The sequence below is a fragment of the Cupressus sempervirens genome, chromosome 11 (assembly GCF_028749045.1).
Source record: "Cupressus sempervirens isolate cs-2001-9-10 chromosome 11, ASM2874904v1, whole genome shotgun sequence".
Lineage (NCBI taxonomy): Eukaryota > Viridiplantae > Streptophyta > Pinopsida > Cupressales > Cupressaceae > Cupressus > Cupressus sempervirens.
The window spans coordinates 422,256,278-422,328,366 of NC_143128.1; the positions used below are offsets into that span (position 1 = coordinate 422,256,278).

Here is a 72,089-nt window from a genome sequence, read left to right on the forward strand (position 1 = left end):
ACTTCAAGACTTTTGTTCCAAAGACCTAGTTGATAGAGGATAGTGCTATGATTAGAATGAGGATAAAAAGTGAAGGTTAGGACACATAGAATGAAGACTAAGATTTGCAAAGTGAGATCTATAATATGGGAAAATAAAAGGTGGGAGATGCAAGATGAAGATTAAGGTTTGAAAGTGAAAACTAGGAGATGCAAAATAAAACCTAAGGAATGCAATATGAAAGCTAAGGATGTAAAATGAGGACTAATGGGATGCAAAATGAAGCCTATAGATGCAAGCATGAAGCTCAAAGAATGAAAAATTCAAGGGTATGATATGCAAAGGTGGAATCTAAGTCATGCCAAACACTCTTAAGGTTACACATCTCTATGTTTTCAAAGTCTCAAGTGTTGAACAAAAGTTTTCAATGTGTTGACAAGAGGTGTCATGTTTTGATAATTTTTGATAGTATCCAAGGTTCACATGTGTGTTGGTGTAAATTTGGAAATTTGATTTTATCTTGATTAATGTTGTTCACACACACAAGACACAATAAATAAGAATATTTGTTGTTAAATCTAAAAGAGACATCACAACCTAGGCTTTAAGACTGTATCCACCAAATTCCCACTTGAACCAAAGTTTAGTCACGCTTATCTAGAGTGGACAGCCTAGGATCTTATCACCATAAGCTCCCCCTTACAACACACTCACTTCTTAGGGCTACCAAGTGGAGGACTAGAAAATGGGATAATATCTAACATACTATGACAAAATCATAAACTCAATAAAACATACATTGATACCCTCTAGTCTACCATGAAAGCCAAATAAACAAAGAAAGCAAAACAAAGTTAAAAACCCCTCTTGCATTTGTAGCTCCCATGTCCTTCTTTCTTCTCCATATGATGTAGCTCCAATTGCCTATAATGAAAACAATTAGGAAGAAAAAGCCTATGATAATGATAATTATATGAGAGTACTAGAAGAAGTGATTTGAAGCATAAAGATACTAAGAAGCTAGGACCTCAAGGCTTGGGACTGGCAATTAGATGAAGAATACTCAATTTGTAATCATCACACAAGATGAGAGAATTGGACTTTTCACCTTGGATATGTGACTTGGCAAGAGATTTCTTAGAATATCCATGACACATTTGACACAAGATGTCAAATGTAGGATTATATGATGCATAAAGTCACCATGGGTGAAAACGGAAGAGGATCTATGAAGTGTCATGTGATACCTCTAACCCACTTAATTAAAGTCAAGAATATATGACAATGGAATCCAAATATAGATATGTGTAAGGAATAAGAATATATTAATTATGACAATTCTTAGCCAAGTGTATATGGAGAGTCCATTATGTGTCATGCCCATGTGTCATGATGATGTCAAGATTATGTCAATATCATGTAGAATATCTAAATTAAAAATCCATATATCCTCACAAATAAAAATTAGGAATTTTGAAATTATGAGTAGAAAATGGAACTTAGGAAATTGTTAATTCCCATATTTTGTGAAGATGAATTAATTATTTAATAAAACATCAATTAATTGAAAGGTTAGTTAGGAATAGTAAATAGTGAAATGACATAGGATTAAATTATGGGTTATTTAATCCTATAGAGAAAATCAGTAGATGATTGGCCAATTTGATTAAATAAGTGTGACAATATCCTTTGATGAAAATGAAACAATTATGTAGATTAACTAGGATGATGATGGATAGATCAAAGCCATGGTCAAATTGATTGATTGATTACAATTGATAACATGCCAAGGACACATGACATGAATTAAAGATACATAAAATTTAATCAATATCATAAATGCTACATGATCAAGATTGATTGATATGGTTGATCATAATAACATCTACAGATGTTGTCATTGTTATTAAAATGGTTTGATGATTTCATGATCTAATAGTAAGGGACTCAAAAAATTCAGTGATTGAATGACAAGAACAATGGTTTGACCTAGCAGTGAGAGCCATGACAATACCAAGGTCAGTTTGATAGGTTTGATAGATTGATAGGTTTTCGAGGAACTAGAAGCCACAACAATGCCTAGGATTGGATAGATGATGACTGATTTAAGGTATCTAACATGTTTCAAGATGATTATGGTTTATTAGGGATGATTTTGAGTAGATTTCGGGTGATTCTATGTTGGTTTGATATGATTTTTGATGATGTTGAAATGATTTTTGGTTGATTAGATATGATTCTAAAATGATATGAAAATGATGTACAAGAGGATATAAATGATAAAAGATATTGTTGAGATATAATTAAGTTGGCCAAAAGATTAGAATTAGTGAAATGAGGAAATGGGATGAGTTAGTACAAAAATGTGATGAAACTGTAGACGCAAACCATTTTTGAGTGTCTACATTTTGCCCATCTTTGATACAATGTGATTTCAAGTGTTGTGTCAAAGAACCTTGATGAAAAAGCTAGAAAAGTATGCCCTAGTAATGGTGGTATATATTGGTTCCCCTTTAATAACTTGACCAACATGGACATATGATAGGTCAATTTCATTGACAATGAGAAGACAAAGCCATAGAAATTGATGGATCACAAATCAGAGCTCAAATGTGAAATTTATGGTCTTTGGAGTGCAAAAAAGCATCATGACCAACATAGAAAGTACCTCTTTCACATCCATCTAGGTATAAATAGACTATAAAAGGGCTTAGAGAGGGTTTGAAGGTTATTTTCACCCTCACATTTGGTAGAAAAGAGCTCTGGAGCAAGCATAATGGACTAGTTACCTAGGGAGCAACACCATGGCGAATGAGTGCATACCTACTAATGATAGGAAGATGCAGGACCTTCACTAAGTATATATAAGTTATCTTTGTGTATTTTATTATTTACTATGCTTTTTAGACACTTAGGATTCAATCAAGGGTCAAACAGAGGTCAAACAGAGTCTTTGGGCTAGTTTATGGCATCAAAACATGCCAACCACACCCAAAATGTAGCCAACTATGTAGTGAGAACACTTGGCATGGCCAAGTTCATAATAAGTGCACTTGGCATGACCAAGTTCACCATGGGTGTAGTTTGGTGCCCCAACTGCACCCTAGGATACTTTAGGGCTCCGAATGGGGTTTGGATGAGCCCAGATTGACTCAAAACTTGGGGTACACTAGAAAGACCCTAGGATGATGTTAGAAAAGGGTTCAAACTTAGTCAAATGTGGTCAAATTTGTCAAAATTAGTCAAACTTAGGGTAGATATAGGTCAAACTTAGTCAAATGTTGATAAAGAGTGATGCAAAGGGCCCAAAAGGGTGCAAACAAACTTGGAATGACTTGAAACTTGGACCATATGTTCAAAACCCTAGGAAGATTTGAAAACATAAGTCAACTTAGGTAAAGATGGTCATAAAAACTCAAACCTAGCTTAGATGGAGGAAAAAGTTGACAGATGGATAGGCAGAGGGTCAAATTGATGCAAATGAGCTCGAAATGACCTGAAACTTGCTAAACATGTTTAAAACCCCAAAAAGAGTTCTAAAAATAAGTTGACTTAGTCAAAAATGCTTATAAAAATTCAAATTTAGTTAAACTAAAGTCAAACTTAGGTCAAATATAGGTTAAACTAGATACAAAGCCATAGAAGGTTGACATAGGCTACATGGTTATGTAGGAGGATTTTCCCTTGTTATAGATAAGAGCACATAGGCCTCAGAAGCTAATGTTGCATCATTAGATGACATATAGTGTGAGAGAGAGATCTTGGTAGGACTTGGTTTGTATTAGATCACATTTATGCTAGAGGTGAGAGGGAACAGAACCCTACTAATAGCACTGATAGAGAGATGGCATTCATAGACTAGTTCATTCCATTTGCTGATGTGGGAGGCTACTATGACCTTGGAGGATGGATGGAACTTCCTTAGTATTCTAATTCATGGAGATCTATTTGTGTATAACTTGGCTACTAGGTGAGTGATGCTACACCATTTATTCAAATTTGGAGATGTAGCCCTAGGGATCTAGGATTATGAGATTGGATGGGAGCTACTAGTAATGATATCACACTATTGTCTCTCTTAAAGACTATATCTATTCTAAAGACTACCTATTCCATCATGAAATACACTTGAATTGTCAACCCAAGGATGTAGGACTTGAAATGGGTCAGCATTATATGTGCACTAAGTTCCTTTAAGAGTCTTTACACCTATGTTGTAGGAAAGTAAAATGCATGAAAGGAATCTTTACTACTATTACAAAATAGTCAACGCACTTGGGCTAACAATAGATAACTGCAAAAAGCTTTGGAAAATGAACCTAAACTAGTTAACAACTCAAAACATCTACCACAATCATTTACCACAAGTGTCGTAGGAACTTTCTTAGTAACAATGTTGTAGGACTAATAAAGTAAATCTATCTTGAAAGTAGGAAATTGAAAAGAATGAATCTACTCCACCTAAATCTATTCAACCTCCCAAGTGGGCCCCCTTGGTTGGTTTCAAATAACTATGAGCACTATAAGTATTCCAAAATTACCCTTTCATCAAAATTTGTCTTTGATTACATCAACTGAATAATTCATGAAGAACATAAAAGATTAATTTCCCAATCTTAAACCAGCACTATCTATTTTCTCATTAGCTTACTAAGATGATCTAAATCCATTATATAGATGATTGGACACTTATTAAAAAAATGACATAAAAGTCTTGAACAAACATCTCCAGAAAAGAGGGAAAAATATCAACCATGACATAGTACATTTACTACTAAGCAATAGAATAACAACTTGCAGGAAATTGTTGGTCTCAGAATGGTCTTGACATTTGAGTGTCAACACACTGAACCAATTCCACCATATATGCTGAGTACACTATGTATGCCAAGTGAGTTATACTAGTTGTCGAGTCAAAATCTTAATAGGTGTTGAGTCATAGTTCATGCTGAGCAAGACAAAGCATAGTATGTGCCAAGTGATCTAGGAATAGTCATGTGCCAAGCAACACAGAGTGTAATAGGTGCCAAGAAATCTAGAAATGTAACATGTGCTAAGCAATATAAGAACATTCATGTGTCGAGCAATAGTAATATAATATGTGCTGAGTAACACAAAATCAACATATGATTTGTGCCCTCATAAACTCAGATGTAAACCATTTTTGGAGTTAACATAGAGAGATTTTGAAGGATAAAAAGGATAAGGACAAATATTTTACATTCCTTATACAATCTACATGTAGCCAATCATAAAAATGGAGAAGGCATGCAACCAATGAGAAAAATGCAAGGTATGAGCAGGAATTTGAGATTTAATATGGATCATAGATCCATACCTAACCCTAAGTCTTCACAATCTTTAAAAGGAGGTCAAAAAATCCATTGCATGTGTGAGAGAGAATAGTGTATAGGGAGACTATAGAAAAATTTTACTGTGAAGAAGGAAAGACTTAGAGGAACAAAGTAGCAATTTCATATCCAGTTGATCAGAATAGTACAAGGGACAAGGAACATGATTAGATATAAGATCTCAAAGGATTAGGATTAGAGAGAGTAGATCAAGTACCTAAATTCAGCAATTAGAGATTTCATATTGTCAAGTTTATTATTCCAATACTTTCTTGCCATTGTATTAGATGCTGGAAATCCTATATTGATAGGTTAGCTTAATAGCTAGGTAGGAGAACATTTGGAGAAGGTGATTGAAAATCCAATGTATTAGGTGGGTTTAACAACCTGTTGTAAATCCTTTAATAGGGTGACACTTCATGTAAATTGTTTGTAAATCCTCTAACTAGGTCACTATTGACGTAGTGTAAAGCCTTTAATAGGGCATGCCTTTCACAGGGCAGACCATTAGAAGTGGTTGAACATTTATTGTTGTAGTGATTTTTGTGGGTATCATCCCCACCCCAGTTTTACCTTTTTATTCCTAGAGGGTTTCTAGTTTACCAAATCTCTTATGTCATGTGTTGATACATACTTTGATTTCATGTTTCCTTATATGTTTACATGCATGTACTTTACTCTCAGTTATGTGTTAATGAGGGTTTAAAAGATGATACATACTTTCATTTCATGTTTCCTTATATGTTTATATACATGTACTTTACTTTCAGTTATGTGTTAATGAGGGTTTAAAAAAGAGAAAAAACTAGTTACTTCAAATTCACCCCGCCCCCCCCTCTCAGAATTACTCTTCCCATTTGAACATTCCAACAATTGGTATTAGAGATTTTGGTTCTCACAAGGAAGAATCTTAATAGCTTAGAGAAATGGTCTGAAGATGGAAGCCTTCAAACTTGGGAAGATTATTGACAATCAAGTGAATGATGTGCACCTCACTCTACACAAGGTAGAGGAAGCCAAAGAAAAATTGAGAAAATCTTTGAAAAGAAGAAAGGACATAGCCATAGCTAAGAATGACACAAACTACAAGGAGATTGACACCACATAAGTTTTTGCCAATGGAGATTCCAAGGAGTTTGATGCAGCAATAGAAGAATTGATGGAGAAAAATAGAGCTCAAGTAAAAGAGATAAGATCTCTTAAAATGGAACAAGAATCATAAGCCATGATGCTATATGAAATAACTAAACAAAAGAAGAGAGAAATTGAGGATAGAGCCATGCTTGAGGATTACAAAAGAAACCTTGCAAATAGACTTGAGGAGAAGTCCATAGAACTCACAAAGATCTCCAACATGTAGTTGGATACACTTAGTCAGATGATGAATGCCCATCATGAGCTAAACATGAAGGACATTGAGATCTCTACCCTAAAAATGTAGAATGAACAATTGCAAAATGAGTTAAAAAGAGAAAAAGAGATAGCAGAGAGCTTCAACATGTCAAGTGAAGCCGTCAAGCACTTTGAGTAGTTGCTGAAATCACCAAGATCAAGAAATGACACTTCAGGACTAGGATTCACCAGTACTGAAGAAGGTGAAACATCGAAGAGTGCTGAGAAAAGGAGTGACAAAGGTAAGAACTATAAACCCACTTGTCATTTTTGTAATAAAAAGGGGCACACTGCTAATGTTTGTAGGAGTAGAAAGACCAATCTATTGGAATGTCTTAATGGGAAGAGATCTTCTAAGAGGGGGGGGGGGGGGGGGTGGGGGGGTGGGGGGGGGGGGGAGAGAGGGGAATCAAAAGTACTAGCCTTTTAACCACTTTTTATACCCTTAATAACATATAACTGAAATTTTCATGCATGCATATAAACATTAAAAAATCATGTGAAACAAACATGCATCACCACATTAAACTTGAGATTTTGGTGACCCAGAAACCCTCCAAGAATATGAAGGTAAAACTGGGGTGGGGATGATACCCACAAATTTACTATAGCAATTAATTTCAACCACTTTTGATGGTTTGCCCTGTTAAAGGCCTACCCTATTAAAGGCTTTACACTGTGTCAATAGTGACCTAGTTAAAGGATTTACAAACACTTTACATGAAGTATTACCCTGTTAAAGGATTTTATCACCTTTTTAAAGGATCTATAAGATAGTTGTTAAGCTAACCTATCAACATAGGGTTTCCTTTCTAATACAATGGCTAAAGAGTATTAGTTATAATAAACCTAATAGCTTACAATCCTTGATTGCTGATTATAGGTGCTTGATCTTCTTTCCCTAATCTTGATCTCCTAAGATTAATATACATTTGTATCCCTTGCTTTGTTCTTATCAACTGAATGTCTAACTGCTGTCCTTTCCACTTAATCTTTGACACCATAGCTCTGCAATGACCTTAATAAAGGCCTCTACTATTCCTTCTTGTCTCCAAATCTATTTCAATGGCATCAAGAATCTCTTATAAAGATTACTGGATCATTATGCATCCTTGGATAAAGTGTTCCCACTTAAACCCTAAAAATTCACCCATTGGCTGCATGCAATTCCAATTTTTTGATTGGCTACATGAGGATTGCATATGCAAATGAAAGGATTTGATCTTATCTCCTTATCCTATCATGAATCATGCATAACCATTTTACATATTGGCTTGTATTGGCAGAAAATCTTATGCTAATCCTATGTTGCTCGGCTCATAAAGTAATACTGATGCTCGGCATCCACTTTGTTTCTTGTGTTACTCAGCTCCTACTAATTCCTAAGTTACTCAGCTCCTATTAACTTTACAATGCTCGGCACACACTATGTTCTGATCTACTCAACACATGTTGAATTCTGTATAGCTTGGCATATACTAAAATGTGTTTTGCTTGGCATCAACTGTAGTTTTCTTAGCACTATCTATGACTCAACACATAAAGAAATTTTGGCTTGGCTCCCATTGTGTACTCGGCATGTATGGTGAAAATGGTTAAGTGTGTTGACACTCATTTGTCAATCTTATTTATTAGATCAACAATCTCCCCCTTTGACATGAGTCTAAAAAACACTTAACTGATCATTCATGATCTAAACCTTATGTGTACACTCTTTACTTACAAAATGTCAAAAAAAAATATTATAACTTATAACTCCCCCTGAGTTGATTATGCCTTGTCATGTCATGAATTCTAATGTCTTGTGCCATTGTGCTTATCTTCTCTTTTAATATATCTTTCTAATAATATCTCCCCCTTAGATACTATCTCCCCCTTTTTGACACTGATGTCAAAATGTCCTAAATGGTAATGCCATGCTTGGCCAAAACTATCTTATTTACCTGAAGGAGTATTTTGAGAGTTGCATCCCAGTTATTCAGGGCAATATCCAATGACTTTTGTTGGATTGCAAGCTCTGATACTAGATCAACAAGTCCTTCATGTGTAGAAATATTTGGATCCTTCTTCAAGAGTATTTCAGCATACATTTTCTCCTTGTGTTATACTTCCAAGTGAGGAGTGATAGAGGCTTGTATTTGCATCAATTTTTCTTTAATAGTGGCCTCTTCTGTTGATAATGCAGCTAATTCCCTCTGAGTGTGAAGTATTTGAGCAAATTGCTTTCCACCCTTTATAGGATCTAAGGGTAGTTTCATGCTAGAGAGCTTTAATTTATTCTCAAGGTTCAAAATTTTCAAATTTATTTCTTGTGTGAACTTGGAAAAATCACACAATTTTCTATAAAGGGAAAAGATGTTCCCTAAGACAATCTTTACATAATCCAATTTCTTAGCTAGGTCAGCCTGTCCCAAAATAATATTATTAGCTATCTTTTGGTTGACCTTACCTACAAACTTCTTTTCTAACCATTCCATTAGTTTTACATTGGTATCATGGTCTTTATTATTCACTTGGTCAACTATATCAGATAGTTGTTCAAGAATTAGCCTGTTTGCATCTAGAGGTTGTAGGATGAAGGTATCCATGAATATATCTTTGATCTCATTCATTGCCTACTTGGATTTGTAGTCTTTCCTCATTACCTCTTGCCTCCTTCTCTTATCCAATGCACTTTATATTTCATTCATCTTTTCATCATTTAGAGTGCTTGAATCATAATAAGGTATTTTAATTTCTTCATCAAGCTTAGGAATTCCATAATGAATGGTCCTGGCTACCCTAGTAGAAAGTGTGCTTGGTGTACTGACATGTAAGGTCATCATTTTAGTACTCAGCTTCTGAATAGGTTTGGTAGGAGTTCCTATTTTTGGCAATTCAACCAAAGTTTGTATTGTAGACTCCTCCTTATTTTGTGTTTCTTCTTTGTCCTCTTCTTCTTCCTTGGCTGCTTCTTCTTCTTGTGTCACTACTGCTAGAGGTATACTTGTTGTTTGTACTATTATACCTATGACTTCCTCTATTATTGCACTTAGCTCCTGATGAGCTTGAATGGCTATTTTTGGTGGTGATGGAGGTGGTAGAAATGTAAGCCCAATAGTTTGAATGATTTGAGGTGGTTCTTGTGGTGACACCTTGGTTTCTTTAAGTTTATCTATTGACTTTTGGAGATCATCTACACTAACCAATATGGGACTTGTACATAATTGTGATTGTAGAGTTGTTTGGTGAAGGATCTTAGTAAGATCCTCTACAATTAATGGATTGATGTTTTGACATGAGGTGTCAACAACATCCTTAATCTTTATGATTTCTACAAGTGTGGTAGTAGAGTGAGGAGGACTAGGAGGTGAAAGTTGTGTGTCTTGCACACTTTGTTGCTCATCAGTACCTTTGTCTTCATCTTTTCCTTCCTCCTCTCTTTATTTCTTGTTTTTCTCTTCTTCAACCTTTTTCTCTTCTTCTGTCTTCTCTTCTCTCCTCTTCCTTCTTTCCTCAGGTTTAGCAACAACTTCTTCTTTGTACTCCTCTTCAAGAACATCTTCAGTCTTCTTATATAAATTCTTCCATGCTCTTGTAGTTCTTTGTAAAAATTCTATAATTTTGTTTTGTAAGATGGAGAATGCCCTATATTTAGGTGTAAACCTTTTATTATGTCATTTGACTACTTGAGTTACATGTTCCTTTGTCAAATCGGGCAGTATGTTTGCTAGGGTTGATTCCCTCATCTCTTTCTCCATCATTAGACAGAAATGCCATTTGTTTTCTATGATTTTAGACAATTCTTTTAGAAATTGTCCATCTAGTTCAAGAGGTGTATACTTGAACTATACCATTAATGCAAAAACTGATTCTTCAATGGTATTTTGTTCCTCTCTACTTAACTTATTGAAATCAATTCCTTTTATTTCACTTAAGTTTCCATTCCTAATCTTCTCACACAATATATCAACTGAAGACTTAGGAGGATGACTTACCTTTTTAGTCTGATCTTCTTCATCAATATTAGGTTGAGCTACATATCTTTTCCTTTTCATTGGCTCTTCCTGTGCCTTCTTGACTAACTTCTTCTTCTTTTTCGCTTCCTCTTTGGCCTTTTGTGTAGAAGCCCTTGTTGTAGCTCTGGTTGTTGGCTTCTTGGGTGTTTGCATGGTAGCTTTCCTTGGTGAAGGCTTAGAAGTAGGAGGTGTCTTTGCCTTCCTTTTGATGACTCTACCTTTGATGGGGTGCTTCCTTGGTTTCTTCTTCCTTGGCACTCTCATCTTTGTCTTCACCTTGGCCTTGTGATAATTCAAGTGGCCCTTGTTCTGGCTCATCCTCATCTTTCTCTTCATCACCTTCTTCTTCTCCTTCACTAATCTCCTCTGCCTTGCCTATTGCATTGTTTCTTTAGCACCAAATTTCTTCTTTATCTTCCTCACCAACTTGTCCTTCTTCTTAACTACTGTGGCTGTCTTGAGTTCTGTAACAACTCTTGATTTGATAGTGTCAAATGTTCTGAATGCCTTTGCAGATTTGTCCATTTCCTTGGCAAGTAATGTTGTGATGGTTGCATAAGCTTGGTCAACATCAAGCTCATATCCCAATGGTCTAAGTTATCTTTCTCTTGGAAGGACTACTTGAATGTAAGTATAATCAATGTCAATCAGAAAGCATATGCCATTTACATGCTCTTCCACCAGTGAAACTGTTATCCTCATTCTTTTCTTCATTGCATTTTTGAAATCATCAAAATAGATAGACATTTGATCATCAAATCTATCTCCCATTTGTGCAATGAAATCATTTATTTGATCAACAATGGTTCTATTATAACTCTAGTTGACTTTTCCAAATGAAGGGAATTCCTTCATCACATAAAAGAACATACAAACCAACACTGAACCAAATTTACATTGTGCTCCCTTGGACTTTCTAATAGCTCCAAGATTTTCATTGATCTATTGCAACATGAGCTCTGCAAGGTCATAGGTGTGGTCTTTCTTTACAAGCTTATATACCACATCCACTGCTATGCAGGGTACACTATTCAACCTACTAGATTGATAAAATTTATGTGATATGATCCTTACAGCAAAGTCTAGAAGGGGATCAGTTATGGTATCTATGGTCATGCCTCTATTGTTCCATTTTGCACCTGTGTTCTTCTCAATTGTTTCCTTCTTTTCACTTCTCAATGTCTTGGGCCGATCTAGGGTTGGAAAATGTGTAACCCTATGAACCATTTTCTTGGTAATCTTGACTAGTCATTGTTCTAACTAGAATGATCCATCATGGATTCTACTAAGTATTATGTGTATCCATTCAGTTTTGAATACGATTGAAAAACTAGGGCTTTGGTTAAACCCTTCTTCTCTATGATAGAAAACTCATCTTTCAAGATACCATTATTATAGAGTTTTTCAAAGGCATTAAAGATTTTTAAGTCTCCTATGGCTCCTATTTTATAGCTATAACACTTTCACACATCCTGAACCATAAAAAAGTTTTCAAGGATGGCGGATTGGACACCAGTGGGATGACTGTTATATGCAACTTCTAGTATAGGTCTAAAATCAAGTTGTTTAACCTCGTTGTTGACAAGTTAAATCTCATGGCTCACTTTCCCTTGAGTTGTCTTTGAACTAGACCCCATTTATATCTGAACTAGGGTTTGACAATTAAAGAAAACTTCACAAACTATAAAACTTAGAACCCTAAGGAAATACCTGGATAAATGCTTAGATCGCTTGGGTAGATGTTGAATCACTGCAAAACACTGGTTGAAAGCTTGAAAATCACTCACTCATGCTCTTGGTAATTGCTCTTCGTTTGAATGGCTCAAAAATGAATCAATTTTCACCTTTAAGCAACACAAAAACCTTGCATTTAATGCAATTTCGTACTTACACCTATCACTCAGCTTCCAAAGGTTTTTCAACTCGGCATCCACTTGGCAATTGTACTTACTCAACATCTACATACTTTGTTAATAACTTGGCCTCCTCTTGACTACTTAACTTGACATCCAAAGATAGCTTGACATCATCATTCAAGTTTAGTCTTGGCATCTTATCTCATGCAGATTTATACTTTGCAATGCTTCTTCATGGTTTAGGGCTGATGTGTGATACTTCCTTATATGTATCAGCCCTATAGGTTTATCTTGTGATTAGTTGGATGAGAAATGATCACTTTACCTCATGGGTGAAGTGACCCTTTCATTAGATGTACTTGATCCATCCTTTTTCTGCCATGTCTTCTTCATGTCTATTCTGATGTGTTCCACACCAATCTTTTCTTTGCCCTCATTTACTTCAGTCTTGGGTACCTTGGCCTTTTTTGGACAATTCCTGAGCTGACATGTCTAGTTTTCAAGCAATTGAAGTAAGTAGTTTGGTTCAACCATCTTTTATAGTTCCCCTTGAAATGTGTTCTTATGCACTTCTGGGGTATATGTCCATACTCTTAACAATAGTGACAACTTTTCCTTGTATTGTAGTCCCAATTGTAATGGTTTTCATAGTTGTCCCTTCTTACATGTTGATTTGGTGTCCACATAGACTTTGATCTACATTCAAAGGCTCTATGTCCATACTTTTTGCAATTATGGAAATGTCCATCAAATCTTTGTGTCCTTGTGACTTTGGACATGCAATCTTGTGTCATATGTCCTTGCATCTTGCACTTGTGATAGTAACTCTTGCTTTTGAGTGTGTTAGGCTGATTGATCCTTCTACTACTGCAAACATTAGCAGTATGCCCATTTTTTTCACAGTAATGACAAGTGGGTTTAGGATTTTTATCTTTATCACTTCTTTGCTCAGCACTCTTTGATGATTCACCAACTTTAGTGCTATTGTATCCAAGTCCTGATCTATCATGGGCTGATCTTGGGGATTTCAGCAACTATTCAAAGTACTTGATGGCTTCACTTGACTTGTTGAGATTGTCTACTATTTATTTTTCTCTGTTTAATTCATTCTGCAATTGTTCATTCTGCATCCTCAAAGTAGAGATCTCAATATCCTTCATATTGAGTTCATGATGAAGGTTCATCATTTGGGCAAGTGTATCCATCTGCATGTTTGAGGTCCTTGTTAATTTAGTACATTTTTCCTCAAGTCTATTTGTAAGATTTCTTTTGTCATCTTCCATTATAACTCTATCCTCAACTACTCTTTTCTTTTGTTCAATAATTTCACATAGCATCATGGCCTATGATTCATGCTCTATCTTAAGAGTTCTTATCTCTTATGCTTGAGCTCTATTTTTCTCCATCAGTTCTACTATTGTTGTATCAAATTCTTTGGAATCTCCTTGTAGTGAATATCATTTTCATCTATGGCTATTTCCTTCCTTCTTTTTAAGGATTTACTTAATTTCTCTCTAGTTTCCTCTCCTTTGTGTAGAGCGAGATGCACATCTATCACCTAGTTTTCAATGATCTTCCCAAGTTTGAAGACTTCCATCTTCAGATCTTTTCCTCCAAGCTATTAGGCTTCTCCTTGAGAGAACTTAGCTCTGATACCAATTGTTGGAATATCTGAATGGGAAGAGATCTTCTGAGAAGGCGGGGGGGGGGGGGGGGGGGGGGGGGGGGGGGTGAATCAAAAGTACTAGCCTTTTAACCACTTTTTATACCCTTAATAACATATAACTGAAATTGTCATGCATTCATATAAACATTAAACAATCATGTGAAACAAACATGCATCACCACATAACACTTGAGATTTTGGTGACCCAGAAACCCTCCAAGAATAAGAAGGTAAAACTAGGGTGGGGATGATACCCACGAAATTACTGCAGCAATTAATTTCAACCACTTCTGATGGTTTGCCTTGTTAAAGGCTTGTTCTGTTAAAGGCTTTACACTGTGTCAATAATGTCCTAGTTAAAGGATTTACAAACACTTTGTATGAAGTGTTACCCTATTAAAGGATTTAATCACCTTTTTAAAGGATCTACAAGATAGTTTTTAACCTAACCTATCAACATAGGGTTTCCTTTCTAATATAATGGCTAAAGAGTATTAGGTATAATAAACTTGATAGCTTACAATCCTTGATTGTTGAATATAGGCACTTGATCTTCTTTCCCTGATCTTGATCTCTTGAGATATGATATATATTCATATCCCTTGCTTTGTTCTTATCAACTGAATGTCTAATTGTTGTCCTTTCCACTTAATATTTGACACCAAAGCTTTGCAATGACCTTAATAAAGGCCTCTGCTATTCCTTCTTTTCTCCAACTCTATTTCAATGGTGTTAGGACTCTCTTATAAAGATTAGTGGATCATTATGCATCCTTGGATAAAGTGTTCCCACTCAAACCCTATAAATTCACCCATTGGCTGCATGCAATTCCAATTTTCTGATTGGCTGCATGAGGATTGCATAGGTAAATGAAAGGATTTGATCTTATCTCCTTATCCTATCATTAATAATGCATAACCATTTTACATCTTGGCTTGTATTGGCACAAACTCTTATGCTAATTCTGCATTGCTCACCTCATAAAGTAATACTGATGGTCGACACCATCTATTCTGGATTGCTTGGCATCCACTATGTTTCCTGTGTTACTCAGCTCCTATTGATTCCTGAGTTACTCGACTCCTATTAACTTCACAATTCTCAGCACACACTATGTTCTAGTCTACTCAACACATGTTGAATTCTGTATAACTCAAAATATACTAAAATGTGTTCTGCTTGGCATCAACTATAGTTTGTTCAACACTATCTATGACTCGGTACATAAATAAATTTTGGCTCAGCTCCTATTGTGTACTCAAAATGTATGGTGAAAATGGTTAAGTTTGTTGACACTCATTTGTCAATCTTATTTATTGGATCAACACAATCAATAGGATACATCCAAAAAAAAAGATTATTGTCACAAGTGTAACATGCAAGGACACTCAACACAAGATTTCAAAACCAAGACCGTGAGGACACCAAGATTTGATGGTCACTACTACAACTACAAAAAGTATGGACATAGAGCTTTTGAGTGTAGGTCAAAACCTAAGTGGACGCCTAATCATCCTACAAAGAGAAACAACAATGCACACCACTACAATTGGGATTACAATACTAGGAAAATTTGTCACTACTATCAAGAATATGGTCATGTTCCCTAGAACTTCATAAGAACACACTTCAAGGGAAATTACAATAGGTGGTTAAGCCAAACCACATGTTTTAGTTGTTTGAAGATAGGACATGTCAATATGTATTGCCCAACAAAGGCCAAGGCACCCAAGTTAGAAGTCATCAAGGGTAAAGAAAAAGTTGATATGGAACACAACAGGGCAGAAATGAAAAAGACATGGAAAAGAAGAGATGGATCAAGTACATCCAATGGAGAGATCACTTCACCCAAGAGGTCAAGTGATCACACTTCATCTAATTAAGCACAAGATAGGTACATGGGGCTGATATATATAAAGATGTATCATACATCAGCCCAAAGGAACAAAGAAGTGTTGCTAAGAAGAAATCTGCATGAGAAAAGATGTCAAGTTAAAAATTGAAAATTTTGTAAAAGATGTTGAGCTACACTTGGATGTCAAGTGAAACTCTAGTAAATGTCAAGCTGAAAAGTCTAGTTGATGCCAAATTAGATATGTTAGTGGTTGCTAAGTAAATTAAAAATAGTGGATGCCGAGTGTATAGCTATAAGCACTATGCAATAAATGCTAAGTTTTGAGCCCAATAAAGTTGAAAATCACTCATTTTCAAGCCATTTGAACACAAAGAAAAAATGAGAAGAGTGAATAGGCAATCAAACAATGATTTAGCAATGATTTACACTGATCTCAATAGCAATTCAACTTGAACTCTTTGATTCAAAGGTATTTCATCAAAGTGCTAAGCTACATAGTATTAGAAAGTTTATTTAAATATTAAACCTTAGTTTGGTCAAGATAGCATCTTTGTCTAAAACCACAAAGGGAAAGGATAGTCATGAAGTCCAACTTGTTAGTAATGAGATTAAGCAACTAGAATTTAAACCCATTTCCAAGGTTGTGTATAAAAATGACCTAGCTAGTGCTTTGTCAATCATTCTAGACAAAGTAGTAATGATCCAAAAAAATCAAGAAATGTTATAACTATAAGATTGGAGCCATAGGTGACCTAGAAATTTTCAATGCCTTTGAAAATATGTGTGACAAAGGTATGTTGAAGGATGAGTTCTCAGTAGTTGAGAAGAAGGCTTTAAATAATGCCCTAGTTTTCCCCATTGCATTTAAGACTGAATGGATTTGTACAGTGTTGAGTCAAATTCATGATGGATCATTTTGGTTAGAAATAAGGCCAGTGAAGATCACAAAGAAAATTGTTCATAGGGTTACTAGATTCCCAACCGTAGATTGGCCTAAGACCCTAAGAAGTGACAAAAGGGATGCCATAGAGAACTAGTGCCAAATGAAACAACAGGGGAATGACCATTGACACCATCACTAAACCCCTACTTGATTTCTCCGTTAGAGTCATATCTCACAAATTCTATCAATCAAGTAGATTGAATAGTGTGCTATGTATAGTAGTAGATGTTACATACAAACTTGTGAAGAAGGACCACACTTATGATCTAGTAGAGCTCATGCTACAACAAATCAATGAAAATTTGGGAGCCATAAGGAAATCTAAAGGAGCTCAATGCAAATTTGGATTAGTGTTGGTTTGTATATTTTTCTATGTCATGACATGAAATAATTTATGTTAGTTGGAAAGGTAAATTGGGATCCTAACAAGACAATCGTCACATAGGTCAATGAGTTTATTGAGCAAATGGGAGACAATTTGATGCTTGGATGACAAGCTACTTTGAGGACTTCAAGAAGTCCATGAAAAAAAGGATGAGGATACCAGTATCACTAGTTGAGTAGCATGTAAATGAAATTTATTTCTTGGTTGACATAGATTACACCTACATCCAAGCTATGGTATCAAGAGTAAGATGGCTTAGGCCACTTGGATATGAGCTTGATGTAGACCAAGCTTCAACTACAATCATTGCTTTACTTGTAGGGGAGATAGGAAATGCTACAAAACCCTTTTGGACTTATGATATTGTCAAATCTAGGGTGGTATTAGATTTGAAGACAGCCTCTATAGTGAAGAATGACAAAATTCTAAGAAAGCTCAAGAAAAGATTTGGAGCTGATATAGAAGCAACATGCACTATAGTAGAAGAAGCAGATGAAGAAGCATATGAAGATGAAGATGAGAGTGAAAAAGAAGAAGATGAACCAAGGCAAGGGCCATTGGAATTGACACAAGGCCTAGGAGAGGACATAGAAGAAGGTGCTAAGGAAGAAGAAGTTGAGGAAGCGCCCACTAAAGCCAAAGCCACCAAAAGGAAAGCCAAAACTTAGCCTGCATCCCTGCCCAAGGAAAAGAAGGGGACAAAGCCCATATTAGTCAGAAAAAAGAAGCCTACTACAAGGGCTACCACTAGAGATGCAACTCAAAAGGAAAAAAATGATGCCAAAGAGAAGAAGAAAGCCACAAAGTAGATTGGTGAAGAACCAAGGAAGAGAAGGAAATATGTTGCCTAGAAGAAAGAATAGAGTCAGATGACAACAACCAATTTAGAGTGGTAAGTCATCCCTCCAAGTCTACCATTGGCAAGTTATGTGTAAATATTAGAAAAGAAAACTTGAATGGTTTAAAGACTATAGACTTTAATAAGCTCAATAAAGAAGAGCAAAATAAAATAGAGGAATCAATGTATGCAATGATGGTTGAATACAAACACACACCTCTAGAATTAGATAGTAAAATGCCCAAGGAGCTATAGAAGATAGTTGAAGATAAGTGGCATTTTTGTTTACAAATGGAAAAGGAGATAAGAAAATCAACCCTAGCTAGAGTGTTGCCAAACTTGACTAAAGGTCAAATAGCTAAGGCAAATAAAAGGCACAATAGAAAATTTTCTCCTAAATATAGAGCATTTTGCATCCTCCAAAATAAGATAAAGGATGTTGTAAATAAATCCACAAAATTGTGGAAGGCAATATACAAGAAAATTGATGATGTATTTGATGAGGAATATAAGGCAGAGGCCAGCTCAAAGAGAAAAGAAGCAAAAGAGACAACAAAGAAAGTGAAAGAGAAGAAAGATGAAGAGGAGAAGAAAGGTGAGGAAGGAAGAGTAGAAGAGGAAGTAAATAAGGAGGAAGAAGAAGAGAATATAGCTAAAGGAGAGGAAAAGGAATTAGATGAATAGGAAGAACAAAGTGTACAAGACACACAAATGCCACCTCTTAGCCCTCCTCATGCAACCATCACACCTGCAGACACCATACAAATAAAGGATGTTATTGACACTTCATGTCAAAACATCAATCCTTTAACTATAGAGGATCTCTCAAAGATCTTTGATCAATCTACACAACAAGATCACCTATGTACAAACCTAGTGATGATCAATGTTGATGAGTTAAACAAGGAAGTAGTAGATCCAAAAGAAGTCCACGTGCAAACAAAAGAACCACCTTCAACCTTTAATGCTACTAAACTCCTACTACTTCTACCACCATCTCCACCAAAATTAGTAAGTGATGCACTTTAGATGCTGAGTAGAACAATAAGGGAAGATATAGAAAAATAAGAATAGTCATCAGGTTTACCCCGAGAAATTGCCAGTGATAAAGGGAAATCAAAAGAAAAGAAGAAAGAAGAAAGAGATGAGGAGCAAGCTATAATATAGACATTGGTTGAATTAAAAAAAATTGGTACTCCCACTTAGACTCTTTAGAAGCCAAGCACTGATATGATATCAATACAAGTTCAAATGCTAGGCTTGAGCTCTAGAAAGGTAGCCAGGATACTTCACTATGGATATCCTGAACTTGATGAAGAGATCATCATTCACTCCTATGAATCTAGCACCCTCACCATAGAAAAGATAAATGAAATACAAGGTGCACTAGATAGGAGAAAGAGACAAGAAGTATTGAGAAGAGAATACAAGTATAGGCAAGCATTGAATGAGATAAAGGGCATCTTCATGGATACCTTCAGCTTGTAGTCACTAAATGAAACAAGGCTTATAATAGAACAACTATCAGATATAGTTGACCAGGTGACTAATGCAGACCATGATACAAATTTAAAATTAATGGAATGGTCAAAAGAAAATTCTAGCATAAACTAAATGAGAAAATATCAAATGATATAGCATTTGCACAAGTTGAATTGGCTAAGAAACTAGAAAGATTGAAAATTGTACTTGGGAACACTTTCTCATTGTACAAAAAAATGTGTGATTTTTCCAACTTCATATAAGACACTAGCCAAAGAATAATGAGCTTGGAAAGAAATCTCAAGATTTCTAGCATGCAACTTCCAACAAATCTAGCTTAGAGTGAGAAGCATTTTGCATAGATGCTTCACACAAAAAGGGAATTAGCTATATTAACAACAAAGGAGGCAAACATAAAGGAAAAACTGATGCAAATCCAGTCCTCCATAACCCCACACTTAGAGGTCCTCCACAAGGAGCAAGCATATGCAGAAATAGTCTTAAAGAAAGATCCAAATCTTTCTACCCTAGATGGACTTGTTCACCTTGCTACAAAGACTACCATCCAGCACAAGTCACTAGACATTGCATTGGAGAATTGGGATGCAGCTTTGAAGATAATCCTATAGGTAAATAGTACATTTTTGGCTAAGTATGGTATTACTCCTTAGAACCCTTTGACATCAGTGTCAAAAAGGGGGAGATATATACATTAGGGTGAGATATATATATATATATGGAGATATATGAAGATATATGGAGAATACCAAATTTTGATAATTTTGATTATATTCTTTCATTCATTTTGAGAATAAATTGGAAAGTCTATAGATAGCCAAAAAGAGGGAGACAATAAATAAGACAAAGTGAGGCAGAGATGCAAAATTTTGACAAGCATGTGGAAAATAGATCTAAAACAGGGAACTCATATAGATAAGATACAGTATACAGGCACATGGAATAGAAATAGGACAAAGGATAGAGAGAATTAGGCATATTAGCATAGAATTTTAGTTTCAAGAATGGATCAAGTATAATCAACTTAGGGGGAGTCATAGGGTATATTGTTGCTCAGAAAATTTTGAACAATTTTTGAAATTTTGCATGTATGCTAAGAAAGAATAAAGAATGTACTCAATCAAATTAGTTCATTAATGCATAGTTAAGTGTTTTTGACACTCATGTCAAAGGGGGAGATTTTTTCTCTTAGAATGGTTTTGACATTTGAGTGTCAACACACTTAACCAATTCCACCATATATGTCGAGTACACTATGTATGCCAAGTGAGTTATAGTAGTTGCCGAGTCAAAATCTTAACAAGTATCAAGTCACAGTTCATGCTGAGCAACATAGAGCATAATATGTGCCAAGTGATTTAGGAATATTCATGTGCCAAGAAAAATAGAGTGTAATAGGTGCTAAGCAATCCAGAAATATAACGTATGCCAAGTAATACAAGAACATTCAGGCGCTGAGCACCAGTAATATAATATGTGTCGAGTAACACAAAATTAGCATATGAGTTTGTGCCCTCATAAACTCAGATGTAAATCATTTTTGGAGCCAACATATAGATATTTTGAAGGAGAAAAAGGATAAGGATGAATCTTTTACATTCCTATACAATCTACATGTAGCCAATCGAAAAAATGGAGAAGGCATGCAACCAATGAGAAAAATGCAAGGTATGAGTAGGAATTTGAGATTCAATATGGATTGTAGATCTGTACCTAACCCTAATTCTTCACAATCTTTAAAAGGAGGTCAAAAAATCCATTGCATGTGTAAGAGAGAATAGTGTATGGGGAGACTATAGAAAAATTTTAGTGTGAAGAAGGAAAGACTTAGAGGAATAGAATAGCAATTTCATATCCAGTTGATCAGAATAGTACAAGGGATAAGGAACATGATAAGATATTAGATCTTAGAGGATCAAGATCAGAGAGAGCAAATCAAGTACCTAAATTCAGCAATTAGAGATTGCATACTATCAAGTTTATTGTTCTAATACTTTCTTTCCATTGTATTAGATGCTAGAAATCCTATATTGATAGGTTAGCTTAATAGCTATGTAGGAGAACCTTTGGAGAAGGTGATTGAAAATCCCATGTATTAGGTGGGTTTAATAGCCTATTGTAAATCCTTTAATAGGGTGACACTTCATGTAAAGTATATGTAAATCCTCTAACTAGGTCACTATTGACATAGTGTAAAGCCTTTAATAGGGTAGACATTTCATAGGGTAGACCATCACAAGTGGTTGAACATTTATTGTGGTAGTGATTTTTGTGGGTATCATCCCCACCCCAGTTTTACCTTCTTATTCCTGGAGGGTTTCTAGGTTACCAAATCTCATGTCATGTGTTGATGCATGCTTTCATTTCATGTTTGCTTATATGTTTACATGCATGCACTTTACTTTCAATTATGTGTGAATGAAGGCTTAAAAAAAGAGAAAAACTAGTTACTTCTGATTCACCCCCACCCCCTCTAAGAAGTACTCTTTTCATTTGAACATTCCAACAAAAATATAGCAAGTTGTGTCTCCTAGATTTTCGAGAATAGTAACTCCTCTACAAGAATGGCTTATCTATATGAACTAAACTATACTTTTCTTGCCATGATCATTCTCCATCATCCTCTTCCTTTAATGTAGTAATCAAAACCCTTTGTGTCGCTCTTCATTTTTCTAGAAGTTAAAAAATCCAAAACATATCTCCAAGATAACATTCCTACTCTTATTCAAATATTAGAACATAGCTTAAGATATTTATATGAAATACTACATTCTATGTATAATATTAAGCAAAGGATGTCATATAAACTACCCATAGGTTTAGTAAGTTTTAGTTGTCTCTGGCATAAGTTCACAAGATATTTACACAAATGTTTTGGAATTTTTTTTGAAAAAGCACAAAGAGTAAGTCCAAACTATGAAAACTATATCAAAATTAAGACATTAATATGCCTTATCAAGGAGGAGATGAGCATGATGATGGGGAGGATGGAGAGGATGGAGAGGATGATAGTAATGTGGGGGAGGATGATGTGGGTGTGGAGGATGATGATGAGGATGATGAGGAAGAGGATGAGGAAGATGAGGAGGAGGGTGGGGATAGTGGGGGTGTGGATGGTGGTGGGGATGGTGATGGGGGAGAGGATGGAGATGATTATGAGGAAGGTGGGGGTGATAATGGAGGAGAGGATGGAGATGATTATGAGAAAGGTGGGGGTGGTAATGGAGGAGATGATGGAGATAATTATAAGGAGGGTGGGGGTGATGATGATGAGGGAGGTGATGAGGATGACATAGGTGTGGATGCAATAGTGATGGGCATCAAGGGGAATCTAGTGGATTACATCAGGGGAATGCTACTATCGATACAAGTAGGGCCTAACTAGTTAGAGTTTATGGAAGTGATTAGAGGGCTCTAAAGTCAGTTAGATTGGGGTCATAGTAGAGTATGATGTAGTAATAGCAAGGAGAGATGTAGTGAGGTTTAGACTATGGTAGAGAGGATCAAACTATGGCAAGGATGGATGTCACAGTGCAAAGAGTAGAGAGGGTAGTGCAGGAGTCATGAGAGTTCATTAGCAACATTAGGGATCAAAAATTATGAAAGATGCTATCATGATGAATAGGGCACATATGGAGACATAGTACTAGAGGGATCACTATGAGATGTTAGCATCAATAGGATAGAGGGTAGAAAGCATTTATGCATGTAGATCTCACTCATAGTGGACACACAGGACATAGAGCATTGCAAGGGTGATTGGATTGATGAGACCACCCTAGATGCTAGGGGGATCATCCTTGAGGCTAAATAGAGGCTATGAGGCTAGGGATAGTTCAGGGTGACACAAATATGCTCATGTACAAAGGGGCTTCTCTATTTTTTTACTTTTTTTTCTGTTATGCTCTTTTACAGTTCATGCCTACAGGCATATAGTATTGATGCAAACCATGGCCATGTTTTCTAATACTTTTGTGAGATATTTATGAGATGTACTTATGTTATGATGACTATATGAGATGGATTATGCATATATTTTATATTCTTTGTATGGATGCATTTATGATTTTCTATGTGGACTTTGATATGATGACATCATGCATTGATTTATCACATGTTGTGCTTAGGACATGATATCTTTATTTTTGCCACATCTTTTTATCATGAATGAATGTCTAATGTGTTGTAAAATTATATGGAATTAATGCAAATGAAATGTAAAATGATATTAATACCATTTTTATGCATTTAGGTATTGCTTTGGGTTTTTTATGGATTTCTGACATATGTAGGAATGTAGTTTGACAATGCTTTTGGTGTATTAGAATACAAGACCATGGTGGAAGATGAAGGAGATGTAGAAGAAGGAGATGAGATGAAATGAGGGATATTTAGTATGATGTGTGTAATTTTTCTTTTGTAAAGTGCACTATCTATTATTGGAGCTTTATTTTGATATGATAGACAAAATGTAACACATCATTGCATAAAGGGCCAGAGCACAAATGCAAACCTTTTGCATAAACAAGCATGATGTAGACAAAAAATGACCTTGTCCTTCCTCAAGAACATAGAGATGTCCTAGACTCTCAAAGGTACATTGCTTTAATAGATAAAAAAGAAAAATATAACCATGAATCATCTTCACCACTCTCATAGATCAATTTATATCATCGAGTGGCATAGCAACATGATCAAAGAAAAAAAAAGAAAAAAAAAATCATTCACTAAACATCATGAGCCAACAATTATTCTTGTCCACTATTACTTGCCTTTTAGTGTTTTAGGTATTTAGATAGTATTTGATAAGTTAATCATGCGATAGGTTTGGGGAGTCAGTTGATAGGTTCATAGTGCAATGTTGGATTGATTGTTGGTTCACATTACTCAAATAGTGTGGTTATTGTGAAAGTGTTGTGCTTTCAGTTTTAGTTTGCAAAAGTAAAAGTGTTTAAGAAAAAGGGATGATCATCCATAATGAGTACTTAAAAGGTTTATTATAAATTTTTGGTGGATTTTGTGATTTTTAGGGTTTTTGAGGATATTTGATGTTTTTGAGTTACTCATTTTTTCAGGACATTTTATGATTTTTAGGATTTACTTCAAGACATTTTATGATGTTTAGGGTTTTCTTTAGGATATTTTATGATTTTTAGGATTTACTTTGGGACATTATATGATTTTTATAGATTTTTTTTAGACATTATATGATTTTTATAGATTTTTTCAAGATATTATATGATTTTTAGGAATTTTTTTAGGCCATTTGGTGATTTTAAGGATTTACTTTAGGACATTTTATGATTTTTAGTGATTTGTTATGAACATTTTTACATATTTTTCAAGATTATAAAAGCAGATAGAAGTATTAGCTCCAATCTCATATGCGATAAGTCCAATGGATAAAAAGTTCCTAGGGATATTCCCCTAGTTCAAGTTCAAAATCATGCACTGTGTACATAATAATATGCCCCCAAAAAAGATGCATACTATGTACAAAGGCCTAGGATAGAGTATGTACAGACTGGTGATGCTTGGGTAAGATAACAATGGACATTAACCAATTTGTGGGCCATGATCAAGGAATAGGGATGTCTTGCAATATAAAGGATATTATTAGGGAAAGAAAAAAGGGGTAAAAAACTAGATGAATTCCTGATAGATGGAGGAGCAATAAATGAATACATGTGGTGCTTGTTTGCTAGGTTTTCACTATGGTACTTGCCCATAGAGTCTGTTTGCCAAGTTTTCACTTATGGACAAATTTTTTTTGTTGACTCAAATTTTCATTTCAAAATGCCTATTTGCCAGGTTTTTACCAAGGCATCCATTTTTTCATGACATTTTTCAAATTTTTATTTCTTTTTAATGACTTTTTGCTATTTTTTTTGATATTTTTCAAGGTTTTTAGAGAGAATCAAGTATAGTACTTATGGAGATGCATGTTTTTGATGAAAATAGATAGTGCTTCACCCTTTGGAGTCATAATTGATATATCCCATACCCAAATGCTACAATACCTACACAAGGTCCTTCCCAATTTGGTTCAAAATTACTTAGTTTTTCTCTATGTTGTTGAGTCTTGTAGTTCATTTTTAGGACTAGATCACTGCTCTCAAAATGATGACCTCAAAATTTCTTATTATAGCTTCATTTGAGTTAGTTTTAGTAAGCTTGAAAATGTGTCAAGGTAGCTCACCTCCACTCATCAAGCATTTTAAGTTCATGGAATCTAGAAATTCTACAGTTTTCATCATCAACATCTTGTAACGATACTCTTAATGATGGAATATCAACTTCAATGGGAAGTATGGGCTTGATGCCATAGACAAGAGAGTATGGTGTTTCACCAGTGGGAGCACACACACTTGTTTAGTAGGCCCAAAGAGCTAGATTTAGTTGTAAGTGCTAGTCTCAACCAAAATCATTGACAATCTTTTGGAGAATCTTAACAATGGTCTTATTAGATGCTTTTGCTTGGTGACTACCTTGTGGATGGTAAATACTAGAATATCCATGGTATATGTTGTACTTCTTGCAGATCTTATCCACATCTTTTTTTTGGAATGAACTTCCATGATTAGTAATAACTATCAAGGGTACTCCATACCAACATATGATGTAGCTTAGAATAAACCTTGAAATATGCTTTTTGGTGGTAAAAGTTAGAGGGATGGCTTCAACCCACTTGGTAAAGTATTCTATTAGTATGATGATGAACTTATGACTATTAGAAGGAGGAGAAATAACTCCAACAAGATCAAATGCCCACTATGAGAAGGGCCATGGAGATATGACTAGCTATAATTCTTATGCTAGTGTGTGGATCAAATTACTATGTATCTAGCACTTATGACATGTTTAGGAAAAATCATATGCATCTTGTTCCATGGTGGGCCAATAATATCTAGCTCATACCAGTTTCTTGGCTAGACTCAAACCATTGAAATGACCTCCACATATACCTTCATGAAGCTCATGTAAGTCATTTTCAGCTTCTTTCAAGTCAAGACATCTAAGAAGGGTTTGGTCAAAGGATCTCTTGTAAAGGGTGTTATCAACAATGACATATCTAGCGTCTTGGTAGATAAAGGCTTGAAATTCATTCTTGGATAAGCTGGGGGTAGGATTTGGGCATGTAGGTAATCATAGATGTCTTGATACCAGAGGGATTGAGACCAACAAGTTCACACATGAACTTAGATTGAGAGAGTTCAAATGATATAATCAAAAGTTTCTTGCTAAGGAACTTACAGTGCTCCACTTTTTGAGGCACATCAATCATAGAAGTGATAGTAGCCATAGCACTAGCTTGCTTGTTGTGTATTCTTGGTAGTTGATGAGAAGATATATTTAAAAAAATTGATTTAAGGAAATCTACCATCTATTTGTAAGGCATTAACTTGTCATCTTTCATTTCATAGTCATCGTTGACTTAGCAGATGAATAAATGAGAATCACCAAAAACTTCCAAATGTTGTATGTTCCATTAGATAGCTAGCTTTAGTTATGTAATCATTGCCTCGTATTATGCTATGTTGTTTGTACAACTAAATGATATCTAATATGATTTGGGGATTATTTCACCTTGGGGAGTGATAAACATAATGCTAGCTCTTGAACCATTTATGGTATGTGATTCATTAAAGTAAACCTTCCATTCATTAGCTATATATATGTTAAAGATGGCTTCATCTAAAAAATCTATCAACATGGCATGATCATCTATCATAGGTGCTTCTACTAATTGATATTCTATCACTTTCCCTTTGATTTCTTTTCTATCCACATATTCTATGTCAAATTCATGAAGGATCATAACCCATTTGGATAAGCACCCTATTAGAGTGGCCTTGCCTAGGAGATATTTTAATGGATCAATCTTAGTGACAAGCATTTTTTTTTGGTGGAGCATGTAATGTCTTAGCTAATGGGCTACAAAGACAATGGTGAGGCATGCTTGTTCAAAGAGTGAATAATTTAGTTCATATCCCACAAGTGTTCTATTGATGTAGTAAATGGTTCATTCTCTTCCTTGCTCATCATTTTGTTCTAAGAGAGCTCCTAATGTTATATCTATAGAAGATATGTATAGAATGAATGGTTTTCTTAGAGTACGAGCCATTAAAACTGGTGGATGTAGAAGATTGTCTTTGAGTTGTTGAAAAGATTCTTCACACTAGTCATTCCATTGAAAGGATATTCCTTTACATAATTGATGTTGAAAGGAGTGACACTTATCTACTAGTTGTACAATGAATCTACAAATAGATTGTAGTCTCCCTTGTAGACTTCTTAATGTTCTTAGATTTGTTGGAGGAGGCATTTCAAGTATTGATTTAACTTTCTTAACATCCACTTTGATGCCTCATTGAGAAATAATGTATCCTAGGAGCTTTCAAGAGACAATGCCGAATACACACTTTTTGGGATTCAAATAGAGCTTGTAGCCTTCCATTCTATTGAATAACTACTCTAGGATGTCCAAATGATCCCTTCATCTAGGGGATTTTCAAAGTAAGTCATCTACACAGTCTTCCATTAGGATGTGCATGAAATCATGGAAGATGGTAGTCATTTCTCTTTGGTACATTGCCTGAACATTTTTTAGGCCAAATGGCCTAACATTCTAGCAGCATTTTCCCCAAGGGCATGTGAAAGTTGTTTTTTGTTGATCTTTAGGAGCTATTCTTATTTTATTATAGTCAAAAAATCCATCCATTAGTGATAAAATCTCATATCTAGTTGTCATGTCTACAATGATGTCTATAATGGGTAAAGGGAAATAATTCTTGGGACATCACTTGTCAATATCATGGAATTTAGTGCATATTTGGATGCCCCCATAGTGTTTTCTTACCGATACTAGATTATATATCCACTCTACATCATCAATGGGTCTTATGAAGTTGACATCCAATAATTTCTTCAATTCACCTTTGGTAAGTAGAGAAACTTGAGGATGTATCTTTCTAAACTTTTGCTTTATTGGTTTCACTCCTCACTTTTAGTGGCAAGTGATGAAGAACTAGTTTAGGATCTAATCCTAGCATGTCTTCATAAGACCAAGTCTAGTCGATCTACCTCTCTAAAAATAATCTAACAAACTCATCTCTTTCTTCTAGTGATAAAGACACTACAAAATGTATGATCTTAGGGTTGTTAGGTGTTCCTAGATTAATCTCTTCTATCATTTCCACAAGTAAGGATGATCTTTCTTTCAATGGGAGTATGTCCAATCTTCCATCTTGGCCACCTCAGAGAGGTTTTCACCCTTGGATATGTTCTTTATTTTTATTTTTTCATGGTCTAATGGAACCTTTTGGTTTTCACCAAGAGACCTACTTTTGTCTTTTTTTTACTATTTTGCCAATTTTGCAACTAGAAGATAGAGTTGACTCCCCAAAATATTGCATGTTTTTTGGGTGAATGGAGAATCTTGACTTGCAATCACCTTTTGGTTAGTCTTCATTAAGATCAAATAATTTTTCAATGGCATCATCATTTTCATACTGGTCAAATCTTGGTGGTCCTTGTTGGTCCTATTCAATGAGTTCAAGGTAAACTAGGGAAATGCCATCATTGGTGTTGAATAAGCTTTGGTCAAAGGAAAGGATATAGGTATCATTGTCAAAAGGATCATAAATGCCATGTTCAAATGTGGGAGGGCTTGGGTCCCAATGTATTTTATCACAAGATTCTATATGAACTAAAGGACTAGAAGAATTTATAGTGATGTGCTTATCATGTATGGGTAGTTCATCGTGATCAAAGATGTGGTCAAGGCCAAAGGAGGTATCAAGGTCATCAATGTTGGATGTCATTTTTTTGGTCTCAATTTAGGTGTTCTTAGATGCCTTTTCATCATTTGAAACATTCACATTCCTAGACGAGGATGACTCAGTATAAGGCATACCCAAAACAAATGGTTTAGATCCAAGTCCCAAGCTACTATTCCATCTTGATGCAGTGATTGGCTAAATAATGCCTTGCTTTTGAGGTCTCAAGCCACTACATCCATCATATCTCTTTTTGTACATGATGGTGAATCTAGGTCCATACTTGTTGGAAGACATAGGAGTAGGTTCTTGTTTTTCCTTAGCCTTTTCAATTGATGTAGATGAATTTTCATAAGCATGTTCCTCATATAGGCCACCTCCACTAGTGAAAGTTATAGAATGTTTCTTTTGAAATGTGAATTTAGGCTTGATTTGCATAAGCTATGGTTTACCATATGACTTGGGAGAGAGAGGGAGTTTCCCAATGTGAAAAGTGTGTGACATAGAATACTCAGCATACCATGGTATTCAATTTTGAGCTTTCCTTTGAATGCAAGCATGAGTGTGGAAGGATCAACACATTTGGAGGACTCAAGTGGAATTTTTGCATGATTTGTTCGGACTTGGTATGCAGTGGTTCCTCTAAGACTAGCACAGAATTAGAATGGATCTAGATCACAAGGGATGGTAAACATTTATTATTATAGGAAAATTTTAAGTAGTGGTGGTATGTAGAGGGAGCTACTTTCATACCATTAATCCAAGGATATCCTAGTATCATGTTGCAATTCATTTCAATATCTAGGACCTAGGATAATTTATTTTCAGTAGCTAGACCAAATTTGATGGGTAATATGATGACACCTTTAGAGAAGAATTCACCATCATCATATGCCTTTATGGTGATTTTCTGTGAGGGATCTACATCTTCTTCAAAGTAACCTAGACCCTTGACAATTGTAAGGGTGTAGATGTTTAGTCTTGCTCCTCCATCTATTAAGATATGTCTAACCTTGGCATTATGGATAAAGACTTCAATATGAAGGGGGTCATTATGGTTGGGTTTGTTCTTAGGAATGTCTTGAGGGGAAAAGGTGATATGTTGTGATGTGGATAGGTTCCCAATCATGGCCTATAATTGGGCAACATGAAGGTTATTTGGGACTACTAAATCTTTAAGGGCTTGATCCAAGATTTTCTAATGTTGAGGAGACATATGTAGTAGGTCCAAGATGGATATTTTTGTAGGGGTTTTGCTGAGTTATTCATGAACAAGGCTATAATTAGATGAAGTAGGAGCATTAGGTCTACTAGGGGGTGCAGGTCTAGTAGAGACAGCAGGTCTAGAAGAAGCTCTTGGTAGGGTGATCTTGGTATGACATGTAGTGATAGTGCAATGAGGGTCTTTAGCCTTTGAGGTGAATGTGGATATCTGGGAGTGAGACATTGAAATAGTTGATGGTGTAGTCATATCTAGTGTGTGTGTAATTTAAATTAGCTTGTGAGTTTGAGTTTGAACTAGAGGACTTTTCTTTGTCATGATTACCCAAAGGATCGTTAAAAATAGTGAGATCTAAGTTGGATGCTAACACTAATGGATCTATAGTAATTATACCATCATCAATGAGGTCTTGGATTTCATGTTTGAGCTGAGAATGTGAGGTAGTCTTGTGTCCTCCAGTATGATGATAATCACAGAATTTCTTTTCATCCCACCATTTTTATTTTGTTAGTGGCTCATCCCTAATTGGAGGTAATTGCAAGAAGCTATTACTTAGTAATTGTTGAAGTGTAGTGTCAAGAGGTATCCCCAAGGATGTGAATTTTCTATCCTTAGTTCTAGGATATCTTCAAGGTTTGTCTCACATGGAATTTTTAGTTTTCTTCTATTGAGGTAATGTTTGATTGGGAGTTTGTGAATTTATAGGATTTTTTACCTTTCAAAGTCAGTAGTGGTTGTGCTGGGCTAATTGTTCATGCATCCATAATGCCGTTATTGGTCACAATCTTGTTTTTGGAGAAAATTTTCACTTTTTCATTAAATGAGTTGGTGTTTGTTTAACTTGTTCATTTTGAGGATTACCTTATGGATAAGAGCATCTTCAATTCTAGCCCCTTTTTTTATCAACTTGGAAATGGTGCTTGGACTTTTGATCTTGAGTTCGTACATTAAGTTGAGGACTAGGTTTTCAATGCATAGATTAACTTATTATTCTTCAAGAATATTTAGTGTTTGAGTTTCTCTAGCGTAATAAGAATGTGATAAATGGTTCTCCCATATTTTATTTAGTTGAGCACAAATCAAAAAGTGTCACCTCATTTGTAATGTTGAAGGCAAAGTGGGAGATAAATTTGTCTACTAATTCTGACCAAGATTTGATGTTACTAGGAAGTTTGGCGTACCATTTGAGTGCGAGCCTACCCAAAGAGTGAGGAAACAATCTCATGAGGTAGGTGGGCTCATCACTGAGTTTGGTAGAAGAGGCATATAATCTCATGATGTGATCAACGGGGTTACCTTTTCCTCAATATTTTTTGATTCATGGAGCCTCAAAGTATTTTTTAATGAAGGCATATACAAACTTTTATCAAATGGATTAGGATGTAAGTCCCTTTCTATATATAGAGCCTATTTCTTCTAGACTCTCAATGCCTCAACTTGTTTGGAAAGTTGTGTGAATTGTTGTAGTAACTCTTCATTAGGGTTTTGCATGATAGTCTTCTCTTCAAGTCTTTTGTATCTACAATTAGATCATTTTCTATGGTGAGAACTATGTCTAATTAGTTCTAACATTGTTGTGTCTAAATAGTCGAGTGATGTGTCACTAGGTGGTAGAGGTATTTGTTGAGGTTTTTGTGGCATATGTTGTTGTTGTAATAAGTATTCTTGATAGGAAATTTTTTGCTCAAGGTGTCTTTGGTATTCCAACTATTGTTTTAGTTGCTTTTTTTATTTAGCAAACATGGTTTACTATTTTTGGAATTTTTGTTGGTACATTGCATGAAAATAAGGTGGATTTGCATTGGATTACAAGTTAGGAATGTTATATGCTTGTACCACTTGAGGTTGTTGTTGTGTTTGATGTTGTTGTTGATATGTTGAATGTGTGTTAAGTGGATTTTGACTTGGTTGTGCATTAGAAATGTTAATTCCCTATGCCACTATAGGTTTTTGTTATCATGGAAGTTGGTTATGTCCTTGAGAATTGAACATCATTTTTTGGGTTATTGTTTTGATACCTTTTTGGGTTAGTTGTTTCTCCTTGGGACATCATATTGATTTGACAATGAGACATGTTCATTTTAGGAATGGGTGGAACGTCAATAAGAGTCTTCCTTTGTATTTCAATAAGGGTTGTTGCAATTAATGCTTCACATGGAATACTCATGGGAGGCTCCATAAATTTGATGTCATAAAATTTGGTAAAGTTAGGAGCAAGGCTGCAATTTTTTTTTAGGCATGTCTTGTTGTTGCATTATGTGATTTAGATCAAGTCTTAACATCCTTTTGGGATATTTAGGAAGAGTCTTGTTCCCATTTATTTATGGTGGTTTATCAAAAAAGGGATTTATGTTGATGTGTTCAAATGTAATTTGGAGGATTTCAATGGTTGATTCTTGATGGGTACTTATAGGTGTCATCATTGTGTTTGAAAATACCAAAGGTTGTTTGCTCTTTTATAAGTCCAAATTAGCCATGGGTTTTATGTTTTCAAGTGTTGGGTTGGTTTGATGTTTGGACTTAGGTCCCTCCAAGTGTGGATTAAATTTGACAATTTGTTGTGCTACCAAAAGTTTATAGTTTTTGCAAAAATCCTTGTCTTGGCAAGCCTTAGCCATTTCTTCATCAGTGATGCCATAATCTATGTTAGAGTGATCACTTAGATGTTTAATATGTTAGGTTTAATAGTACTTGTGTTGGGTTGGTTTAATTCAAAGGAGTGTGTTTGTTCATCCTTGGGTGTGGTTAGTACACTTCCACCTCCAGGTGGTATTGGTACAAATATGGGTTCAAATTTAGGACTCCATTGAAACATCCATGTGTCGGGGAAGTTCTTGAAGGAAACCTCATAGTACGTGTGTTATTTAGAGTTGGCAGTGTCATTCCTTGATGGTTATAATCTTGTAGATACATGATCAAGGTGTCCACAAGTAGAGGTTGTGATGCTGGGATTTGGTCTTTGTCAAACATTTGTTGGGATTTTTTTCTCTTCTTTAGCCTTTGACAAGTTTTAGGTTGCACTTATACCTTAAAAAACAAGGGTTGATAAAGTGCTTTAGATCTTTAAGATGTTTAAGCCCTTGTAGGTGCTAGCATGATTCCTAAGGATGTAGATGCAATGGAGGAAACCCTAAATGGACACTCTACTTCCCAAGTGTACACCTAAACTACCAATTGTGCTTAGACAATACCAAGTGTCCCCTTTGTGCACTTGGGGCCCCGATGGTAAGAAGTTGGTAAGTAGAAGGTATGTAGTTCATAAAAAATGGTGTTAAGGTGACTAAATTGCAGAATGTGAATGATTTGAGTGTTTTTGAGTGTTTTCTAAGTTTTAGGGATGAAATGAAACTATGGAAGTGTAGATTAGGGTTTTGGAAACTAAAATGAAATCCTTAATTACCAAGTATTCTTTGAAAGTACCAACTACACACTAAACACTAGTACATTTGACCTCAATTTTTGACCATCTATTAAAATGTTTTAGATTGGTCAGAATATGGAAGGAAAAATATCCTTTTTTAAATCCATGCCCATGTTGGTCAAAATTTTGACCAACATGAGCTTAAAATGTTAAAATGAAAAAGGGAAATTTCCTATTTCATTGTTATGTTTAGATGAGCGCAGGAGCTATAGGAGGGAAGGAGCATGATTTATAATAATAAAATCTGACACAGAATTGAACACTATCAACTATAGAATTTCACTATAAATTTTCATCCCTATAGGAAGCTTATGCTCCATTTCCCCCCTACCTAATTCTTTTGAATTGTATTCATTTGGTATCCCACTTTTGCTTGGAGGGGACTCACATCATTCAAGAATTAGTCATTTTTTATCAAACTCTAAAAGGTACATCATATTGACTCTATTTTTTTGTTGTCTTTATTTGTGATTAGAAATCACTATATATTGATTGTTTGGATTATCTAAACAGAGTTTTGTGTAAATCAAACTCCCACATTTCACTAGTACAAGTTGTAGGTTTTTAATTGATATGGAAATGGGTATTAGTGGAGAGGATGTAGAATTAACTAATAACAATGGTAGGAAAAACTCAAATGGAAATAATGGGCACAGGGTATGGACTTATAAGAGTACTATTAAATAAAATAACTAGGTTTTGAGTGTCCATGGGAATTGAACTCTCGACCACTTGCTGGAAATTTTGTGAGTGTCTTATGTGATCATATAATGATCACGCTTGATAGGTAATGTTGAATTGCAGATCAATAGATCTGCTACATATGCTTTCATTATGCTTTGATTAGTAAAGCATGGTAATGGAATCATCTTTTGCATTATTTTCACAATTAGATTAGTTATCTCACTATGAATCTTTTAATTAAAGGGAAGGTTATAGTTGAGATTGCTTCCTAGCGAGGTGCAACTAAGGCCACCTTCCAAACAAGGGAGCTTAACCCTTTGACCTATTTATTGAGCTCATGGCATTGTGATCTAACTTACTACAATGGAAGTGGATCTTTACATGGAAAGTGATACCGTCTATGAGCCAATGCTTATTTGAGTAGGACAAGTCCTTTCACCTAGTTTGTAGTGGTAACAAGAGTGGGCTATTACCTTTAGCAAGAGGTTGGATACCATTATTTCATGCTTTTTTGTGGCTGGAGGGTTCCTTGGATTGGTGGGATTGCATTAATTTTTGAGTCACTATTTTGGTGGTGCACAATGAAGTGGTGAGTTGTGTTGTAAGCTTCTTTGATGGCTGAGGTTTGAACTTAGACAATATTAAGAATTGATCACAAGCATTTGAGCCTGAAGCATTACCACCTTGACATCAACCTAGGCAATACTTGTGCCACATTAGATCTCCTTTGAGAGCATAGGGATTTATGTTGTAGGCTATATATGTGTGTATGTATGTATGTTCAGTTTAAGTTTTTTCTTCTTTGAAATTTTGACCCTTTGACAAAGAGTTTGGCAAGTTTTTTAGCTTGGTAACTCTGTAATTTAGTGTTGTTAATGTTTTATTGGAGCTGAGTTGGGTTTAGGGATGTGCTTAAGCTATTTGATTAGGTTTGTACCAATAGGACAATCTCTAACTAGGAATGTTGATATAAATAATTAATTAACTACAGTATGAAATTTATCTAAATAATTATATTTTTACATACCATTTTGAAGAAAGCAAGGGTGTATTCAAGATGTTCAAATATGACTAGGAAATATGATGTCTTTGCGTAAAATGGAATATTTGCACACATATTGACTTATTTGATTGAAATTATCATGCATAAATTCAGTTTCCACTTCACAAGTGAGTGTATGATTACTAATTGATCATGCTCTTGTAGAACATAGGAGGAGGATTTGGACATTTCTAAAGTTGGCAGACAATGCCCCATGCTAACTGGTATTTGCATCAAACTCATAAAGATCTATCAAATTGATGAAAACATTATTATGAGAAATTGGAAAAAGGTTTTATTTTTCATTCCACAAGAATATAAGTTCAAATGTGTCCAAATAAGACTAAGGAAGCTACTTTGTTGTTAGCAGTCATAGTTCTGCTCATATTGCCTACCTACTAAAGTGAAATGATCAGTTAGAGAGTGAAGTGAAATGAGTAGTTAGAAATTCTCTTGAGATGCATTTGTGAGAAATATGATTATCCTTTCAGGTCTCTCTACAAAACATGTTACAAAAACTTGGATTTCTCTTATATTGGGCAAGAGCAATACACCAATTTAGCTTGGAATTTGGATCAATCTCATCAAGATTTGGTAAATTGAAGAAACATAAATATAGGAAGTTGCATAGTGATGTTGTTTTTTCAATTCCACTAGAGCATAATTCAAGTCCATCTAATAACACTAGGCAACTTTTTTTGTTATCCATAAATGTGTTATGCTCTTATATTGCCTAAACGGGACAAATTGAACCAAAGGAGATTGGGTGTGTGAGCCCAATTTTATTCTTTTCATTTTTATTTTTATTTTGTGTTTTGACATGGGATTAATTTTTCTTAGCATAGCTGAGTTTCTTTGATTAGATTCATTTGTGATCACTCATGGCTTGGACTGTGTTATATTTTTATTTTTTAGAGACTTCGTAAATTTTTCTAGTATGCTATATATAAGGCTAACTAAGATTTCAACAATGTATTGAGTGTATAGATCAAATTTAGTAAATTTCTTGTTTGTTAATAAATTGGGATGTTTGATACTTGTTAATGCACAACTATATTTTTGAAGTGTACAACTATATTTCTAAGATGCATGTGAATTTGGGATGCCTTTTGATCATTAGGTTTAATAAATGTGTTTGTTGTAATTTTTGAATATTAAAGTATCAACATCACACATTTTGTTTTGATAGGTAACATTTTGATTTTTCATTGATATTAATGCTTACCTTGAATGAAAAGAAGCATCCTTTACCATCTATAGATCATAAGAGATTAGAGATGGAAGATGTTGGATGTATGAACATAAGGAGCAACTAGGATTGGAGATACCATGCTCCATCATCAGTGGCCTATGCTTGGCTACTATTGAAGTAGGAAGGTGAGGAGGTTATTCATTTGGAGAGACCAAACTTGCCAAATCTTGTGTAGGAGATTGAACATAAACTTCATAAAAGTAAGGTGGAATGCATGATTTTCTATGAGATGGTGTGAAGATCAGTGGCAATATGGTCTTGTAATATTTGCTATGCACTTTTTCACCTTCATTGCATAAGGAAGTGGGCATGAGAACCAACTTCCATATATTTTTCTACTAGGCAAAGCCAGAGTTCAAATTGGAGATGTCCAGGTTGTCAATCAGTGTAGTATTCAAGACTAGAAGATCTTCAGTATTATTATTTCTAATGAAAATGCAAAACCCTTCCAACAATTTCTATTTGACTCCTCACTCATGTGGAGAGCCATGTGGAAAGTCAATTGATAAAGGGAAGGAAATGTCTAACTACCCTCATAGTTTCACACTCCAATGTCACCCAGGCCCATGTCCTCCTTGCACAACAATGGTTGCACCTCAACGATGCCCATGTGGCAAAAAAACCATTAAAAGGAGATGTTCTAATCAGAAATCCGTGGAATCATGTGGACAAGTGTGTGAGAAGATTCTTACCTATGGTCAACATTGGTATTATAAAATATGTCATGAAGGTCCTTGTAATTCATGCACTATTTTGATAAATGCATCTTACTTTTGTTGGAAAAAAGAGCAGATGATTCTTTGTGGAGATTAGGAGTTAGTGGTGAAGTAGAGTGGAAAAGTGGTGTATATGCATGTGAGAGTCTTTGTATGAAGATGATTTCCTATCAAAATCACTATTGTAGCTTGGGATGTCATCTAGGAGAATGTAAACAATGTGATTTACTACTCGAGTAGTTAAAAACATGCCCTTGTGGTAAAACACAAATGCTCAATCAAAGAAAAAGTTTCCTGGACCTTGTGCCAACATGCTCAGAAGTATGTGAAAATATTCTTCCTTGTGGGAAACAAATGTGCTTAAGTTCTTGTCACTAGGGCATCTACCCAACTATAAATGTGGATCTTCTTCTAGAAAAGTAAGTTGCTAGAAAACTATGTCAATCATTGAGGATCACAAGGAATTTTTGTGTTAAAAGGTTTGTGGACAAAATAAAAACTATGGTAGACATAGATGCAATGAGAAATGCTACTCTCTGTCACATCAAGGCAAGTTTGATATCCATACAGGGGATTGGGATCCACATTTATGGCTTATGCATTGTGGGAAAAAGATGAGATGTGGTCAACATTACTACCAAGAACTTTGCCATAGTGGCCACTGTCCTCCATGTCTTGAAACTAATTTTATTGATCTATCTTGTGCATGTGGGAAGATTTTAATTCCTCCTCTAGTACCATGTGGAACACCTATTCCTTGCTCCATTCCCCAACCATGTAGACATCATGCAACTCATAATTTCCATCTTGGAGAGTGCCCTCCTTGCATGGTGAGTGTTGCAAAAGGATGTGTAGGAAGTCATGTAGTCCTTAGAAATGTTCCTTGTGGTTCATGAGGAATAAAATTTAACAAAATTTTTGGTAAAACAAGGTAATGTGGAATGCATGCTTCTACTAGGACATGCCATATACCACCCTGTGACACTTGAGGCAATTTTTGAGGCTATGTGTGAAGGGTTCTTAGAGAGTGATGGGCAGAGCTATTAGGGGCAGAGATATTAGGGGCACAGTTATATTATGGGCTATACCATAGTCATTAAGAGATCCAATTGCAAGCTCCAGCTTTATGCACTAGAGTTCTAGAGATTGTTTCAAAGCATCACATAGTGTGCCACAATAGAGAATTATTAAGGTATTAAGGTATGAAATATATCGAGCCTTCCAAACTTAGGTGAAAGTGTTCATAATTTGTCCTTGACGTTGATATTTGGTATATTGGATATGAACATTTGATTAAGTTTGATGATGTGGACCAAAGACACATTTATTGGTTAGCTTTATTACCATGGTTGAAATTTGTTAATAACATATTCAATGACACAATTTGTGATTTGGCATTTGACCTAGGTTTAGAAACTATGATCATATTTATGTATTTTCTTTTTTCTCTTGTAAAAGGTCATTTTGATATTTGTAGAGGATCTTTGAAGATTAGAATTTTGAGTCCTTGAGCAAATCTTTAACAACTCAGACATCATTCATCTCTTAAATCTATTTATTTAAATTAGGGTTTTGAAAACTAAAGAAATCTTGTTTATGGTAGGAATGTCAATGGGGTTCATAGGGTTGAAAAACTTTCAAGTTGGAGGTAAAAGATGCATTCTCTATGCAGTTAAGGAAATAGAAGTCCATAGTAAGCAGGGTTACTAAACTTTCTTATTGAAATTTGAGAGTGAACATATATGGATTTTTTTATATATTTGAGGAAAGCAAAAATGTCTTGATCTTGGTCCTAGTTAAAAATAGTCACTATCCTTTTAAAGTGCTTTTACTATTGGTACATGTTAGAGTTAATTGTTGTATGTCATTTCATATCCTATTCTAGATTAAGTACCAGATTAGTTAGATTTTAATCTAAAACTCAAAAATTGGAAAATATTATTAAAAAACCTTGAAAATTGTTTGAAAATCACCAAAAGTCGATTGTGACTATATGGAGCCATCGATCTAGCACATGGCACCACTTGGGGGAGACATAGAGCAGGTGGGGAAACAAATACAACACCAAGGTGAAATGGTATATGAGAAGTGAGACCACCTCTAGTAGATCACATTTGGCCTTAGGTTCTACTACAAGTCTACAATGGTTCCCTTTGAGTTGTGCTAGCTAAGTCTTATATGCTATTTAACTTTAATGTTGGAGCTAAATAATAAATATTGTCCTAGAATGTGTTGCTCTTATTGAATAGCAAGATGTTCAAATTTAAAATTCCTACATTTGATTTAATATGTTTCTATTTTAAATATTAATTTCTAACATTAATAATTAAATATTGCTAATATAACTTGTCAAATTCTTCTTTTACACGATTCATCGTATTGCTGCCAGATCTGAATTATACCACAATTGAATCAACTATGAGAGTTATCATAGGGACAACAGGAAATATGGGCATTAACATTGATCCTCCTATTCTTGAATGCAAAAAGAAGGAAATTTAATAGTTGGAGGAGAGGATTTTTTTTGCATTGTAATGTATTGATTTTCTTGTTACACAATTGCATCGACTGTAACTTTCTCCTGATTACATTGAGTGCCATGAGTAAAATTGTTTGTCCTCTTTACACAGTAAGTTACCAAGAAACAATATTTTCCTTCTGTACAATTTTTTGATAAGTTATCATGTTTTTGCACTGAGGAAGAAGTTTTATAGGGATTAAATGAACCAATGGCTTTTCTATTTGGCCACAAAATTCTTAGCTGACCTTTAAGATTTAATAGTAGAATTTTAATTTGAACATTTCATAAATGGCTAGAATTTTAAAAAATTGCTCTCCATAATTAAATTACTGATGTTGTGCTCCTAATTAGTCCTAGCCCATACCAATATAGGCAACCTATTTTGTTTAAGATATATACCAACCTTCCCTAGAACAAGTTGCATTACTTAAGAGTTCATGAGCATTCAACTCTAAACAATGTATTGTAAGGGGATGATATACTTCATTTAACATATAAATTCTTGGCTTCACAGATGCATCATTGAGACTAATTTAGTCTCAGTATAATCCCTGACTTAGAATAGAGGTCCATCTTATTAACCTAACTTGGTAATTCCATAGAGGCAAGCTAGGCTATGGAGTTTCTTGAATGCCCTTGATTATTTTCCTCTCAAAATGGTAGGAGTATAAAATTTGCATCCTTTGTAGGTTCAATATTGTATGCATCCATCTTTATCTAAATTTCCTTCAAACAACTTCTATGAAGGCACACTTCAGAATGGTGTAACTATAATTGAGAGACAATGAACTAGAATTGATTTTCCATGGCTAGTGCCAAATTGGCCAGGGTTCTTTTATGTGTAGGTGGGCAACCAAATTTATGTATTATTATTATTTCTTATGTTTGTGACTTGTGAATTTAATAGATTACAATTGTTGCTATTATTAGTAATATTTTCCATTCACAATTCAAAGTTTATTGAAAATGTCTTGTTTCAGATGGGACAAGAAGAGAAAAGTGCAAGTGGAACATCTTATCTAAATAGAATTGAATATGCAAATGTGGAGAAGATCTTAACAACTTTTTTGAGAAGTGGTGTAATTCCTAGCCAGGTATTATTTGTTTTTGCTAAAGAATGTTTTTGGTTTGTAAAGCTCTTTACTATATTCTGTACACACTATGTTACTTTTCATAGATTGGGGTAATCACACCATATGAAGGACAATGGGCCTACATTAGTAATGACATGGCTAGGCATGGTGCATTGTGTCAATAGATTTATAAGGAAATCAAGGTATTGATTGTTTTCTACCTTCTCCATTTATTAACAATATTTACATTTGAGTGTTGTTTTTTATAGCATTTTTTGTAGGTTGCAAGAGTCAATTCATTTCAAGGTCGTGGAAAGGATTATATAATATTGTCTTGCATAAGGAGTAATTAGCATTAGGTATGAAGATGTATACCCTTTAAACATTCTAGATGAAAAAATTGGAACCTAAAATATCTTTCTTGTGGCTAATGGATTGGCTACACTTTAGGAAATATGAAATATGATTGTTTTGCATGTTGCTTTAGGGTATTGGATTTTTGAATGACCCCTAAAGGCTGAATGTTGCGTATACATGATCTCATTATGGTATTATTATTTTAGGGAATCCAAAGGTTTTAAGCAAATATCCACTTTGGCATGGTTTACTCTCTCATTATAAGGTAATGCTTATTCTCTATGATCTGAAATCATGGTCTGATATGCATGTTTATGTGATGTATATACAAGTTACTAAAGTTTTGTGATGTCATTTATTTTTCTTTATATGAATACAAATACTTAGTAGAAGGACCACTGAACAATCTAAAGCAGAGCATGGTACAGTTTCAAAAACCAAAGAAGGTAAAAGATGTTTCCATTGATTAACTCACTCTAGTTTTGATGGTGATTAAAAGATGATTGTGAAACTTTTTCCTTAGATTTTGAGTCCAATGTTTCTTAAGTTTGTTTTACTTTCATTTCGGGCAAGGATTCCATTGCTTAAAATTTGTATGATAAATAGAAACATTTCTTCATCTAGTAAAGATATTTTCTATTTTACTATTTGATTACATTGAAAGTGCATATCTGTCTTCTAGAATTTGACTATAAGAATTTTTAACATCCATGTTTTAAATCTCACACAGTGATTATTCATCGAGATGAAGGAGAGTGCAAGAGAATAGAGAAATGACTATAGGAATTTTTAACATTAGAGTTTCATATCACACATGGTGATCTATCATCAGAATGAAGGAGAGTGCAAGAGAATAGAAAAAAAAATATATATATATATTCTCTTGCACTATCCTTCATCATGATGGATCACACACATTATTTTTCTATTCTCTTGCACTCTCCTTCATTGTGATGGATCACCGTGTGTGATCCAAAACTCTAATGTTAAAAATTCTTACATAATCAAATTCTAGAAGATTGATATGCATTTTTAATGGATTGTGGAAATCTGATTACTTTACATTAAAAATATCTTTCATTACTATGATGTTAGGTATATTTAGATTTGGGCCCCACTCATATATATGTGGTTTGATTGCACAGTATGCTAATATGATAGTTCAACTCAAAAGCACCATTATCTATTATATTAAACTAATCTTGCTTTCGATCTCCTTATCATGAACAATAAGTTTATAATGACTGAAGAATTTTCCCTAGGGGTGGGTCAACTAATGTTGCTAACAACTTCAATACTGGGGTAGTGAATGATAAAGGGAATGCTTGTGCAAGAGGTAACATTTTAAAGATAGATGTAGGTTGTTAGATAAGTGATTTCTAGTATTTGCTAAGGATCTAATCATTTATCCATTCCTATTAACTACATAAATTTGTAAATGTTTCAATATTTATATCCAACTATGTGCATATGTTATGCAAGCAATTCATTCATGTCATTTGGATAGTTACCCAATGGCAATCACAAATCTAGGGTGCACCCAACTGGCTTTCCTTTTCCATGGGTTCCTATTCCACCATACCCTAGAGCACCACTTGGTTAACCTTATGCAATTCCTTCATGAGGTGGTGTTTTTGACTTTGGACATAGAAGATTTGGTTCTGAGATAATGTTTATACCCAGGGATTCTGGGTTAGATCTGGAGGAGGACGATGGTGTTCATGATGAGAACATTGAGTATGGTTCTAGCTTACACTCAATTTTTTTGAGTTCTGAGTTATCTTGTATTTTTCTCTAGAGATGATAAGAAGAAACTTATATTTATATGAAGGCTATTGTCTCTCAAATACATGATGAATAGGTTGTCTAGTACATGCCACTATTTCGAGAGATATAGTCTTTAACAAAATGACTCAAAATAATAACAATACCATAGCCAATACTGAAACTAGGATCAGGATAAATCATAGTATTTACTATTAATCACTATATGAGCAGGTAACATGTTAGGAAAAATTTGATTATGTTAGAGAAATAGGCAGTTATGAGATGATCAATCAAGAGGAAATAGTTGAGAGCTTAGAGTGACACAATTTTCAGATGAAGGCATGAAATGGATGGTTTTGGAGCACTCAACATTCGGTATCATCATTCGAGATCAAATGAGTGTGTGGGATTATATGCACAGTGAACAATAAAGGAGGGAAATAAACCCTTCCTGAGGCTCACACTTGTTGAAGTCCATGTCCTTCCTATGAAATTGCTATCTAAAACCTTTATCTAATACCACACACCCATTTGATCTCAAATGATGATATTGAATGCTGAGTGTTTGTGTTGAGTGCTCCAAAACCATCCATTTTATGCCTTCATCTGTACATAATGTCTTTCTAGTTTCTTTCTACTTGCACATCCATTTCATTTCATATGATCATCTAAAAATTGTGTCACTCTAAGCTTTCAACTATTTCCTCTTGATTGATCATCTCATAATTACTGATTTCTCTAAAAAAAAATTGACCAAGCATTGGTCAAAATTTTTACCAATACTTGGTGGTTTTCTACTAAGCATTGGTCAAAAATTTGACCAATGCTTGGCAGTTTTCCACTAAGCATTGGTCAAAATTTTGACAAATGCTGTGCAATTTTCTACCAACATTGGTCAAAATTTTGACCAATGCTTGGCAAAAATTGTGCCAGCAATTTTGAAAGTTTTTGACCAACCTGGGTCAAAATTTAAACCAATAATGGTCAAAAAATGAGCCCAAATGTACTAATGAAAACTACCAACTATGCACCTAAATTGTGCAATTGGTAAAATAGGGGTGCAATTGGTAAAATAAAGAAAAACTTAGAAATTTTGAAGTGGGTATGTAAGGTATGAGTTCTTTTTTGAATTTGTAGGTGTTTATGGATGTTATTCAATGTGAGGAAGTGCCAAATGAACTAGGGTTTTGATATACAAGATGTAAATATCCTAGGGAAACTATGTAAATGCAAATGTAAATGCATTTTGGATTTTGACTAAAGGGGATTAAAATGGTTCTATGGTATGTAAAATGAAGACTAGGGTTGGGCCTTTGGACTTGGAAATGATGTTGGAGGTTAATGTATGCAAGGTGGATTATGCAAGGATGGTGTGCTAACATTGATAATGACATTTAGGATATGCAAAATCAGGATATGAGATCAAGATTACAAGTTGGTTGATAAGTAAGTTAATAGGGTTTAATAGTGGAAATGATGCTAGGGTTTTGAACAATGAAAGATGAAGGGGATATACTACTAAGGTAAGCCAAAATGATGTTTATACAGACTAGGAATATGAAAATGCTATGACAAGGGTGCATGAGAAGGTTTTGAACTTAGGATCAAATCTTTGGAAAGTATTTTGTCTAAGAGTTTAACCTTGTGAAGATGGACTTTGGATCTTGACCAAAAAGACATAAAAGACAAAAAGATAAAGTTGATAAAGATGACAAGGTCAAATCCATCAAGACATAGATAGATTTTGACCAAATAAAAATGATAAAAATGACAAAAGGACTAGTCAAGATCCATCATCCATCAACACTAGGAGATACTCCAGGACTCATACTTTGTTCTGACTTTTTACTAAGTTCAAAGGTTTTGGGTTCAAAATGATGTTTAGGGTGGTCAAAATGATGGTTATGCTGATTGGATAGGCAATATGCAAAGGTCCTAAGATGAAAAATTAAGTTTTGGATACAAGATGTTGTTTTGGGTCATATGTAGAATGAGGACCTACAAAGGCTTCTAGATGCAATTTTAGGGTCCCAAAATGAAATTTGGAGGCCCAAAATGGTCATGCAAGTACCCAAGTGCACTCTAATAGTACCAAGTGCACTCCAAAAATACCAACTATGCCTATTTTTCATTGTTGTCAGTTTGAGCATAGTTGGTAGTTTCATGGGTTGGGAGACTAGGTTGAATGTTTGTTGATTCTAAACTAGGTGATTGCTAAGTTGCTATACCAGATAGCTAGGATGTTGGAGATGATCCTATGATTGGATAGGAGATGAAGAATGAAGATTATGCCATAAGTAATGAATCCCTAGGTGAATGAAATGATGGTTAGGACCTGCAAAATGTGAATTAGGACATACTAGAGATAAGGGGCCTATCCAAGTACCTAAGGACACTTCTAAATTCTCAAAATGTTTTTTGGAAGTCCAAACTAGGTTCTCTAACTACCAAGTGAGCTTATATAGTACCAAATATATGCTTATGGTTTATTTGGGAAAATTTAGAGCATAGTTGGTAGTTTTGGACTGTAGTTAGTAAGTTGGAATGAAACTAAGGTGATTTTGGGTTCTGTGGTTTCTAGATTGATGTGACAGTGAGCCAAATAGTATATGACAATGTTAAGACCATAATGAAGGTGTATAATGATGGTTAGGACACATGGAATGATGGTTAAAGTGTTTAGGATGAAGGTTGGATATGTAAGGATGCAAGATGGAAGATGTAAGATGCAGATTTTGAGGTTGAAATGCAAAGACTAAAGGATGCATAGTGAAGCCTAAGGAATGAAATATGAATGACAAGGGATGCAATATGAGGACCAATAAGATGAAATATGATTCCTAGAGGATGCAATTATGATTCTCCAAGGATTATAAATGCAATTGGATGCTATGCAAAGATGGAATCTAAGTCATGCCAAGAACTTCTAAGGTTATAATTCTCCATGCTTTCAAAGTCTTGGAATTTTTTAGACAAAGTTTACAATGTTTTAACAAGAGGTGTAATGTTTTCACAAGGTTTGAATAGTATCATAGGTATAAATTTGGAAGTTGGCTTTTATCTTGATTAATGTTTTACACACACACACACACACACACACACAAGACATAATAAGACAAGAATAGTTGTTGTTAAACTGAAAAGACACACCCCAACCTAGGCTTTAAGATTGTATCCACTAAATTCCCACTTGAACCAAAGTTCATCTGCACATATCTAGACTAGAAAACTTAGAATCTTGGCACCACAAGCTCACCCTTATAGCACACTCACTTCTTAGGGCTACCAAGATCCACTTCCCAAGGAGCATGATTTCCAAAGGGACTATTTTCTCTATTAAGGACCATGAGAATGTGGGATGTCTTCACAGGCATGGGTGACCCCTTGAGCTAGTGGATAGAAAGGTTTTTGGCCCCTAAAACAAGGTATTTAGTGTGGGCATTCCATTTAGAAAGTGAATGATGAAATTCCTTAGAAGGTGTCCTAGCCTTGAGAACCAAGGTTTGACATACCATAGGGGTATTGAAGGAGAGCTATCATGTAGCAATATTCTCAACATGACATTAACCATATTAATTATTTTATAGTGGATGGAACATTGACTTGGCTTGGGTCTATTCTACTTCAAGGTCATCCCTTAGGGCTTGCCAAGTGGTGAGTCTTGGGTCCAAGGTAGGACTCTATATAGAAGTCATGCATATTTCTCTTACACCTAAGATCCACAAATGGCAAGAGGAGAGGATACATCTATGTAACTCCTAGGGATCTAAAAAGTTCATGGACATAAAGTGATATAGAAATTTATTTTTAGTGCAACAATCAAAGTGTTATCAAATCTAGAAAAACCACACATAGAGTTTGGACAAGCACATGGATCTTCAAAAATGTCCTACAAATAAGCATTAGTAGTTTTTGATTGAATGTCTTCTCCCAATGATTTCCACATGCTACAAATAGATTATCAATAACAAATTCTAATCAAACAAGGTGCTTTATGTGAACCAACTACACTCTAACAGAGAAAACTACACCCTAGAAGGCCAAACTAACTTAAGAGACCCCCAAGTGCACTTAGACAGTACTAACCATGCCCATAGTGCACTTGGGGCCTATAAGGGTGCAATTGATAGTTTTTTAGCACAATTGGGATAGAGGAAGTAGGTTGTGGGGAAATGGTGCCCAAACAATACCCAAAAACTAAAATTTTGAAATCTACTTGACCAAGTGTGCCTAGATAGTGTAAACCATGCCCATAGTGTACTTGGTCCCCAAAAGGGCACAACTAGTCATTTTGGAGCACAATTGTTAAGATGTGAACAATAGATAGGGGTTACGATGACTCCTAGGCCCCTAAAAATTCCTCCTAGAGGTTCTAAGTGCACCCTAATAGAGTAGAGTGCACCCTAGGAAAAAAAGCTAACATAATTCATAAATGAGAGCATATAATCATGTTACTAGGCCCCATAATTAAACTAGATGTGATAAGAAAGAGAATATACTCATTATACCCTTCCAAATGAGCTCCTTCCTTGTACCCAAAAGAAAAAACACAAGAAAACTAAAGTTAGTTAAGCATGATCTTCATGCTAGGTTCACTAATTATAGGATTAGAATATGGGCTAATATCTAACATACCATGAACAAATCACAAACCCAATAAACATACATTGATACCCTCTAGTCTACCATGAAATCCAAATAAAAAAAGAAAGCAACACAAAATTAAAACTCCCTCTTTAATTTGTAGCTCCCATGTCCTTCTTTCTTCTCCATATGATGTAGTTCCAATTTCCTATAATGCACACAATTAGGAAGCAAAATTATATGATAATGATAATGATATGAGAGTACTAGAAGAAGTGATTTGAAGTATAAAAAGACTAAGAAGTTAGGATCTCAAGACTTAGGATTGGAAATGAGAGGAATAATGTTCAATTTATAATCAACTTGCAAGATGAGAGCATTGGACTTGTCACCTTGGATATGCGACTTGGCAAGAGGTTCCTTTGAGAATCTAGGAAAAATATGACACAAGATTCCAAATGTAGGATTATATGATGCATAAAAGTCAACATGGTTTAAAATGGAAGAGGATCTATGATGCATCATGTGACACCTCAAACCCACTTAAAGCCAAGAATCTATGACAATGGAAGCCAAATATAGATATGTGTAATGAATAAGAATATATAAATTATGACAATTCTTAGCCAAGTGTAGATTGAGAATCCATGATGTGTCATGCCCATGTATCATGATGATGTCAAGATTATGTCAATATCATGCTAAATATCTAAATTAAAAATCCATATATCCACACAAATAGAAATTAGGAATTTGGAAATTATAAGTGGAAAATGGGACTTAGGAAAATGTGAATTGCCATAGTTTGAAAAGATGAATCAATTAATTGAAAATTTTAGTTAGGAAGAGTAAATGGTGAAATGACATAGGATTAAATAATGGGTTATTTAATCCTATAGATAAATTTAGTAGATGATTGGCCAATTTGATTAAATAAGTGTGACGATATCCTTTGATGAAAATGTGACAATTATGCAGATCAACTAGGATGATGATGGATAGAGCAAAGATATCATCAAATTTATTGATTGATTAAAATTGATAACATGACAAGGACACATGACATGAATTAAAGACACATAACATTTAATTGATATAGTAAATACTCTAGGATTGAGATTGATTGATATGGTTGATCATAATGACATCGATGGGCACTATCAATGTTACTAAAATGGTTTGATGATGTCATGATCTGACACTAAGGGACTTGACAATGTCAATGATTGAATGATAAGAATGATGGTTTGACCTACCATTGACAGCCATGATAGTACAAAGGATAGTTTGATAGGTTTGATAGATTGATAGGTTTCTAAGTCACTGAAAGCCACAACAATGCCTAGGATTAGACAAATGATGAGTGATTTAAGGTATATAACATGTTTCAAGATGATTATGGTTGATTCTAGGTGATTCTAGGTATATTTTGGGTGATTCTTTGTTGGTTTGATATGATTTTGATAATGTTGAAATGGTTTTGGGTTGATTAGATATGGTTTTGAAATGATATACAAATGATGTGCAAGAGGATATGAATGATAAATGATATTGTTGAAATATAATAAAGTTTTCCAAAGGATTAGAATTAGTGAAATGAGGAAATGGGATGAGTTAGTACAAAAATGTGATGAAACGATAGACACAAACCATTTTGAGTGTCTACACCGAGATCTAAATCCCAAGGGACTGTTGCCTCCACTAAGAACCATGAGTATGTGGGATGTATTCATATGGGTGATCCCCTGAGCTATTTGATAGTATGGATTTTGGCTACTAAGACAAGGTGTTTAGTTTGGGCATTCCATTTAATAAGTGAATGATAAGCTTACATAGAAGGCTTCCTAGCCTCAAGAACTAGGGTTTGATGCACCACAAGGGTACTAGAGGAGAGTTGTTGAACAACATTACCACCAACATGACATTAACCATATCAAGTTTGTTATAGTGGCTGGAATGTTGACCTAGATTTGGCATGTTACCACTTAGAGGTCGACCCCTAAGACTCACCAAGTGGTGAGTCTTATTTCCAACAAAGCCCTCTCTGAAGAAATTGCACAGATTTCTCTTGCATCCAAGATCCATGAATGGCTAGGGGAGAGGAAACATTAATGAAACTCCTAGGATTATAAACAATGCATAGACACCAAATAGAAAATGAAATTCATTTTAATGTACCAAACAAAGTGTTATCCAATCTAAGAAAGCCACACACAAAGTTTTGATAAGCACGTGGGTCTTTGACAACATCCTTCAAACAAGAATTAGTAGTTTTCAATGAATATATCTTCTCCCAATGATTGCCACATACTAAAAATAGATCATTAGTAACACAAAAACATCTACTCTAGGTCCTAGGATGAGATTGAAATTGTAGATCTAGATTTTGATTAGAATATGACCTTTTTATGAAACAACTGCACTCCAATAGAGTAGACTATGCCCTAGAAGGCCATAAACACTTAGGAGGTCCCTAATTGTGCTCAGATAGTGCTGGCTATTCCCCTAGTGTATTTGGGTCTAGTTTGAGTGTAGTTGGTAGTTTTATAGTGATGTTGGGAGTCTAGGTGTAGACTATAGGGAAATGAAGATAAAATAATACCTAGAACTTGAAAAACTCAAAGCTATCCTACCTAGTGCACTAAGATAGTATAGAATGTTCCCTTAATGAACCTAGAGCCTAGAAGGGAATAATTTGTGGTTTTGGATCATAGTTGGTCAGGTGTAAATAATATATAGGTGTTATGGTGAGTCCTAGACTCCTAAGATAGCTTCCTAGAAGCCCTAAGTGCACCTTAATGGAGTAGAATGTACACCTAAGACACCAAGCTACAAAAATGCATAAATGAAAGATTAAAGCATGTTATTGGGCCTCCTAATTAGACTAGGTTTGATAAGAGAGAGTAGACAAACATTGCACTCCTTTGTATGAGATCCTTCCTTGCACCTACAAGCACACAACAAAGAAACCCATGTTAGTATTCACATTGGGTTCACCAATTATAGGATGAGAAAATTGGTTAGAACCTATCATACTATGAGAAACCACAAACTGAATAAACATACACTTAAAACCCTTCTAATATACCATGAAAACCAACTAAAATAAAGAAAGAAACAAAAATCAAAGCTTCCTCTTTAGTTGTAGCTCCCATGTCCTTCTTTATTCCCCATTTGATGTAGCTTCAATTGCCTATATTGCCTATAAAATTGAAAGAAAATCATTAATTCTATATGATGATGCTATTGAGAGTACTAGAAGCATGTTTTCAAGCCTAATGAGCTCTAAGAGTTCAAAAATGAGAGAAAGATGACTCAATTTATAGCCAACATGCTAGAGAAGAGGATTGAGTGAGAGGATGGTCACTTGTCACTCAGAATGCGCAACTTGGCATGATATTCCTTAGAATACGTATGACAACCATGAAAAAATATGCCAAATGTGAGATTTTGTAACACATGAAATCCAACATGGCTAAAAGTGGAGGATAATCTATGGTGTGCATATGACATCTTAAAGTCACGTGTAAGATTCTATGATGCATGAAAGTCAACATGGATAAAAATGGAGGAGAATCTATGATCTACATATGACACCTCAGTTGGCTCCTAATTTGATAGAATTTAAACAACCTTTTATGATGCTAGAAAATCTTTGAAATAGCTCAAAACCATTGTGGGCATTTTGTAAAATCAAATTAAAAGGACCAACTAACAAGATATCAAAGTCTTCTCTACTCTGAACTCTACTAGATTCAAGTGGGTTAACCTCAAGAATTCAACGTTTACCTACTTTTAAATCAAGGCTCTTAACATGAATTCCAATAACAATTGATTATTGAACCTTTTTAATTCTAACTCAATGGTCATTAATAGATGATAATTATCTATTTCATCAAACCCTAAACACCATGAATTAAGTATTGGCTAACATTTCTCAATTGGGTAACAAAATTGTAAAAGGTTGATTGTTTATAATATTTATGCATTGTGCAAAACATTCCATTCATTTTAACTCACAATGATGGGTGGTGCCTTATCTATTGGGCTATAACTAAAATAGATCACACCTGCTTCTAGATCTTATCTCAGCACTTTGTGCAAAGATCTATCTATATTCATTTTTAAAATCTCATACTTATCATATCTCTACTTAGAACCATAATGTTATTTCAAGTTTTCATTAAGCCTTTACATAATCGATTAGATTACTAACAAACTAAAATTGAAATATAATTCAATGTGAATTACTACTGAAGTCTAATAAGATTTTCTATTAGATCTTAGAGAAAAAAATAGAAACAAGGAAAGAGACAAGGTTTGGAATGAAATCAACTTTTAACATTTTTATTCATTTATTTGAAATATATACAACTCGATATTTATCTCTATTAGAAGGATAAAACAATAGGCTAGAAATAGTAACTTTAGTATTCAATTTTGGAATTGATTTATGGTATACATGGATCAACTCTAACTTTACATAGACTCATGAAAAATAAAATAAATTTTGGACCATCCTTTAGCCTTGGGAACCCACTTATATGTTATGATTTGCAACAAGCTTTAAACCTAGAGGGAAAGGACAATTATATACAGAATAAATTTTTTTACAACAAGACAAAAACTTGCACTCTCACAAAGATACATGAGAAAAGACAAAAATTGGTGGTTGTTTTCCTTTTGTAATAGAATGACTTCTTCATTTATTTTCTTGTGGTGGGTCCAACTCTATTGCAAGAGTTTCTTGTAAATCCACTGCACCTAATGATTGGTCATATTCTATCTATTGTTATCTAAGCCATAGGACCACTTGGCTTTCACATGCTATTTTAGGCTTTGATACAATTGGTTGCTCTTCTACTAGATCATTAGTTTGGGTGGCTATATTCACTGTTGTACTCTCTCTCTCTCTCTCTCTCTCTCTCTCTCTCTCTCTCTCCCATATTTGAGCTACTTTTTTAATCAACTATATTCTTTCTATGCAAACTAATTTCTATGCAATTTCCTCTTCAACTTCCATTTATAACAAGTAAGTTTCTAGAAAATAATTTATCATCCACATGTCAAAAAGTTTGTCATCTAGCCTTTTGAAGCTCAATATTTCTTGCTCCATTTTCAAGATATCTTTTCCCAATTTCTTTATTTCAACAAAATCTTGTTTGAAAGAATTTTAAAAAAATTGTACTTGTACAAATTCCTTAGTAGTCCTTGAAAACCAAATATATTTCTCTTTATTTACTACTTTATTTAGTTTGATACTCATTAAATTCTTTCAACTAATTGGCCCACTCCTCTTTATCCTTAATTTTACCTATGCCTTTGAGTGCATCGGGAAATAGATCATTTTTTTTGCTGAGGTATCTAGAGAAAAAATAATTTAATCTTCTCTATAGCATTTCCCTCCTATGATCAAAATTTAGGAGATCATTGGCCTAGTCAAAGGTCTTTTCTAATTAATCATCAAAAAGATGAATAATTCAACAACATAGGGTTGTGATAACATCATCCCTGTTGATCCACTTACTCAAAATTGGTCTCAAGGTGACTTCATTATTATTATAATCATTCCATATCTCTACTAACCTTTACCATTCTAAGTAGAAAATGGGCCAGCCTACCCTATCCACTACATAAAAAATTGTCTCTAATCATGTCTTCATGTTGGATGCCTAGTTCCACGTGCAATGACTAGAACTTAACCTTTTCCTCATTTATCTCATCAATCATATAGAGCTCTAGTTCCTGAGGAGTTCTTGGAATATCCACAATGGGAATGGTATTGAAAGTCAACATAGGGGGAGGAGGAGATGCAATTTTGAGTTGTTTCCTTTTATTTCTTTCCTTTTTATTTTCAAGTCTAAGACTTTTTTGAACCTCTTTGTTGTAGGTTACCAAGACTTTCTCATACTTCTCATGTAACTCCTATCTAGACCTCATCTTTTTTGGCAGTAGCTAGAGTGAGATTTTGTGTTCCAACATTCAACTCTACTACCTCATCATTTGGGGTATTATCCACCCATTTGAAAATTAGATTGCCCATTAACTCAGAGTCACTAGGCTAAGAAGAGCTAGTTCTAGATCCTCTTCTCAAAGACCAAATAACCAGAGTAGCATGGTCTTCACTATACTTAACACCACTGAGTATTTCCTATTGTTTCTCTTCAATATTCAAATAATTTTTCATAGCATTAAAGACCATGGCATCTGCAATGTCCTAATTTGGAAGAAGTAGAGCTTTAGCAAATTTGATCATTTACCTTCCTTCCTCAGGAGTCACATTATTGAATTCTTGTATAATTTCTTCCTTAACTTCATTTTATATTACTAAGTCTTCTTTCTAAGGCTGCTCAAAGTTTACAATATTTTTCCTCCATACAAATTGGTAGAAGGCCCTTGATTTTACAAAAATGTCATAAGATAAGAATTCATGGCTAACCTATTCAATTATAAGGTCTAGCTCCTTTCCTTTGAAATTATCCACAATTAATTCTAGGCTAGGAATATCAGGTTCCTTAAGATTTCCTTGCTCCATCTCTATTATTATAATGAACACTCCACCCTAGGATCTAAGTTGCTCAATTTGATCCCTAGTGAGTTGTTCTTCACCTATACATAGGGGAGATTGGGATGGTGTATAATTTTTTTCTTGTAAAACCCATTTTCCTTCTATTTTCTACCTCTTAGATATTGGCTCTAATGGATTTTCTTCAAGTTGAGGTCTCCTTGTTAAAGCACTGGTGCTTGATCCAACCTTTTCCTTCCCCTTGACAATAACTTCCTCCTTAGTCCTAACTATACTATAACCAATTTTGTTTTGAATGATCAATTGGCCTAATCCTATAGTAGGGTAAAAGATAATCATTTCATCACCTCCCTTGCTTTATCATGATAATTACTAATAAGAAGGACTTTCTTCTCATTCATGGTGTCCATGATCTCTACAAAAGTTATCATTAGCTTGTTTATCTTGTCAACTAATTTCTTGGCATCTTTCAATGGACTATATTCTTTTTCAAAGAAATTAATGAATTCTAATACCCTATAGTAAACTCTCCATTTTTCCTTTTTTATTTCTTGCTATTGTAAGGAAAAACCATTTCTTATTATATCTTCTAGGTAATAAAATTCATGCTTGTGAGCTTTGGCCTTGGCCCTTTATCTAAAAATATCAAAACATCTCTCACTATCATTGAATCTAGCATGGGAGATAGTCATTTTATATGGGTTCAAAAATTTACATAGAAAGACCCAACCACCCTTTGTGATTACAAATTGATGAACCACTATACAAGTTGGGAAAATGGAACCCCTCGATTTGCCAATTTACTATAATTCTTCCAATCCACCTATCTACCATAGAATCTCTACTAAACCTACCTTAAAAGGCACTTGGTAGGGAAACACATGTGGGGTCCCCTGAAATCCATATACCTTGAAATAGTAGACAATGAATATGGAATGATATCATCCCAATTATGGGAAAATTTCAAATTGTTGGGGCAATCCATCGGTCTAATGAAATCCAACAACAATTTAAGTATCCAAGGGTTACTATTTGACAAAATAATCCTCAACCTAGATGCAAAGTACCTATCAACCCTTATAGAACTTTCTTCTTATGCATCCCATGTCATGTCCACACTCCATAATTGAACTAGTAGAGGCTCTCTTTCATTCTCTCTTATTAGCTCCATTTCCCTCTCAAAATATTGAGCACCCTTGAAAAGAAACATGTGCATTAACATAGAATAAAGACAAATGATTTTCTCAATTTTTCATTTTGAAATCCCTATCAATCTAACATGGACTTCTTTAGCCAAAAATGATGCAAAAAAAAAATGGTAACCCTAAAGGACAAAATTTGTATCATCATATGCATAAATTTTATAGGCAATAGTACTACTCATATTTGCTAAAAACCTTAAATGCAATCATGTATATATATATGGCCTTAGAATTGAAGAATTGTTTCTTGAAGGGTTCTTGGGTAGAGGTTGTGACCAATGTCAAATTTCCAATTATAGTCAAATGTCCTCTCAATGTTCTCTACCTAATTTGATATTTATGGGACATGAATTCCTTCTCTAAACCCTAAAAATCAATGACTTCATGATATTGTAAAGTGGGATCCATTCCAAATAGTTCTTGAATTTCTTTAGTAGTAATTTTTACTAGGCATTCCCCATTTGTTCCACTTACAATTTGAGTTATATGGTTGTATATTTAGGCTATAGAGGTGAGGAGGTCTAAATCCATAAAAACTCCTAGGATAACTAGCTTTCCTAGGTCAAAGTTACAAATGCTTCCATGATGGGATAATAGTTTTCTCTCTAATAATCATTTCTTGAATAATTGCAACCCATTTTTAGATGTCATTGCATCTCAAGTCCAACGTACCCTATCATATACACCTTTTGCTACCTTTAACCTAGGATTTATAGGGAATAATTTCTTCATCTATGTAACATCATTAGTGGACTCATTTAATTGTTCTAAAAAGACATCATGAATATTTCTACGTACATAATCACTCTACCTAGAGAAAGCCTTCTTTGGAGGCATTGTAATCAATAGATATAGGATACCCAAATTCTTTTTACAAATGAAAAAGTACTTAATTGGTTCAAAAACTTGTCTCTAATTACTATAGTAGATTGTTGATGTGATGACTCATAATTCATCTTAACACACTAATAATTTTTTGCAAGCACTATGCTCCAATTCTTCGACAATCTATTTTCATAATGAAATTACCAATTTTTCTATTATTCTTTTGGATCACTTGAAACAAGAGGTATTTAATTCTCATAAATGTCTTACAAAGATAAGAATGTCATGTTCTAAATTTTTTTAATTGGGTCAATGATTTGCAAAAAATGATAGACATAACACAATTTGCCATGTGATTCATCTTCTATTTTCTAGATTGCCAGTCAAACCAACCAAATTTTGATACTTCGAAGCCTTTTTACCTTGTTGACATCCTCCTTGTACTAGCTATATTATATAGGACACATGTCACTATGTCATTATGTTGCTATGGTTAAAGGTGGAGCAATTCCTGTTAGCAACATACCAATAGCCTTAGATCTTTCCTAGATCTAATGACTAAGAAAATCACTCAAATTTGCTTGATAGTGGGCCATGTGTGATAGGTGTCATGCTATTTGCTATGTCACATGGATTAAAACACCTTCATCTTTTCATGGTGATAAAGTGGCAGTCATAGATCTATCCTTAGATCAACAATCCTCATTAGCTTCCTTTATTACTGTGTAGGGCTTGAATAGAAAGCTCCCACCAATTCCACATGTCATGCTCTCACTACATCACTGTGATTAAAAATAATGAAATTCCTCATGGAGACATAGAGACAACTATAGATGAATCTTAAACTCAATTATTGATAGGAAACTTCAGGGACTAGCTCATTTTTCATAGCAATAAATCATGTGTAAACACCTAACACCTTGTCTGACAACCCTACTAGCCACAAAGAGGAATGGCCCACAAGGATATGTTCCCTCACCTTGTTATATTTCTATGGTTAAAGGTTGAGAAATTTCTACTAGTGAGATAGCAACAACCACAAATTTTGGTTTTGATCTACTGTGATGGGATTTTTGAAGTTTTACAATAGATGGGTCTCATAGAGATGTGTCATTTTGTGGCTATGTCATGTGAAATAAAAACACACCACTTTCTTGTAGCAACATAATGATGATCCCTTATCTTAAGGAAGGTCAAGGGCTATCATTACTTACCCATAATTATGATTCAAAAAGGTAACCCATATAAGAGCAAAGAGAAATGTGACATGGCACTAGGTTAAAAATAATGTATGAGGTATGGTAAGGTAGAAAACTAAGGGAAAATTCAAAAGAAAGCATTAAAAATCTATAATAAGAATATTTTGAAGGTTTTAAGGCTTAATAATTTTCCCACACACATTTGAATATGAAAATAATATTAATTAATTTTTTCAAAAAGAAACTACGGCACAACATATATTTGGATATAGCAAATAGGGTTTTCCTTTTTAGGGCACAATTAATCAAAAGTCATACAAACCCTTAGTCTCTACATGAGAAATGAGTTTTTTACAACAAAATTTTGAAAGATTTTTAATATGTGAAAAACTAGGCCAACTAGTGGAAATGATTGAAAAGATCATGATTGAAGAATAATGGAACTGGTAAAGAATATTTTCAATCATTATTTTATCATTGATGTCAAAACTTGCTACTTGTAGGAGTGACAATTGCTTAAGTGATCCAACTACTATCAATTGGTTGATTGACAAGGAGGTAGCAATCAATAATATGTAACTAGAGCACCTAAAAAAAGGTTGAAGTTATGATATTGTAATGAAGTATAAGGATAAGCTAAGCCATTGATGAAATAGTGTATTGATGACATACTCTAAGACACAGAGGATGGACAAACTAAGACACATCAAAGATGTAAGGATTAACTAAGTCATTTGTAAAGCCTAACTAAGTTCATTTGAGAGAGCCGAGCTAGCTAGACAGTGCTAAGAAAATTCTTAGTTGAAGCTGAGTGATCCTTTAGGTTTTGAGTGATCTTCAAGTGTTGAGTAGCCTTCAAGTTCTGAGTGAAGATCAAGTGCCATGTGACTTTAGGTGCCAAGAATGATACAGGAGCCTAGTGATATTTAGGTGCCAAGTAACACAGAATTGGTCAAGTGCCAAGCATCAGAAAAAGGTAATGGATGCCAAGAAAATTTCTTCAAGTACTGAGCATCAATAAAAGTAGTAGAAGTCGAGTAACATAGAAGGAGTCGAGCATTAGTAAACCAGTGATGCCAAGTTGTTGCATTATTTGTTAAGTCAAAGATTCACCAGATCAGTAATGATAAGTTTGTTACATTGAATTTTGTGAATTAGTTGGATGATAAGGATGATGAGTGGATGTCATAGAATTTTATGTAAACCATGCAAACCAATTCAAGGAAAATGCTAATGGATTTATCATGAAGTTTCTAGAAGAAGCAATTTGGAGGGAAAAGAATACCATTTTCTCAAGATTAAAACAAGATTTATGTGGGAAATGAAGAAGAGAACTGCTTTATAAGGAGTTATAGGTTAGAGATCAAGTGCACATATGTGAGAGGGATTTGGTCACAAGTTTGGTTGTGCGAAGAAGTCAAGAGGAGTAAGAATAGAGCATCAAGACTCTGAGTTAATCAAGTGAACATAGAGTGCATTGGCAATATGAGTGGAAGAACTCAAGGAGATAGATCTTGAAGGGTGAACACAGTGTCAAGGAGGAAAGCCAAGCAAAGAAAAGAACTGAAGAGTGATCTAAAATTTGCATCGTTAGGGTTGCAATCTTTATCAAGTCAAAACCCTACTAATACTCTCTTACCATTATATTAGATATTGAAATCCTACATTGCTAGGTTAGCTTAATAGCTAGCTGGATAAGCCTTAGGAAAAGGATAAAGAGATCCCTAGGAGAAGGATAAATAGATCCTCAAGAGAAGGATAAAGAGATCCTTAGGATGAGGATAGGAGATCCTTAGAGAGGGATGAAATATTCTTTTGAGAAGGTGACTATAAATCCCATGGACTAGGGTGAGCCTAATAGCTCTATGTAAATCCTTTAATAGGATGACATTCTAAGTTGAATGTTCTTAAATCCTCTAACAGGGCACACTCCTAATAGGGTGTAGAAATCCTTTAACAGGGTCACATCTTACAGTGTGCAAAGCCTTTAATAGGGTAGACCATCAGAAGTGGTTGAAATCAATTGTGCAATTATTTTGCAGGTATCATCCCCACCCCAATTTTATCTTCTTATTCCTGGAGGGTTTCTAGGTCATAAAAATCCTTTGTGTTATGGTGTGATGCATGTTTACTTTTCATGATTATTTAATGTTTAATTGCATGCATGATAAGAAAGTAAAAAGGATAGCACTTCTAATTCACTCCTATTTTATTAGAAAGTTTGAATTGGACATTATTGGACCTTGAATAACTGATTCACCCCCCTCTTAGTTATTCTAAAGAATTCTAACAATTAGTATCAGAGCTCACTGTTGATTTGTTTCAAGGTACTAGTAGTAGGAAGATCAAGATGTCCAAGAGAGAAGTTCCCAAGTTGAACAAAGACAACTTTTTTGCATGGCAAATTTTGATGAAGCTACACCTCAGATCAATAGGTGACTATGCAAAAACCTCAATCATAGTTGATCATGTAGACCCTGTAGGACCTCTCACTAAATATGACATGAGCAAGAAGAAGGAGCACAATCAAGCAATGTTAGATATTGCTTTAGCACTAAGCTATGTTGCATATGATGGCATCAAAGAATGTGGTACTACACATCAGATGTGGAAAAATTTATCAAGAATCTATGAAGGAGATGACAATGTCAAGATAGCCAAAAGAGAGAGCCTAAGAGGAAAGTTTGATGACATGAAAATGAAAGAAGGAGAGAATGCTGCTTAATATGGTGCAAGGATGAAGGGAGTGGAAAGTTCCATAAGAAGCCTAGGAGGATAGTTAGTACAAGAAATATTATGTAGCAAATACTTGAGAAAATTGCTTCCTATCTATGCTATAAGAGTATCAGCCATCCAAGAGCTAAGGTGTGTATGAGGCAACACATTGTCATTTGAAGGAATAATTGGAAGACTCACTACCTTTGAGCTATCCAACTTTGACAACTACAAGCCAGAAAACTTTGAATCTACATTCAAAGCCAGGATGACAATAAAAGACAATGAGGAGGTGCAAACAAAGAAAAAGAGTGGAAAAGGAAAGTATGTATCCAGTGATAGCAACACTGATGAAGATGATGTGGACCAATTGGAGGCATTACTAGCAAGAAGATTTCATAGAGGAAGAGGCAAATTCAAAGGTAAGCTACCAATCATTTGTTTCAATTGTAATGAAGTTGGTCACATTGTAGCCAGATGCACACAAAAGAAAAATTACAAGGATGGAGGCAACTTCAAGAACAAGAAAGAGGACAACAAGGACTATAGAGGTAAAGGCAAAAGATGCTACATTATTTAAGAAGACTCTAACGAGAATGATGATGAAGTAGTCTATGTGGCTATGAAAGATGAAGATGAAGCAATTGCCCTAGTAACTTGCATGAACAAGAATGATAGATGGATCATAGATAGTGGATGCTCTCATCACATGACTGGATATAAAAGTAAGTTCATTTCCTTTACTCAATATTAAGGAAATAGTATTAGATTTGGTAACAATGCACCATGTCAGATTAAAAAAAAAGGTAGTATCAAGCTTACTAAAAAGATATTATGTGATAATGCATACTATGTTGAAGGCTTGAATTATAACTTGTTAAGTGTCTCACAGTTAGGCAACATAGGTTGTAAGGTTGAATTTGAAAATAGAGTTGCAAAGATCTATGATTCTCAAGGAAGTCTAATAGGAAAAGGTGACCAGACTAGGAGTAATTTGTTTTACCTTGACATGGAAGATACTTCTTGTCTCATTGTTCAAATTGATGATGTACGGTTATGGCACAAGAGGCCATGTCATGTAAATTTTGACAATCTGATAAGCATCAACAAAATGAAGAAAGTCAAAGGTCTACCAAAGTTGAAAAAGCCTGATAACACCATGTGCAAACAATGCCAACTAGGGAAGATGACCAAGTCAACTTTCAAAAGCAAAACTTATACTTCTAATGAAGTATTAGAGCTAGTTCATACTGACTTGTGTTCCTATTGAAGTAAAAAGCTACAAAGGTGATAGATACATAATGCTATTTGTAGATGACTATTCAAGGATGATGACAGTCATGTTCCTGAAACTAAAATCAGATGCATTTCAAATTTTCAAATGGTACTTGGCTAGAGTAGAGAAAGAGACTCGGAAGAGCCTAAAATGTCTCAGATTTGATAGAGGAGGTGAATTAACATCAAGAGAATTTTAAGAATTCTGCAATGAAAGAGGAATCAAAAGGCAGACATCAACACCTAGGACTCCACCTCATAATGGTATAGCAAAGAGAAGGAATAGATTAGTTATTGACTATGCCAAGACCTTAATGATGGAGAAAAATGTTACACTCAAGTACTAGAGAGAAGCTATAAGTACTACAGTTTACACACTCAACAGAGTTCAAGTCAAGAAAGGTACAAATGCAACACCTTTTGAATTATGGTATGGGAATTCTCCTAATGTAAAAAATTTCAAAATATTTGGATGCAAATGCTATACATATAAAGAGTCTAGAAATGGAAAGTTTGATGCAAAGAGTGAGGAAGGCATATTTCTTGGTTATTTTACTAGAAGAAAAGCTTATAAGTGCTTGAATGTTAACACGAACAAAGTAGTAGAAAGCACAAATGTGAAATTTGATGAGCTTGCAGAAGTTCAAAGTGCTGAGAACCTAAGAAAGAAAAAGAATACAAGACCTTTGTATAATTTTATGAAGGTATACCTAATAATGGTGAAGTTACAACTTAGAATGACAATCAAAAACAAAATCCAGTATCTACCAAGTCACAGATAGTGAATGCCAAACAATAGACACATTCAGAAGCTGAGCTACAGAATACAAGAAATGTTCATTCAGATTCTAAGAACAACCAACATGAAGAAAATGAACAAATACTTGATGAAAATATACATGAGGGTTCAAATTCTGAAAGAGACAACATGCAAACAAGGAAAGAACCAGTATTGGCAAAGTATGTAAGAAGAAATCATCCTACAGATCAAATTATTGGAAACAAAGAGGCAAGACCAATGAAAAGGAATAGACTCAAAAGTGAAACATGTTTGCTCAGCAAAATGGAACAAAAAATAGTAAGTGAAGCCATAATAGATGATGACTGGTACAATGCTATGAAAGAAGAAATAGAACAAATTGAGAAGAACAAGACATGGGTCTTAGTCTCAAGACCAACTAACAAGAATGTAATTGGAACCAAGTGGGTGTTTAGAAACAAGTTAGATGAGAATGGTGAAATCACAAGGAACAAGGAAAGACTAGTTTGTAAAGGGTATGCACAAGAAGAAGGACTAGACTATGGAGAAACTTTTGCTCTAGTTTCCAAAATAGAAGGAGTAAGGACCTTACTGGCGTATGCAGCCTTCAAAGGATTTAAAGTCTATCAAATGGATGTTAAGTCCACATTTTTGAATGGTATACTTGAACAGGAAGTCTACATAGAGCAACCAGAAAGATTTGTTGATGAAAATAACAAAAATAAGGTATCTAAATTGCATAAGGCTCTCTATGGATTAAAGCAAGCCCCTAGAGCATGGTATGAGAGACTTCACAAGTATCTAGTGCAAATAGGATTTGAAAGAATTGATGATAATAGCAACATGTACATCAAACTAGAAGAAGGTAAGGATATCATTGTATCTGAAATATTTGTGGATGACAATTTTTTTGGAGGAAAGGAAGTACTTTGCAAAAGTTTTGCTGAAAAAATAAAACATGAGTTTGAGATGTCTATGTTTGGAGAAATCAAGTTCTTTGTTGGATTGCAAGTACATCAACTAAAACATGGTATATTTGTGACACAATCAAAGTACATCAAAGAGATACTTAAAATGTTTGGATTGGAAGACTCCAAACTAGTTAGCACACCAATGAAAATAGGACATAAGCTATCTAAAAATGATCAATTAGTTGAATTCAATCAAACAATGTATAGATCAATGATTGGGAAACTACAATATGTTGTACATAGAAAACTAGACATAGCACTAGTAGTTGGAATAGTGGCCAAATTTTCTGCTAATCCTAGAGAAAATCATCTCATGGTAGTAAAAAGGATAATGAGATATCTCAAAAGAACTAATGATTTTGGCCTATATTACAAAAAGAATGAGAAGTTTGAGCTCAATGCATACACAGACATGGATCGGGGAGGTAAAATTGTTGATAGGAAAAGCACAAGTGGAGGAGCATTATTCTTAGGTAAAAGGCTAGTTACTTGGACTAGCAAGAAACAAAAATGTACATCTTAGTCCACTGCAGAAGCATAATATGTGGCAACAATAGTCAATTGAACAAACATTGTGTGGCTTAAACATCTATTGAAAGGAATGAAAGAAGAAGTACCCAAACCTATGATATTGTATTGTGATAATACAAGTGCTATAAACATATCCAAGAACCCAGTAATGCATACAAAAACCAAGCATATTGCAATCAAGTATCACTATGTCAAAGAATTGGTGGAAGAAAAACAAGTGAAGATGGAGTACATTCACACAAAGGAACAAATTGCAGATATCTTCACCAAACCATTGCCCAAGGATGCTTATGAATATCTTAGAGGCAAGTTGGGGGTAATGCCCCTAACTCAAGTAGTCTAAAGAAACAAAGAAGCTGCCCTGCATCAATAGGAACAAATCATTGAAATATCAGAAGAATGATGCAGAGGATGACAACAGGAATAGAAATTTAGATTAGTCACAAGCATGGTGACAAAGGGAGAAAACATGAGATGCAAATCTTATATTTAGCATGTTGAAGATGCTACATCTTTGGAATTTATGTCAAAGAGGGAGATTTTTGAGAAACTGATCAATAAATGGTAAAGATATGGACACGTATCAGATTAGTAGTAAGGGTGTAGCAGTCAAGAGGGAGAAGCAGAAAATGTATATAATTTTGGTGGTAACTAGGTTGATCAGCTTAATCAATTGATTAGTTTGGTTTTCCATCAATGCCAAAGAGGGAGATTGTTGGAAATGATTGAAAAGATCATGAATGAAGAATAATGGAACTAGCAAAGAATGTTTTCAATCATTGTTTTGTCATTGATGTCAAAACTTGCTACTTCCAGGAATGACAATTGCTTAAGTGATCCAAGTACTATCAATTGGTTGATTGACAAAGAGGTGGCAATCAATAAGATGTAACTAGAGCACCTAGAGAAAGGTTGAAGTTATGATGTTGTAATGAAGTATAAGGATCAACTAAGCCATTGATGAAATAGTGTATTGATGACATACTCTAAGACACAGAGGATGGACACACTGAGATACATCAAAGATGTAAGGATTAACTAAACTATTTGTAAAGCCTAACTAAGTTCATTTGAGAGAGCCAAACTAGCTAGATAGTGCTGAGAAAATTCTTAGTTGAAGCCAAGTAATCCTTCAGGTGTTGAGTGATCTTCAGGTGCTGAGAAGCCTTCAGGTGCCGAGTGAAGATCAAATATCGAGTGACTTTAGGTGCTGAGCATGATACAAGAGCTGAGTGATATTCAAGTGCTGAGTAACACATAATTGGTCAGGTTCTAAGCATCAAAAAAAGGTAATGGATGCCGAGCATATTTCTTTAGGTTCTGAGCATCAGTAAAAGAAGTACAAGCCGAATAACATAGAAGGAGCTGAGCATTAGTAAACCAATGATGCTGAGTCATTGCATTATTTGTTAAGTCAAAGATTTACTAGATCAGTAAAGATAAGTTTGTTACATCAAATTTTGTGAATTAATTGGATGATAAGGATGATGAGTAGATGTCATAGAATTTTATGTAAACCATGCAAACTAATTTGAGGTGAATGCTATTGGATTTATCATGAAGTTTCTAGAAGAAGCAATTTGGAGCAAAAACAATACCATTTTCTCAAGATCAAATCAAGATTTGAGTGGGAAATGAAGAAGACAACTTATTTATAAGGAGTTACAGGTTAGAGATCAAGTGCGCATGTGTGAGAGGGAGTTGGTCATAAGTGTGGTTGTGCAAAGAAGCCAAGAGGAGTAAGAGTAGAGCATTAAGAGTCTGAGTTGATCAAGCAGCCATAGAGTGCATTGGCATAATGAGTGGAAGAACTCAAGGAGACAGATCTTGAAGGGTGAACAAGCTATGAGGGAGGAAAGTCAAGAAAAGAAAAGAAATGAAGAGTGAACTGAAATCTACACAGTTAGGGTTATGATCTTTATTAGGTCAAAACCCTACTAATACTCTCTTACCATTGTATTAGATATTGAAATCCTACATTTATAGGTGGATAAGCCTCAAGAGAAGGATGAAGAGATCCCTAGGAGAAGGATAAAGAGATCCTTAGGAGGAGGATAGGAGATCCTTAGAGAGTGATGAAAGATTCTTTTGAGAAGGTAACTGTAAATCCCATGGACTTAGGTGATCCTAACAACTCTATGTAAATCCTTTAACAGGGTGACATTCTAAGTTGAATGTTCTTAACTCATCTAACAGGGCACACTCCTAATAGGGTGTAGAAATCCTTTAACAGGGTCACATCTTATAGTGTGTAAAGCCTTTAATAGGGCAGACCATTAGAAGTGGTTGAAATCAATTACGCAGTTATTTTGTGGGTATCACCCCCACCCCAGTTTTATCTTCTTGTTCTTGGAGGGTTTTTGGGTCATCAAAATCCTTTGTGTTATGGTGTGATGCATGTTTACTTTTCATGATTATTTAATATTTAATTGTATGCATGATAAGAAAGTAAAAAGGATAGCACTTCTGATTCACTCCGGTTTTATTAGAAAGTTTGAATTGGACATTATTGGACCTTGAATAACTGATTCACCCCCCTCTTAGTTATTCTAAAGAATTCTAACACCAACAACCTCAAAGCCACTTGTAGCCAAGAATCTAGAAGGATGGAGTCTTATTATAAACATGTGTAAGAAATAAAATATATCAAATATGACATATTTTAGCCAAGTATAGGGATAATATCTATGATGTGGCATGTCCATGTCAAGAATAGGTAGAATAGTTGAATTAAAAATTCATATATCCACATAATTGGAAATTAGAAGTGGAAAATAAGACTTAGGAAATTGAGAATTTTGATAGTTTGTGAGGATGAATCAATTAATTAATAAATATAAATTAATTAAGGATATTATTTAGGAAGAATAATTAGTAATGTGAGATGAAAATGATTGAACTGAAATAGGATAAGATTATGGGTTACTTAACCCTATAGGATAAATTAATAAATGAATGGCCAATTTGATGAAATAAATACAAGATTATCCCTTTGAATAAATGTAATGATTATGTAGATCGACTAGGATGATGGTGGATAGAGAAAATCCATGATCAAATTGATTAGTTTATTTAGATTGATAGCATGCCAGGGACACATGACATGGATTAAGAATATGTGACATTTAATGGACATTGTAAATTCCACTAGGTTGGAATCGATTGATAGGGTTAATAATAATAACATCAATGAACATTGTCAATGTTATTAAATTGGTTTGATAATGCTAGGATCTAATGTTAAGGGACTCAAAAATGTCAATTATTAAATTACGAGGATGATAGTTTGACCTAGCACTAAGGGACATAATAGTGATAAGGTTGGATTTTATAGGTTTGATATGATTTGATAGGTTTTCAAGGCACTAAGGGATATGAAAATGCCTAGGGTTTGATAGATAATGATTTATTTGAGATATCTGACATGTTTCAGGTTGATTAGAGCTAATTTGGGATGATTCTAAGTTGATTGGGATGATTTTAGGTTGATTGGATGTAATTTTGATGATGTTGAAATGGTTTTGGGTTGATTTCAAATTTTTTTGATAAAATCAGAACCGATTCTGAAGTGATCAGCAATTGATATGAAAGGGGATATGAACTAATGAAGGATACTATCAAATTATGCTTGAATCATAATCAAGTTGGTCAAAAGATTAGAATTATTGAGATGAGAAAATGGAATAGGTTAGTATGAAAATGTGATTAAATAGTAGACGCAAACCATTTTTTAGTGTCTACAAGGTTAGCAAGAATTTGCATCATTTCCTAAGAAAAAAGACTAAGTAGACCACAAGCAGTCTAGGGTAGAGAAGGAAAACATTGCAGATCAGTGAATTTGATGAATATGAGGAAGAGATTGAGGAGAAGGTAGTGGAATAGGTAGTTGGTGAGGGAAGAACATCAACTAGTAAGAAAGCTTGGAAACTCAAAGTGGAAAATTTAAATGTTCAAATCATTGAGAATGAATATTTTGTTCAATTGAATATATATCACATTTTTTTTACTAGCATGGATAGAATATAGCTAGAAAATGTAGTAATAATAAATATCCTATCAAGGAACAAGAGATTTGAAGATGTTTAAAGACACATTCCAAAGGATCTATATAATAGGTTGATAAATAGGAGAAGAGGGGTGATTGAAGAAGATAAGAAGATCAAAGAAAACATGATCAAGAAAATCTGCATAGTCAATAATGATGAAGACTTGGATGATATATTGAAGGGATTTGAGGTCTACTAAGGAATAAAATAAGACACATTCTTTTGATGAGAGGAAACTATGAAGAGGTAAACAAAGATTGAAAAAGCTATAGTTAGTTACTTGAATTCTATGCCTAAAGACACTAAGGAGAGTACATAGTCAGAAGGAGGAAGCTCTATGTGTATTGAGGCAAGTACACCTAGTATGGTGAAGAAGAAGCTAAGAGAACTTAGAAAATTGACTCACCTCCATATATTGTGAATGATACTGAATCCAGGCAAGTGGATAACACTCATATAATAGTTGATGATGAGGAAGAAGATCCTTTCAAGGATCTTGGCACAAAAATAATTAGAAATATAACTTAGTACTCTAGCTCAAATGAGGAGAATGAGAATGAAGAAGAGAAGATAAAAGATGAGAATAAAGAAAAGAGGAAGATTGCAGAAGAAAAGAAAAGAAAGGACAAAGAAAGAAAGAAAGAAGAGGAAAGAAATAAAGAAGTGGAAAACAAAAGGATAGAAGAAGAGGCAAGGATAGCTGCATTAAAAGAAGAAGAGGAAAAGATAAAGAATGGTTGAATAGTTGTAATGAAATAGAGTATCTTCCAACCACAACTCAAACATACAGATACTAGCAAGACAATGTAATATTCCAGCATGAGGTTGATATACCTTATGTTGCACTGGAGATTACAACTATCCCAATAGTAAACTCAATAGTAGTAATCACTACATTTCCTATAGCATCTGGTGATGATGATGATAAGAAGGGTCTGATGTCATCTATAAGAAAATTACTTGAAAAGATTAAATCTATTAAGAACTTAGAAAGAACATTGGAAGAAGTTCTAGAAAGAATGCAAAAGACAGTGCAAACAAGTATTGGAGAGAGAAACATTCAGAAAAAGGCCAAAGTAATAATAAGAATTTTTGATGTTGAGTTCACCACTATGCTTGAAATTTATTTGATATAGACATAGACCAAGCTTGATGTAATATTATTTGATACAATTTGTACAAATGTAAAGAATGACTTATAAAACTTGAATATTTGCATCAAGGAGCTAAGCAAGAGCGTAGATGAAGGAAAGAAATTGTATGGATAATGTGAAATTTCATACAATTACTTAATAGAATTTGATGACAAGATCAAAGACAAAATGAGTGAGGTTCAAACACTCATTATCATATTGCAGCAATTAGATGCAAGTATTGAAGATATTGAGGTGGACATGGAGGTAGTTCAAAATAAAAAATCTTGAACATGACAAGGAAAATGACAGAAAGAGATTCTCTACTCTTAGAGAATACTTATCCTCCAAAATCAGCATTTTGCATAGGCAATGAGAGAAGTGTCTTGTAGCCAAGGTATCATCCTATGAAAAATTTTCCTACATAGACTTGAGTTCACTAGAAGTTGCATCATATGCATTATGCAAACTTATCAACATATCTAATATAGTTAAAGAAAACTTGAACAAGGAGCTTGAGAGGTTGAAACTTGGTTTTGCAGATTGCATATCAAAAATCTCAAGTTAAAATAGAAAAAGGTAACACAATTTTGTCTTAACATATAATTTTGGACACATTTATCATTGATATCAAAGGGGGAGAAGAATGTAAAGGAAAATTGTATAAATTGTATAGATGATATATGTAAAGAAGGAATGTAAAAGATACATGTAAGGGGGAGCTTAACAATGCATATAGGAAATAATTGTAATAGGATAGATAAGGAAAGATGGTAATATGTAATGATCCAAGTTTTTGAATAAAATTTTAATGTTTTGAAATTTTGTTAAGGCTGCAATTTTGTTCAGCATTGTTGGGACTTAACCAATTTTCCCATATGTTGTCATCAATGCCAAAGGGGGATTTTGTTAGAAAAATGGTTAAGTTAGCAAAGTACTTAGTCTATTTAGTGTTGTCATTTATGACACCATATATTTTAGTATTTCATTGTGAAATTAGAGGTAAAAAATTATCTAAGTATTAGACAATTGTAGTAGCACAGAGATAGATTCTATGAGTATGGATGATAGAGTCAAAATTGACATGTGTAAAGTTGAGCATGGATACTTAACATTGTCATGATGACATGTATAAGTGAGTAGATGTGTATGGATAGTATGAAAATAGTTACAGAGGAATTACCCGTATAGGTAATTAGCAAGGTGGAACATAGCATAATAACAAAATGATAAGTACAACTTAAGGAATTATTTTGGTAACAAAATAATTTGAAAAATATGATAGGATATCATCCTAGATGTTAACCCTAAGCTAATTTTGTAATTTATGTAAGTGTGGAAGCATAAAGGCTAATTAAATAGAGTTTGCTAAAAAGCAAGGTATAAGTAAAGATCATAACTTGCATAGTTAAGTGTGAAGTGTAATGACATGTGAACTAATGAAAAGAATGTATATGTCATATGTGAGCCTTGTATAATGCAAGATCTGGTGTATGATCAAAGCAATTGTGAAGTACAATAGTGAGATAGTATTGTATGTATATCTATTTTTGTAAAGAAACTTAATTGTATATTGCATGATAGGGCAATGGGATCTTCTTGTATACATATGAAATTGCATGTTATGGCTATGAGCTCTTCTTTCATATAGTTTGGTCATACTACCAACTCCTAACATGGTTAAGGCTTTTAACAAGACTTGGTCCTCTAACAAGGATGTGAGACACTATTTCTACTTAATAAACTCCTAATAGGGTCAATATCCTTAGCCATGTTATTTTTTTTAGTGGATCATTTTGTGGGTACTATCCCTAGTGGGGTTTTCCCTTGGTAAGGGTTTCCCTAGTTAATAAATAATGGTGTGACGAGTTCTCTTTGTGTATGGTTTTATTTGTTGTTCATCATTATTGATTTACTTTCATATACATATTACAAAGTAATTAATAATATCTAGTTGTGGTAAAAAGTTTCTAGAATATGGATTCATCCCCCTTCTTAGTATTATCTATTTCTAACAAGAAAATAGGGAAATATTTTACAAGAGTCAAAGAAGTTGTTAATTCTATTCATGATGAAAATGGAGAAATAAAAGATGAATAGTGATAAGAAAGGTATTGAGGAATCTACTTCCTATACACTAATTTTGGGCCTAAACTATGATGCCTGCCTATTGCCCAAGAAAGAGAACCAAATATTATCTCCCATTGGATAGGCATAAGAATTTTGTTGTCACAAATTGCAATGGCAAGGGGTTCCATCATAATTGTGATGGATAAAACTATTGTAACTTGGAAGAAGGATGAGGCAAGAGGTCATTCTAACACCATCACAATTGTGACACTATATCATTGCAATTACAACATCTTAATCTTCTAGTCCTCTATCAAAATTGTGATGTCCATACAACAAATTTGATGTGGAAGTGATATCTAAATGTTAGAACTACCTATCATAGTTATGATAGCTATGTTGTGGTAGCAATAGATACCTATCAGAACATACCATTGTAATTATAATTGATAGCTAAATTAATAAAAAAAAAATTGATGCTTGTACACCCCACATAGTTGAAATGTCGTATATAAGGAAATTTTTTGCCCCAACATGGTAAAGGTCTTGCAAATGATAGTGAAAAATACAAAGATTTTATCACAATTGAGACATCATTTACTCTAGCTAATATACAATATAAGGAGCTAGCAAGGAAGGATTTGAGCTCTTTTGA

The 72,089-nt window shown here is 34.5% G+C and overlaps 1 pseudogene; it reads left to right on the top strand.

The window, feature by feature from the left end:
- The first annotated feature begins 22,710 nt into the window (after positions 1-22,710).
- LOC149530238 (NF-X1-type zinc finger protein NFXL1 pseudogene) lies at positions 22,711-38,868 on the top strand (annotated as a pseudogene).
- The last annotated feature ends 33,221 nt before the right edge of the window (positions 38,869-72,089 follow it).